General features: G+C 46.2%; 2 protein-coding genes and 1 pseudogene across 3 annotated transcripts; all 3 read right to left on the reverse strand.

Moving 5' to 3' along the window:
* Positions 1-1,645: 1,645 nt before the first annotated feature.
* Positions 1,646-5,095, reverse strand: LOC123071161 (vacuolar protein sorting-associated protein 36). 2 transcript variants are annotated; one of them, XR_006434143.1, is made up of 9 exons: positions 4,397-5,095; positions 4,057-4,257; positions 3,310-3,403; positions 3,172-3,229; positions 2,916-2,985; positions 2,473-2,608; positions 2,300-2,384; positions 2,009-2,156; positions 1,646-1,944 (listed from the first exon to the last, which is right to left on the reverse strand). XR_006434143.1 is itself a non-coding variant. In XM_044494668.1 (8 exons), exons 1-8 carry the CDS (start codon positions 5,033-5,035, stop codon positions 2,099-2,101), a joined length of 1,341 nt encoding a protein of 446 aa, XP_044350603.1. In that variant the 5' UTR covers positions 5,036-5,094; the 3' UTR covers positions 1,646-2,098. The 2 variants fall into 2 exon arrangements, 1 of the variants encoding a protein (XP_044350603.1); XM_044494668.1 differs by having other exon boundaries at positions 1,646-2,156; positions 4,397-5,094.
* A 5,684-nt stretch (positions 5,096-10,779) lies between these two features.
* On the reverse strand, positions 10,780-14,988 carry LOC123065828 (beta-glucosidase 2-like). The gene is made up of 13 exons (XM_044489039.1): positions 14,811-14,988; positions 14,665-14,728; positions 14,340-14,398; positions 14,173-14,248; positions 14,016-14,087; positions 13,767-13,854; positions 13,381-13,639; positions 12,575-12,690; positions 12,273-12,487; positions 11,657-11,685; positions 11,356-11,455; positions 11,178-11,265; positions 10,780-11,088 (listed from the first exon to the last, which is right to left on the reverse strand). Exons 1-13 carry the CDS (start codon positions 14,943-14,945, stop codon positions 10,857-10,859), a joined length of 1,533 nt encoding a protein of 510 aa, XP_044344974.1. The 5' UTR covers positions 14,946-14,988; the 3' UTR covers positions 10,780-10,856.
* A 3,921-nt stretch (positions 14,989-18,909) lies between these two features.
* On the reverse strand, positions 18,910-58,063 carry LOC123071162 (lactase-phlorizin hydrolase-like; annotated as a pseudogene).
* Between the last annotated feature and the right edge of the window lie 14,026 nt (positions 58,064-72,089).

Consider the following 72,089-nt stretch of genomic DNA (forward strand, 5'->3'; position numbering starts at 1 on the left):
CAGCCGAGATCCTCCGCGAAGAGCCCGTTCGCCCAGTCCACGGTCGCGCCGCTGGTCCTCGTCGACGCCGGACCTGGCGTCCTTGCTCGAGGCGCACCAGCTGCAGCTCCCTCGAAGCTGACACATGTTTCTTCGACCTTGCACACGCCAGGGCGCGCCATCAACAATCGGTAGCGGCTAGCAGCTGCGCGTCGGCGAGTGTGCCCGTGGCTGGTGGTGCTCGCGGCGGCGTCTCGAGCGGCGGCGGGAGCGCGCGGACGAGCTCCTCCGAGCCAGGCTCGGGGCGGACGCGGAGGCGGGCGCGTGCGGACGAGCTCCTCCTCGGCCCTAGCTCGGAGCATCTCCAGCCTGGCGTGTCCGTGTCCCCATTCATGCTGCCGGTGGAGTCGCGGACGAGGAGGGAGGAGAGAGCGGCCGCCAGGAGGAGGAGGAGCGTGAGGCGCTGGCCGTGGCGGCGGAGAAGACGACCAAGAAGTGGAGGAGGAAGTGGCTGGGGGCTCAACTACGGGGGAAAATCCCGTCCCAGGAGAAAAATTAGCGCCGGCAGATTTTGATCTGGCGCAAAGAACATCGTTGGGGTTGTGTGCACAACGACTGGAGATGCTCTTAGCAGTTAGCACGGAAAACGTTCAAAACAGGCGGCTGCTTTGGATGCTTTCTGTGCAAGTTGAGGCTAAACGCCACGACCGCCTTTGGTAAATACATATATATAATTTCAAATTTACCTCAAACACGCATGCATGCTAGCTCAAACATAATTTTAATATCTGCCCTCCGGACAACATGCATGCAGGCGCTCTTGTGTCCGAGTAAGATGGACCAATGATTTTCTCTTTGATTATACTCCCTCTGTTCAGAATTATTTGTCATAAAAATGGATGTATCTACAACTAAAATCGGAATTACTTGTTAGAAAAATGGATGTATCTATAACTAAAATACATCTAGATACATTCATTTCTTCGACGAGTAATTCCGAACGAAGGGAGTACGTTTCTGGGATACTACTCCTATCTAGCTAAATTTGCCGAGCCTGAAGAGAAGGAAGAAGAAAGCCCTGGCGGAACAAGTGAAAGCACTGATGCCAGCGACGGAGAGACAAAGTCTGATGCTACCGAGTAGAGTTTCCGAGCAAAATATTACAAATTAAGTACTGTAATATTTATCAACATATTGAGAATTTTAGGAAGTGCCTTTTTTGGCATTAAATCAATTTTAGTATGGACGTATGGTACATCTATTTGGATATTTGCTCGCCATGTAATGCTCAGACGTTAGGCGTTTTCGTGATGGTAAACAAGTGATTATATATATATATATAATCAATGTGTTTCATCCGCATGCTCTCCCCAGGGCCCAAATTTTGTGTCCTTTCTACCCTAGCTGCATATCAGTGAGGACCTTGCGCTAAAAAAAGCAGTTGGGTGAAAAATAGTGGTTGTTTTCCAACGTTGCCAATACTCATTACCCGCAGGAGAAAAAAAAATGCTCATAGCTCACAGACGGTAGAGCACCCAAGCAGTGTCGTCAGGGAAAATGGTCGGCAAAAATCATTTTAGAAATATGAAGGCCAAGCACAGGACCTTGAGGGCGGCACAGGAGATTGGGGAGCGACGCGATGATAGCTGGGAGGTGGATCAGCGGATGAGCTTAGGTATTTTGATGCTGTTCATATACTCGGTCTGAACAGGATACAATGATACATTTGATACGATGCCAAAACAGAGAGCCGGTTTCTGCAGTAGCTTGTATCAGGATATATTAACTCCCAACTTTGCAGTACCCCATTACATGCCTTTGTTGAAACTCTTTGTGGCTTGGTAAAAACCATCCAAAATCCTCAGCTCAACTTACATATACAGCACACCAAAAGTCATTTGTCAACCAAATGATGAAAACGTTATGTCTTGTAATTTGCACTCTCTCCGTAAAGTAATATAAGAGCGTTTAGATCACTAAAGTAGTGATTTAAGTAGTGATTTAAACGCTCTTATGTTACTTTACAGAGGAAGTAAATGAGATACAACACAGGGGAGTATTAAGGCAAAATAGTCACATCAAAGTTCAATCACCTGAATCCACCTCTACCAAAACTGTGTCAATGTGCTGCCGTTGCCACAGATATCCAAGTGTGGTATAGTCCATGAGTTTTTGGCCTGGAAAACACAGTCAGTAAAGCGCATACCATTTTCTTACAATATAATGCATGCTCCAAAAATAACATGGGAAAACCTAGGAATACAACTATAAATTCCTTCAAAAAAAACTTGAGGGTGAGGCAGGGGAGCGATCTACTCACAAATGAATATTCTGGAGATCAATCTCGTTAAACAAATTGATGTAGAAACGGAACCCATCTGGACTGACATCCCTGCAGAGTAGACCTGGGAATTTTTTAATACTGGTTAGTTCATTCAGTCTGGAACTAAATGCATGTCTTGCCAATACTTGAAAGGAACAATTGCAGGACACCTTTGTTTTCTGCATTTAGAAGATGCTCCTTTGCTAAAGCTGGTGCAATCCCCAGCGTGAATGCAGCGTCGCTGGGGCTTATTCCTTTGAGAAGAGCATCCGGCTTTTGTGCGAGTGATGAGATTCTTGCAAATACCTATGTTTATTGGAGGGAGATCAGTATGCGGCTATGCTACCAGTACTAATGATTGCAGGTGCAAGGTAACTGGTAAAAAGTGCATGGAAACATGTGGATACCCACTAACAAAAATGAACCAGAACCGGTCATTCATTTCATACTTTTGATTAAAACTATGATTCAGATAGGAAACAGATTTGGCAGGTATAGAAACAAAATCAAGGCACAATATTTGTATGGCTGCTAGCTCACTCCTGCTATGTCATGCAGCGCTATTCAGTACGAATATAAAATGGCATCTGGACTTATCATTGCCACGGCATACCTCATCATCACTATGCGTCTTGGTCTGGATCACCTTCACTCCACTGTCAAATTTCCGGAGCATCACTGGGCTGCTTATTACAAATCAACATCTATAAGCAAAACATCAAAACCATAATTAATGGCTGGCAACAAACCAGCTGAAAAGACATTATTGTTTTTAGAAAACAATGATTACTCTTTTTTTATATCATCTTGGATTTGCATATTCTGACAATTAAAAGCTTCAGCAATTTTCAAGAAAATGATATACATACACATCAAATTTCTCCCAAAGGGAGCAAGCTTGCAAAAGATCCTCTGGTGAGATCAACTCTAGAACAAACAAAAAATCAATTTCAGAACACAAGTGACAAGGGAATTTCGCACAGATATTCATCAGCAAAAGCACAGACCTGTTCCCCTAGCACGGTTGAAGAGACAGTAGACATCGACTAGTGCCATCATACCACCTGCTCTCTCAACTGGTACTCTTACAAAGTCAGCCAGCTGATTATGAAGAGGATAAAAGAAGCCTCAGTAAGTCTATTTCTTAGTATTATGTGGCATAACAGAAGAAAACTCCGAAGATGAAAACAAAACAGCTTCCAAAGTAGAAGAAAACTATGAAGGCATGAACAGTTTCAGCATTGCTACCAACTGAATATGCAAGAAAGATATAGGAGGTTTTTCCTGTATCTTTAATGGATGGGAAGTACCCCTAACCCCACCAAACAGAGGGCAGGTTTGTTTTTCTCGGAGGGATTGTTTCACTAGCTTGAAGAGAACTGAAAGGTGATCGAACATTGGCCCAGGTTAACTGAAAGCTATTACCCAACTAGCTAAACAAGGCCTAAAAGGGGTCCAAATTTGATCTAGTTCATGCATAAGCAGAATGAAAATATGGAAGCATACAAATGACCAGCAAGTATTGTTCAATATGGTAGAGGTTCCCTTTGCATAAAAGGCAAGGAAAACGACTGTTTCCATCCAGCCCAGACATTTTATACCGGAAATTACTCTATGCTTACGGTATTTGGTGATAAAGGCCCCAGGTAAACATTTAGTAATTGGCATGCGATTCTCCAAATACATGTATTGTTATTTCCATTGCAATTCAGCTGCACAGAAGTGCTGGAAAACTATGAACAAGCACAAATTACCTGTCGTGAAAGCTGCTGATGGTACAAAGCACCAGCAGTTTCCTTTGTCACAGGAGACACGATGCCTACGCTCAATAGCAAATCCTGCATGTCTTGCTTAGAACCCATCTCTTCGTCATTGGAATTCGATTGAGCAGATGAGTTCGTCAATAGCTTTTGCCTCATCTTCTCTGCCAATTCCATCATTTCCTTGGCTTTGCTCTGTATAGGAATGACGTTCACAAAATTATGCCCGGTTCATTGCCATTGCCATTTAGAGCGTGGTGATCCAATCTCAGATGTTACAAACACTATATGATAGTAGCAGCATCCAAGCAGGAAGCAGGAAAGAGGAACGAACCATGAGTGCGTTGAGATCCTGGAAGGCATCCTGCAAGTTCTGCCCCGCACTCTCCCACGTCTCCTGCTCCTTCCGCAGTATCCCCGCCACTCCAACCACGGGCATCCTGATCGCCAGATCCTCCTCGGCTGGGGCGGCTCCCTCAGCCACCGGGGCGCCACTGGCCGGAGCAGCCGCGGCGGTCGCCTCCCAGGCCCTCGCGCGGATGGCCTCGAGCAGCCGCCCGTAGAACACATCCACGTCCGCCTTGCAGGTGACGACGACGGCGACGACCTCCGACCGCGACGGGGGCAGGGAGATCTGGATGCGGATGCGCGGGTGATGCGACGAGGAGGAGGACGACGAGGAGAAGAGGGAGCGGAGTGGGTTATGGTTGTGCCTGCGGTGGGGAGGGTACGGGTGGACGATGGACGCGAGCGGGAGGGCGCGCGCGGAGAGGGAGGCCTCGTGGAGGAAGATGAGCCGGTGGGAGGTGAGCGCGAGGAGGCAGCCGCGGAGGGGCGCGAGGCGGGGGTTCTCCTCGGGCTCGAGGTCGACGAGCGGAAGCAGGTGCCGCTCGATCTCGCCGGCGGACAGCACCGGCCGGCCGGACGCCGTGACGGTCGCGGACGGGAGCCAGTCGGCTGCGGCGACGGACATGGTTGTGGAGAGTTTGGACTTCGGAGGTTTTCCCCCGTGTTTTTGTGTAAATAAAAAAATTTGTTGTTTGTTCGGCCTCGTCAATCGGAAGAGCATGTTAAGCAATACGTACTACTCTCGTTCAAGTCACACCTTTTTAAGTTTGATTAAGCTCATAAAATTATTAACATTAAAAAAGTTCATTAAAAATAGTAACATTTAAAAAGTCATAAAAATATCAACATTTAAAAACACTAAATTAGTCTCCCAAAAAAATCACAAAATATATTTTCGCACTATGCATATCAGGGTTGTAGATTTTAACCCAACTTTTTGATTAGTTATTAGTCAAACCTAAACAAGATTGACTTATGGCAAAACTAGAATTTCAATTAATTTAAAGCGGAAGGAAATACAAGAAGAAAGTGTTGATTATGTAAAGCCACAACTTAAACGCAACCTTTAACAAATGGCCGCGAACATTTCAAGATAAATATATTAGTTTAATAATTTTTAACAAGTTAATGTTTTGGCATCGAACTTGACAAATCAAGCATACTATAAGACTAACATGGCAAGAAAAACAATATTATACTTCGCTCCTCCACCAACAACATCCACCTTGATGGACCGTGACAACAATAGCAATATCAATGGTGGTGTCCGACACACTTAGCACGTAAGGGTCAACAAGCTCAGTCGAAACATCCGCAAGCTTATCAACAACATCAACAACAACCGCTCCCCCTACCGCACCTCTACCCATTACAACACGAGTAATGTTGCAGAGTATGGATATCTACTCAGAGAGAGAGAGAGAGAGAGAGAGAGAGAGAGATAGATAGATAGATAGATAGATAGATAGAGAGAGCACCTGAACCTTATTCCCAACCTGAGCTCCAGAGTCCTGCGCCCTGTTGCGTCCATGTAGGCATTCCTAAGGTACAAGCATGAGCGCTACTTTAGGGATATTGATTATACCATATCTCTCGAAGATAGGTACCAAACTACTGGGGAGAGACCACCTACAAAAAGGATGGTGCTGGCCTCTACCAAAGGAAAGAGCACTCACACGTCAAAGAAAGGAGACGCATAAGCACATACATGTACCCTGATTCAATAGATAGGAAAATTCCTTATAGTCATTCATATTCATCAACAAAGATAGGCAGGCAAAATGTAGGGCTCTTATGTTAGAATCTACGGTAGGGTGCGTCGACTGCAAATTAAAATTTCCTACGCGCAGAACATCCAAGAACATGCTATGGGAGATGGATCACAGATTATTATCACTAGACGCACAGTGCCGTGCAGCGGAAGTAGAGTTGAGGCAGCGCGTTCCTGGAGTCACCTCGCATTGCCGGAGTCGTCTCCTCCTTGCCGGTCTCCCACGTAGCCGATCGGATCCCGCGAACAGGTTCGCCGGAGCGGCGCAAGTGTACCGCCTCTAACGGTATCCGCGTGCAGGAGGAACGTCGTGCGGCGGACTGCTAGGTCCGATCACACAACCGGCGGCAAGTGGAGGTGGCTATTCGCAACATATGCAAACCCTAGTGACAGCGCCGAAGCGATCAACCCCATGAGTGTGCCGCGCCTTCACTTTATATAGGCGTCCGTCGCGGGCTCAACACTTGGGCCTCGCACGAACCCTAAAGCCCACAAGTCTACTCGGCCACAATCCGAATACAGCTCGGATCACATCCGACCAGTGTCCTCGGATCCGACCTCGTAGGTTCTTTCTCTTAAGCGCGCTACCCCTTAGGTTCAAGTCGGCTTGATCGCAGTTCGGATCACCTCCGAACTGCACTGTTGGTAGCGGCCTCTAGCAAGGCATGCCGAACACCAAGCAGACTATGAAGCTGGTTAGACGAACCTGTACAACGTGTCACACTTCTGTTCCCTTTGCCTCACGATATATGTTGTCGGGCTCAAGGCAAGACTGTCATCCTTGTGCTAGTCCGACCTCTTTCTCATTTCAGTGATTCCGGCCACTATCCGGATTATCTCATAATCCTAGTCGCGTGGCCATGCTTATCCTGGTCGGATCACACGAGGGGCCCAGAGTATATCTCTCCTAATCGAAGGGGCAAATCTCATCTTGCTCGACCATGTGTTCACAGCATGGAACTGGACAAACCCGAAACCTACCTTTGTAACTACCCAGTCACGAAGTAGCGTTTGGTCGGCCCAAAGCAAGTCTGTCACCATCCCAAGTACATGCGTCAGCTCAGGTCTTAGGACATAGAACGTATGTTGTACTAGAGACTCACAGATGTCATATCATTGTGTCTCATAGTTGGGTCTGTCCGACTCGGACCTTATCTCGATTCGGATCCGACTACGTCGAATCCGACCAGACCTTTCCAAGTCCATATTATCTGGTTAGCATCCAATACTTCATGGCTAGTGAGACCAAGCCATCGACCGTGTCATATACTAGTCTAGTCGTCTGCGCGTCCACACAGCCCTTTCGACTAGGGACCTTTTAGGAAAGTCATCATACAATGCATAGTCCCACAAACAAGTCATGTACTTGCTGATGCACATCATTGATAATGTCCAAGAACTATCTTTATTCATAAACACATAGGAAATATCATCATACATGATTGCCTCTAGGGCATCTCTCCAACATCTAACCCATCCAGTGGCTGGAATCTAGGTAAAGTGTAAAACTGTTGTGCCATCATCATCGTTGATGAGATCTCTTTGGAAAACATCCTTTATCCTTACAATTATTTCACGGCTTTCATCACATTGTCAACAAGTATCAATTTCGTGACACCGTCCACTAGGTCACATGCAGCATTCGATTCCTTCGTCCCTCGAAATCAACAACACACGTCACTCCCACTCCTTTACCACAACATTCCAACCCCGCCTCCACATGAATTTAGATCACCTACAGTCGGAGTTGTCAAATATGACCCCTTACATGTCCGCGGACCCCTCATTTGTCCACCATTGCAACCAGACTCCTCATTTGAAAACCCTCATATTCATACTACTCCATGCAGCGTCCATTCCATCTACGTACTACATAATGCATGAAACCTCCTCCTCCTCCTCCTCTGCCTCATCTTCCTCCACCTCATCTTCCCTCCGCCTCTTGCTTCGACACCTCCTCATTCGCCTTTGTCTCGTCCTCTCACGCAAGGCGAGCAGCACGACATTCCTCCGCGACGCTCATCTCCCGCGCGATCTTTGTCCGACGCTCAAGCATTAGCATTTTGTAATAGGTGATCTTCTGTCGGACCATGGCGGGCAACGAGACTAGAGATGAAGGGGAAGGAGACGTGAGATCCGGTGGCAACGCAGACTAGAGGGAAAGGAGGAAAATGGGGTTGGCTAGGGTTTGCCCTCGCCGTCCGGTTCAAATAGTCCCATCGAGCGGCGCATCGGGACGACACCGTGAATGCAATCACCGAACCGGTAACGTCTCCCAACAGACCGAAGGGTTTCCACATGGATCCCGCCCGTCGATTCAACATGACAGACGCGTCCGGGCATCGACATATCCATCCTACATATGGATTGGGTATGAGGGTGTCGGATAGCCCGAACGTATGTGCAGGATTTGAGAGTCCCGATTGGATAGTGTTTTTTCAGTCCAAGCGATGTCCGGGTTGTCCGCCTTGACGCTTGGAGGGAATCTGGGGTCGGCGTCCATCCTTCGCCTCTGACACATCCCGCCTCCCATCCTTCGCCTTTGACGTCGGTGTCATCGCTGGACATACTCCTTTCTCCAGAAAAAAATTCTATGAGACCAAGTCTCACGGATTAGCAGGTGAGATCCATCCTGATGGATGACACGTGACATTCACAAATCACAAAGCATTTACCCCACCTCCACCTAAAATCAGGGAGGGAGAGATTAAATGTTTTATGATTTGTGAATGCCACGTGGCATCCATCAGAACGGGTCTCACCTGCTTTATATGAGACCTGGTCTCATATAATTTTTTTTCGATCGGATTTCTTAATTTGCTTCCGCCATCAGCGGGTTGATCTACCCCGCTACATCAGCCCCCACCGCCGCTCCAGCAACTCGTGTAACATGGACTTGGATCTTCTCTACATTGTGACTACCATCACAGTATGGTTGTATAACTAGGCACAATTGTCATGAGAAGAACTTTCCAGGTTCGCGGTTCAGAGCTTTGCACGTTGAGTTTTGACGTCATGTGCTCGAGCTGCATATCGCATCCCTTAAAAAAAACTATAAAAGAGCATAAGCGCACGTACACGCCTCATCTCCCATGCCCGCATGGCCGCATCAGGCACACACGGTTATTAACCTACCGTTTCAGCCGGCGGCGTTAAATTCTGGTGCCATGTCAGTCTTGAAAGTAGGCCCAGTATGTCATATTTCGCATCAAACAACTCTCAATCAACCGGCCGATTACTGAAGACCGATGTTTTCAGCAAACTTTTATAAAAACGGTAGATATCCGCACTGAGCGACGCAATTATGACGGTTTTTGGCAATTTTACTTCACATCAGTCCCAGGGGGAGATGATCACGGAGAAACTGCCGAACAAAGATCTTAATCTGTTATGAAAATGCTAAACCTGCTTGCTGGTACTTACGGATTCCACCTTAGAGGCGTAATCCTTCCCTATCCTCAGTCCCGCGATCATGTTCACACGGGTATGTTGTACAGAGAAACTATCCGTGACGAGGAAACAAATGCAGCACATGCAAATCGAAACCTACACATCCCTCAAAAAAACTAGGCAGGAGCATACGCGCAACACGCGTCTCATCTTAGGCCCGCACCAGGCACACACGAGTGATTGACAAAAAACTACCACTTTAGAATTTTGCGTCCCACTGAATTACCACTTTTTAAAAAATGACTGAAAACTATCATTTTTTTAATTTCGTGACAAAAACTACCATTTTCGGATAATGGCAAGTTTACATGATTTAAACGTGTTTATGATAGGTGGGGTCCGTCTGTCAGGGCTGATGTGGCAGAAAAGTTAACTTTGTTTTATTTTGACTGTTAAGTTGGGCATTATGACAGGTGGGGCCCACACCTTCTTCTCATCTCTCTCTCTCTCTCTCTCTCTGAAATTTTAGTAAACACACGACGGCGAGCACCGCTGCGGCCTCCCTCTCTCCGTTGCACGGGATGGGCATTGCGTCAAGCTCCAACCGCTAGCGGCTCGCCGGCGAATTGCAGTTCCACACCGCCGGCGACCTTCAAGAGCAACTGCGCGCGTGGTGGGGGCCCTTCCCTTCTGCTCGCGATGCGGGTGGGGTAGGAGAGGTTGGGCGGGATATGTAGCTTGTCGGCGCACAGATCCCGCTCATGACGGTCGACGGGGAGGTCGAAGTTGACCCTCGTGCCGCGGGGGAGGCGGATCCAGCCATTGTGGAGGCGGATCCGGTCTGGGGAAGGGAGGCAGAGGAGCGGCGCCCGCACCCGGTGGACGGTGGCGGCGAGGGGAGGTATGCGCGGGGCGGCGCGAGGACGAAGGCGCAGGAGCTGGGAAGGTTGCTCCTTGGGTGGTGCACGGCGACGCCTGGGAAGAGGTTGCGGGGTCGGTGAGAAGAAGGCGGCTCTGGGTGGGAGAGAGAGGGGGGGGGAGGAGAAAGAAGATGGACGTGTGGAGAGTTGACTTTTCTGCCACATCAACCATGACAGGATAAACTCCTTTAAATCATTTAAACTTGTCATTATCTGAAATGGTAGTTTTTAGTCGTAAAATTATTCTTTTAGTAGTTTTCGGTCTATTTTATAAAAATGGTAGTTTAGTGGACGCAAATATAAAGTGGTAGTTTTTTTGTCAATCACTCGGCACACACGGTTGCTCCACTCTCCAGGCTCGGGAGTCAGGACACGACGTTTAGCTTCTCCTGGTCCTTCGTTCTCGGCGCGAGCGCAGAGGTTCCGTTGTGCTTGAGGAAGCCGGCGTACCAGCGAGCCAAGTGCCTGGCCTGCCGCGGCCGCCTCTCGTCGGCGAAGTCGACACGGTACAGCCCGTACCTCGACTGGTACCCTGACAGGAGCTCGAACATGTCCATGAACGCCCACGCGAAGTAGCCTCTCACGTCGGCTCCGTTCCTGCACAACAAACAAACAGAGCATCACGCAATGCATGCTGAAAGAACGGGTGTATGTTTGATCTGATCTCGACGCACGGTCGCACGCACCTCATCGCGTTCAGTGTGCTCTCCATGTAGCTGCTCAGGTAGCCGATCCTGTCGGTGTCATCCAGACCGTCATCGGCAGATCCCATACCTGAAACAAACCACACGACTACTTACATGAGTAACGATGCACCTTTCTTCTTCAGCTGAGACTTTTGCTTCTGGTTGGGAGTATGCTTGCCATTCTCCTGGACATAGACCGGAACCGCGTAGGTTTCTTTCAGGTACTCCAGCACAAGTTGCAGCCCTTTGGGGTCACTTGGGACATTTGGTGGGGCACTCTGCACTCCCATAAAGAAAAGATTATCTTTGATGGTTACTGTCAAGCTAATGATCTCAGGTTTTTAGGTGAGTTTTCTTTTCTAATCTCTTGATCAAGTTCAGAACATATTATAACCCAATAGATGTATGGTGAAATGACCAAAATAACTTCATTTTTAGCAACTTCTTGCACACCACATCGATGACATAATTTTTCTTACCGGACTAAGTGGTGGGTCTGTCCTAGAACCTGCATCATACAAAGGAATCACTAGTTAGAACAGTACGCTCAGCTCTTTTTGCATACTTTGTGTAATGTAGTGCACTACATTACACAAACATCTCAGTATGCGGTGAACAAATAGCATACTTTGTGTAATGTAGTGCACTAACAAAATATGTTTAAAGGGATGACTGAGTACTGCACTCACTCAGAGAAATACACAATTTGCATGACTGGTGAATCTGAAAGGTTGCTAGCCGGTTTGTCTTACCAATTTATCATTAGTAGGATGCCACTCACAGTATCTTGGCTAGCCTATTTTTTGCATGAGCTTTTTTACGGTACATTTTACCATCATTAGAGGAGGAGAGTAATATAAGTCTCAACCAACCATTGATTTTTCAGGGCAATATGGTCTAGATAAAAGAATATCATCAAGCCTATGGTTGCACACAGTTTCTGAAACGTGCAACTACTTAATTAACCATTAGATGAAGAATCAATGTCCTAGAGAAAGTGGCACCAAAAACCGAATCAATTGCGCATCCACACAGCACACTACTATGAGCAGTTAAGCAATAATCCTGGTATCAGCACCCGAAAAAGATAGTTACCCCTTGAATCAACCGACATGTCCGTGTTGTAGTCCCGAATGCCTGTTTCTAGAGGGCGATCATTCACGTAGAGAGAATAGTAGTGATTTATTCCAATAAAATCTAGAGAACCCTTGATAAGTTCAGACTGAACTTTCGAGAAGGATGGAAGGCGGGAGCCCACATTCTTCTTCATTACTTTTGGGTAGTCCCCAAACACCAATGGGTCCAGTATCCTGCCAGTACGGCACTTAAGATCTCAACAATGCACGGATCATGTATGTTAAAGATTCCATTGACAGAATGGATGCACAATATCATACCAGCCAAATAAGAAATCTTTACATCTCTGGCTTGCATCTAAATCCACTGTGGAATTTGTAAGCGGGTAACTCCAGTAGGAGTAGATACTTATGCCAACAACTCCTTTTTGCATGACCTACATCCAAAAAGATTCCTTAGTTTTTTTTATGAACCTATACCTCGGAAACATTTGCACCGTAGCAGGGAAATTACGAAGAATGTAATACTCCCTCCGATTTGACAACATTGTATAGATGCTGCGTCAATTAATTCGGATCAGAAGGAGTACTTGTGTTAGATACTCCCTCTGTCCCATAATATAAGAAAGTTTTCCAAACTATGTTAGCTTGAAAAACGTTCTTATGTTATGGGACGGAGGGAGTAATAACGAAGAATCCGAGTCTATGTACATGATGACTCTGTTTTTAAGGGAAATGCCCAGGAACCTAAACAAAATATATCGACTACTTCCCCAGGAAAATACTACCCTAAGTGTGCCGCCAATGCTGAAACATGTATTGAAAAGATGAATTACGATGTGGTTAATGCCTAATGACTGGAATTGGTACCTCCACCCTCTCGAAACAGTCTCTCGCCCCGCTATATAGATAAAGCACAAACCAAAGTACACGGCCGAACGATACAAGGTAGTGAGGCAGCGCTCTTACAAATCAAATAGCTCAAATGGTTTTAGGTGTGCCTAATGACTGAAACAATGAAACTTGTGCCTCCATTCTTGAGGAAAGCTAAAATGGTTTAGAAATTGCAGTTCATGAAGAAACTAAGCATCATGAGAACTATTTTAAGTACAAGATCATCCACTCACTTGATATTTTTCTCTGTAAAGACTAGCAACTGATGCATGCGCCAAAAGGGTATTATGAGCCGCTATGTATGGTTCCACGCTAGAGTCCCCAGCAGTGCACTTTGTTGCTCCAAATGGGTCCGAGCAACGGCCGGGAGGGAATATAGCAACATCATAAGAGGCCATCATACCAATGTTTGGCTCATTCACTGTCGTCCAAGATGCAACCCTATCTCCAAACTTCCTGAAGCAAACATCTGCATATGCTGTGAAATCTTCGCTGCATTTTGTAGATTTGAGAATATGAACAGGATAAAATATTATGTCATAAGTATGCCAAAATGACATATAAAATTGCCACTCCAGTTGAGCTGTCTATTTGGTAGTGAAATCATATATGCACGTACATAATTCTGGGGCTTAACCATCCACCGTACTCGTCTTCAAGAATCTGAGGGAGATCTAGATGGTGAAGTGTGATGTGGACTTGAATTCCTGGGATAAATACCACAGAGACTGGATGGTTCAAATTTCTATTTTGCATGAACTTCTTAACAAGGAACAATATTTACACCAACTTATATGAAATACGGACCTAACAATCGATCACAATTAAATTGTTTAAATGCTCAAAGATCTAATAAAAAAATACTTGCCATGGTTCACTAGTTCATCAATGAGGTTATTGTAGAACTCCAGCCCTTTGGGATTGATAGCTCCGCGTCCATCTGCAATCCCGAAATTTAAGAAAGAGTAAGATAAATTAGAAACTAAAGTGGATGGTTGTGATAGAGTTTGTGAGGATTTCTGTACTTGGAATGAGCCTTGACCAGGAGATGGAGAACCTATAGGCCTCTAGGCCTGTCTCAGACATGAGCTTGACATCGTCCTGCGAAATCAGATAGTCCTGATTTACTTTGTATATAGAACTATTAAAGCAGAGAAACGGTCAAGATTTTTCAGTCCCTCGTCTTATTTACCATGTATTTGTGGTACCCATCTGCAGCAACATCTGCCGTGCTTTTGTCTGGCATTTTGCCTGCAAGAACAAATCGAACTGTCAAAATGGACCTAAACTGCAACAAACACTTCTTTGTCAGCCGTGTCAAGTTCTGGTCTTGGCTGTTGCCAATGCTAATTTGTCATGTTCAATTACTCTAAAAAATTAGTTACGCTTCAGCAATAGAAATGCTGTGTAAATTGTTCTACCAAGGTGCTATTTCTTGCGCATATGGGAAATATCCACAGTCTGACAGTCATATGGGAAAACCAGAGACAAATCTCGCAAACATGTTAGCAACCAACCTGCGTGAGTGAAAGTGTCCCAGCTGCTTGAGCTCCGGCCATCCTCAGCAACAGCGCCCTCGTACTATGCATGCAAAAGAAGAATCCAAGTTCATTAAGCAAATACACAAGAACTTCCAGCTCAACAAGATAGATTGATTACTAACTTGATATGCCGAGGTTCCAGTTCCAAAGACGAATCGCCGTGGGAAATCACTTCGTGTGAAGCCAAGACCAGCCGCAGCTGCATCCTGAACCCAGAGGGGCAGCAAGAGGTAGAAGAAGGCAGCAGAAGCACCCATCTATGATCTGTGTTTTTTCGTGCATAATGGATTCGTTCGCTTTGATAGAAGATTTATATCAGGATTAATTAGTCTCACTCTCAGCCGCAACCTTACCTCGTGAAAGCAGCCAGACTAAACAACTTTCATGAGGTCTCCAACTTTCATCTAGTAACGTCGGTCTTCTGTGGGGACATGTGCAGCTAATTAAATGTGTGCTACTGCCTGCTGCGTGCTTACACCATCCAGTGGAAACGTTTATCTGAATGTACATGCCATTTCTTTTTCAAGAAATATACTTATCAGGGTCTTGAATATGGCAGGACATGACTTTTTGCCGCTCATGATCAACATCCCCGTTAATCTTTTTTGCATGGGTAAACAGAGATCAGTATGAGTAGCTGTCACAGATTAAAAAAAGACACACGCAGCTGATTTTTTGTGCGATGAAGAGTGATTTTTTTTACTCAAAATGACCCATCAAGTGGATATAAACATAATAAGCACACATCCAGCCTCTTCATAGTTAGAGCATCTCCGGCCGCGCCCCCAATAGCCCCCCTCCACTTCCCAGGCGTTTTCTTTTGGCGCCGGCGACCGAAATCGGCCCAGTCGCGTCCCCAGGAGCCCGTTTTTCGCCGGTTTGGGCCGAAACTGGCGCCGACGGACCCAGACCGAACCCGGTGCGCTGGGGGCGCCTGGGGCGCCGGGTGACGCGTTTTTGGCGCAAACGGGGATGGGCCCGCCGAGTCAGCGAGACGCCGCTTCGTCGTCCTCATCGCCTCGGTTTCCCGCGGGAATCAATGCCAAGGATGCCGCGCCGCTGCGCCGGTCAGCCTCCATTGATGCCTCACGGGCGGCGCAGTGAAGGCGCCACCCACCGACGCGCGTCCCGCCCGCTCCCGCCACGCGTCGACCGGTATGCAGGCTCTCGCCGCCCCGGCTATAAAAGCCGATCTACCCGCCGGGCAGCTACCACACATCGCCTCCCATCGCCACACAAAGCACCACACTTCCCCCTTCCCGCCGACGAGCAAATGGCTGAGAGGTACCCAGGCGACGGCGCGGCGGCGAACGGCTTCAGTCGCCCCATCTCCAAGAGCCGGAGGTGCGCCTCCTCTACGAGGTCGACTATCCGGCGTCCCAGGACATGCGTGTGCCGGGGCGTGGAAGTTGAGCGTCGGCGGCGTCCCGGTGCCACCGGTGCCCGAAGGGGCAGCACGACGGGCCGAGATCGCCCGCATCCGCTCGTCGCTGACGAAGGCGCAGCGGGACGAGCCGAGGTACGCCGCCGACAGCCACACGCTGTGGACGATGTATTTCGAGCGCTGCTGCAAAGACCAGATCGCCTCCGCCAACGGCATCATCCCCCGCGGACACCACAACGCCGACGGGCGGCGCGAGTGGTGGGGCGTGCTCGGCCGCACCCTCGAGGCTATCCTCGACCACATCGAGGCCGACAACACGCCGCGCCTCGAGTACCCGCCGTGGTCGTCTTTCTCTCGCCGCCGTGGCAGTTCCTGGATGCCGCGGTGAATGGAGCCAGGGGCGTCCTCGTCGTCGGGCTCCGGCTCACTCTCCTCCGGCTCGCCAGCGCTCCGCCCAATCAAGCCGGAGCCGGAAGAGACGCCGCTTCGACGCCGCACCCACAGCGGCGCTCTCGTCATCAACGAGGGTGCCCGCCCCTCCCCGCGCTCCCTCTGCCTGGTCCGGCCGAAGCCCGAGCCGGGGCTGCTTCTCGTGAAGCCGGAGCACGCGGACATGGTGGCCCCTGACGACAAGGCCGCCCTCAAGTGGGCGAGGGAGGACTACGTCCGCGAGCAGGTGCTCCGCCAGCATCCGGCATACGCGGAGCTCCAGTCCCGGCGCCGCGGACGCGAGGAGGGTGGCGTCATCGTCCTCAACAGCGACGAGGAGGATGAGGCCGGTCCGTCCAACCCCCCACCGTGCGTTGGCGACCCTGGCCAGGGGTGCCATACGGAGGGTGGTGGCTCCGGCGTGGCGCGCGAGGACGACGACGACGACGACTCACCTGTTTCTACAGGCTTCTCGGCATGTAGATGGCGGGCGGTGGCCGCGGCGTAGCAGGGGATAGCCGTAGTTTGGCGTAGTTTGCATTTTCATCTGTTTTTTTATAAATTTCCATGAAGAATTGCCGAGTTTGTACAAATTTGTATGAAATATCGCCGAATTCGTGCGATTTTGGCAGTGACCTTGGGGCGTCGACTGGGAACGCAATCGCCCCCACGCACCAAGCAAGCACCGGTTCGGCCCCAGGCGGCTCTTTTTCGGCGTTCTTGGGGGCCGAACGGCTGGAGATGCTCTTAGGATGCATACAACTAACAAGTTAGGGCTAGAAGGTCGGGGTCGGGCGGGAAGGCGTGTGGTGCGTCCCTATGTTTATTGACAACAGGCCACCATAGAACACATTTGGGCTAGTGGAGCAAAAATTTACAGAGAAAAAAAAAAGCTAAATTTGGGGAACTAAATTGTTTAGGGAACTAAATTTGACATTAGCAAATACAATAAGAACATATAGTGACAGCTAGGCAACACATGATGGCATTTCAGGCAAATGACTAAGAAAGCTTGAGCAAAAGCCAGGCATTGCACAAAGACACTAGGCAAAACATTTGAGGGCATGTCAGGGCAACTGACTAAAAAAAAACTTGAGCAAGCCAGGCACACTAAGCAACAGTTGAGGGCAAGTCAGGCAACTGACTAACAAAACTCCGGCAAAAAGCCTGACAACTGAATCACAAAACTTAAGCAAACTGACATATCTGTAAAAATAAACATGAGGGTCGAACCACAACACATAAACCTCATACAAACACATTTCAACAATAGGAACCTACATCATAGGTGCATTTGTTGCATGAAAAAAAAGTGCTAGGCAACTATATGAACATCCTATGAGTCAGTAGATCAACATGAGGGTCGAACCACAACACATAAACCTCATACAAACACATTTCAACAATAGGAACCTACATCATAGGTGCATTTGTTGCATGAAAAAAAAGTGCTAGGCAACTATATGAACATCCTATGAGTCAGTAGATCAACAAACTATGCACGAGAACATCTCCCTCCCTCTTCCTCCACACGCCACGACATCTTACCAGTACCCAAACCAAATCTAACGAGTGCTTAATCCGTTCCAAATTAGTTAACCTATGCGTAATCTCCTCCTAATCTCTTACAAGGGCAAAGGTACTCAGTGATTTCGCCCCAAAATCTCAGGATATCTGACAAGCCTACATAAAAATGGGATCAAGATGAACTGACCTGCGATTCTGCCCTCCGCCAAACAGCAAGGCGATTCTGCTCCTCCGCGCGAACCACACAGCGAAGACGCGCGCGTCGACCCTCCTCGCCCGCGTCTCCGGTGCTGTAGCACCTTCCGCCTTCGACTGCTGTATGCTGCGGGTGTAGGCGTATGGCCCCGGTCACCGCACCGACGCGCGCATGGCCGCTTAACCACTCCCTCCATGCCGCGCACGCTGTCCCTTCCTCACTACGCCGGAAGACGGCCGCCGAATCGCCACGCCGCCACCGGCTGCTCCTGATTTGGTGGATTTGGGAGGAACTCGTTGCGCTTCCTGCGCTCGGGGACGGTTTCGAAATGGGGGGACGGGAATAAGACGGAAGTGGGGAGGGGGGGAAGAACTGCCGGGACCCATGACCGCTTCTTCGCCCAACGGGTCTTGTCGCACGACGCCACGACCAGGTGCCACCTGGCGCACGCGTCGAGGAAGCGCCCGGTCGGAACGAGCGACGCGCGCAACCGCGGGATGGCGATCGGACGGCGCGCGAGAGCGTGTGCTCTCTAAAACAAACGAGCCAGCGCCCACTTTTTAGGATTTAGGAAGAAAATAATTAAGAAAATAGTGGTCACAGGAGTATTGTTTTCCAGTACTAACGTACGTAATCCGAGAACCACGCTTTCTGGTCGAAACACACTGGACTCGGGAGACGGGAGTTAGGACACCGAGTTCAGCGCCTGGTTCACTGGCATTCTCGACACCAGCGCAGAGGTTCCGTTGTGCTTGAGGAAGCCGGAGTACCAGTGAGCCGACAGCCTAGCTTGCCGCGGCAGCCTCTCGTCGGTGAAGTCCACCCGGTACAGCCCGTACCTCGACTGGAACCCGGACAAGAGCTCGAACAAATCCATGAATGCCCAGGCGAAATAGCCTCTCACATTGGCTCCATTCCTGCACAATAAGAGCGCAGATGCAGAACCGTAAGCTGGAGATATTTTAACTTCTGAATTCCATTTGCTTTGGTGTGCGTGAAAATGGACGGGGAGAGCTGCTTTGTTGTACTACTGCTGCTTTCAAACGAAATGCTGGAGAAACTGCATGTGCTTGGTTGGTCTCCACGCACCTCATCGCCTTTAGTGTGCTCTCCATGTAGCTGCTCAGGCAACCGATCCTGCCGGTGTCATCTAGACTGTCGTCGGCAGGTCCCATGCCTGAAACAAACTACTGCACGATTAAAGATGCTACTTTGTTTGTTAATAATAGAGAATTGCTTCTGCTGGTTGGGAATTCTGCTTGCCATTTTCTTGGACATAGATGGGAAGGTTCCCATAGGTTTCTTTCAGGTACTCCAGTACAAGCTGCAACCCTTTGGGATCACTTGGAGCGTCTATTGGGGGACCCTGCAGACCAGCAAAGACTATTTCAGTTATCGTCGAGTTTCCGGTATCAGTTTTGTATGCCAGTCTATCTTGTACAAACTCTTGATTCAATTCGGAACATCATACAAAAGAATTTTTTACCTGGCCAGCTGGCGGGTCGGTCCTAAGAACCTGCATCATACAAAAGAAGCACCTGTTAGAACAGTACAGAAACTGATCCAAAAAAAAAGGACAGAACAGAAATTCTTGGCTTGGCAAGGTTTGCTTGTATGCACAGCACATCATCGTGATTCATGGCAAGAAAAACGAATCAAATTGCACACCCACATGGCACACAATCAGGGGCGGAGCCACAAAATTTGGCCATTGGGTTCACTCCATGACTTGTTGTGAGAACTTGGTACTAATATGTGATGTGCAAAATCAGATTTTAAATTATCTTATAACAAAATTATTGCGCCCAAAAATAGTATAATGAATAAAAAATGGTGCGCTAAAAAAATAAAGAGTGCAAGACATACCGGTTCAATAAAATTATAAAATCATGTGTTTGCATACTATAAATAGAGTAGTATGAAATAACTTTGTAGCTCCAGGTGTAGCTTCTATCTTCCTAGAACATTGAAAAAATGGCAAGTTAGTTTGACAAGTTTGGAATAAGTACGATCAAGCGAAAGAATTTTGTAAAGGCACTCACATTTTAGAGTGTCCCCTTGTGATCTTTCATCGCCTTAAAAAGATTAAATACTGCATCACTAGTAATGGTAGAAAATATATCTTTCTCGGCATAGCAAATTAGACAATCACCCATTTTGTAGCACAACTTTTTGTTGACAACATCTCAGTAATGTTGAAGTTGCCAATCAATAACATATTTAAGACACTCAATTCGGTAATGTTGAAAGTTTAGTCCTATTGTATTTTTTGCCACAACCATATTCATCAAAAAAATCTGGATTAAATCTCCGTGGATTATCTCCAATCTTCCTTTGCGGGTAATCAAAATTGGACTTTGGCTTGTAAGGTCCCTGTTGAATATCTGCGCCGAATCTCATCTTGCTTCATTGGATTTCTTGTGTACTTTGAAATTCTCTTCCGATCAGCCGGACCATACATAAGGCAACTCATCTAAGTTAATTTCTGTATGAATAGCAGCCTTCAGAAGACTAGCTGCAGTGACATTTGATGCACTTAGCCTACGTCTTATGGGTGACCTTGATATGCCTATATCATTATCTTGATCTGGTGACCGAGTTTTCTTTGGAATATACCAATCCATTGCCTAGAACATCAAAGTCCGTGGAGAATAACGAGTCAAAAAATTAGGGCAAAATAAAATCACTATCGTACTAGGCTATTAGACTAGATAGAACATATATAAGAGAGAGAAGATGACGCAATGTAATCTAATTACCTCAACTTTTGGGGTACAATTGTTGCCGTTGTCGATCTGATTGTGGCCGGCAGAGGCGGCGTTGCGGCCAGGCATCGGGAACACGAACAGACGAAGGAGAGATCAGTTGGAAAAGGGAAAGACGATGAGGCGTGCCGCTGCGTAGGTAACAAATCACGGTGATTGTGTTAAAAAAATCACGGTGATTAATTACGGCAAGGAGTCAAGGACTGTTGGAAATATGCCCTAGAGGCAATAATAAATTAGTTATTATTATATTTCCTTGTTCATGATAATCGTTTATTATCCATGCTATAATTGTATTGATAGGAAACTCAGATACATGTGTGGATATATAGACAACACCATATCCCTAGTAAGCCTCTAGTTGACTAGCTCGTTGATCAATAGATGGTTATGGTTTCCTGACCATGGACATTAGATGTCATTGATAACGGGATCACATCATTAGGAGAATGATGTGATGGACAAGACCCAATCCTAAGCCTAGCACAAAGATCGTAGTTCGTATGCTAAAGCTTTTCTAATGTCAAGTATCATTTCCTTAGACCATGAGATTGTGCAACTCCCGGATACCGTAGGAATGCTTTGGGTGTACCAAACGTCACAACGTAACTGGGTGGCTATAAAGGTGCACTACAGGTATCTCCGAAAGTGTCTGTTGGGTTGGCACGAATCGAGACTGGGATTTGTCACTCCGTGTAAACGGAGAGGTATCTCTGGGCCCACTCGGTAGGACATCATCATAATGTGCACAATGTGATCAAGGAGTTGATCACGGGATGATGTGTTACGGGAACGAGTAAAGAGACTTGCCGGTAACGAGATTGAACAAGGTATCGGCATACCGACGATCGAATCTCGGGCAAGTACAATACCGCTAGACAAAGGGAATTGTATACGGGATCGATTGAGTCCTTGACATCGTGGTTCATCCGATGAGATCATCGTGGAACACGTGGGAGCCAACATGGGTATCCAGATCCCGCTGTTGGTTATTGACCGGAGAACGTCTCGGTCATATCTACATGTCTCCCGAACCCGTAGGATCTACACACTTAAGGTTCGATGACGCTAGGGTTATAAAGGAAGTTTGTATGTGGTTACCGAATGTTTTTCGGAGTCCCGGATGAGATCCTGGACGTCACGAGGAGTTCCGGAATGGTCCGGAGGTAAAGATTTATATATGGGAAGTCCTGTTTTGGTCACCGGAAAAGTTTCGGGTTTTATCGGTAACGTACCGGGACCACCGGGAGGGTCCCGGGGGTCCACCAAGTGGGGTCACCGGCCCCGGAGGCTTGCATGGGCCTAGAGTGGAAAGGGACCAGCCCCAGAGTGGGCTGGTGCGCCTCCCACCCTTGCCCAAGGCGCAGCTAGGAGGGGAGAGGGGAAACCCTAGGCACAGATGGGCCTATAGGCCCACCCTAGGGCGCGCCCCCTCTCTCCCCCTCTTGGCCGCCCCCTCCAAGTCCCATCTAGGGCTGGCCGCCGCCCTAGGGGTGGAAACCTAGGTGGGGGCGCAGCCCCCTCTCCCCCTATATATAGTGGAGGCATTGGAGCAGCCCAAGACATGAGTTTCTTCTCCTGTTGGCGCAGCCCTACCTCTCTTTCTCCTCATATCTCGCGGTGCTTGGCGAAGCCCTGCTGGACAACCACGCTCCTCCATCACCACCACGCCGTTGTGCTGCTGCAGGATGGAGTCTTCCTCAACCTCTCCCTCTCTCCTTGCTGGATCAAGGCGTGGGAGACGTCACCGGGCTGTACATGTGTTGAACGCGGAGGTGCCGTCCGTTCGGCACTAGGATCTCCGGTGATTTGGATCACGACGAGTACGACTCCTTCAACCCCGTTCTCTTGAACGCTTCCGCTTAGCGATCTACAAGGTTATGTAGATGCACTCTCCTTCCCCTCGTTGCTGGTTTCTCCATAGATAGATCTTGGTGACACGTAAGAAAATTTTGAATTTCTGCTACGTTCCCCAACAATGGTATCAGAGCTAGGTCTATTGCGTAGATTCTTTGCACGAGTAGAACACAAAGTAGTTGTGGGCGTTGATCTTGTTCAATATGCTTACCGTTACTAGTCCAATCTTGTTTCGATGGTATTGTGGGATGAAGCGGCCTGGACCGACCTTACACGTACACTTACGTGAGACAGGTTCCACCGACTGACATGCACTTGGTGCATAAGGTGGCTAGCGGGTGCCAGTCTCTCCCACTTTAGTCGGAACGGATTTGATGAAAAGGGTCCTTATGAAGGGTAAATAGCGATTGACATATCACGTTGTGGTTTTTGCGTAGGTAAGAAACATTCTTGCTAGAAACCCATAGCAGCCACGTAAAACATGCAAACAACAATTAGAGGATGTCTAACTTGTTTTTGCAGGGTATGCTATGTGATGTGATATGGCCAAGAAGAATGTGATGAATATATGTGATGTATGAGATTGATCATGTTCTTGTAATAGGAATCACGACTTGCATGTCGATGAGTATGACAACCGGCAGGAGCCATAGGAGTTGTCTTAATTTATTGTATGACCTGCGTGTCATTAAACAACGCCATGTAATTACTTTACTTTATTGCTAACCGGTAGCCATAGTAGTAGAAGTAATAGTTGGCGAGACAACTTCATGAAGACACGATGATGGAGATCATGATGATGGAGATCATGGTGTCATGCCGGTGACGATGATGATCATGGAGCCCCGAAGATGGAGATCAAAAGGAGCAAAATGATATTGGCCATATCATGTCACTTTTTGATTGCATGTGATGTTTATCATGTTTATACATCTTATTTTCTTAGAACGACGGTAGTAAATAAGATGATCCCTCATTAAAATTTCAAGAAAGTGTTCCCCCTAACTGTGCACCGTTACGAAAGTTCATCGTTTCTAAGCACCACGTGATGATCGGGTGTGATGGATTCTTACGTTCACATACAACGGGTGTAAGATAGATTTACACACGCGAAACACTTAGGTTGACTTGACGAGCCTAGCATGTACAGACATGGCCTCGGAACACAAGAGACCGAAAGGTCGAGCATGAGTCATATAGTAGATACGATCAACATGTAGATGTTCACCGATGATGACTAGTCCGTCTCACGTGATGATCGGACACTGCCTAGTTGACTCGGATCATGTAATCACTTAGATGACTAGAGGGATGTCTATCTGAGTGGGAGTTCATTAGATGAACTTAATTATCCTGAACATAGTCAAAAAGCCCTTTGCAAATTATGTCAAAGCTCGCGCTTTAGTTCCACTGTTTAGATATGTTCCTAGAGAAAATATAGTTGAAAGTTGACAGTAGCAATTATGCGGACAGTAGAAAGCTTATGTCCTTAATGCACCGCTTAGTGTGCTGAACCCCAATCGTCGTCTGTGGATGTTGCGAACATCGGACATACACGATAACTACGTGATAGTTCAGTTAAACGGTTTAGAGTTGAGGCACCAAAGACGTTTTTCGAAACATCGCGGAACATATGAGATGTTTCGAGGGCTGAAATTGGGATTTCAGGCTTGTGCCCACGTCAAGAGGTATAAGACCTCCGACAATTTTCTTAGCCTGCAAACTAACGGAGAAAAGCTCAATCGTTGAGCTTGTGCTCAGATTGTCTGAGTGCAACAATCACTTGAATCGAGTGGGAGTTGATCTTCCAGATGAGATAGTGATGTTTCTCCAAAGTCATTGCCACCAAGTTGCTAGAGCTTCGTGTTGAACTATAACATATCAGGGATAGATGATCTTTGAGGTATTCACGATGTTTGACACCGCGAAAGTAGAAATCAAGAAGGAGCATCAATTGTTGATGATTGGTGAAACCACTAGTTTCAAGAAGGGCAAGGGCAAGAAGGGACACTTCATGAAACGGCAAATCAGTTGCTGCTCCAGTGAAGAAACCCAAGGTTGAACCCAAAACCGAGACTAAGTGCTTCTGTAATAAGGGGAACAGCCACTGGAGCAGTATTACCCTAGATACTTGGTAGATAAGAAGGCTGGCAAGGTCGATAGAAGTATATTGGATATACATTATGTTAATGTGTACTTTACTAGTACTCCTAGTAGCACCAGGGTATTAGTTACCGGTCCAGTTGCTAAGTGTTAGTAACTCGGAATAAAAGCTACGGAATAAACGGAGACTAGCTAAAGGTGAGCTGACGATATGTATTGGAAGTGTTTCCAAGGTTGATGTGATCAAGCATCGCACCCTCCCTCTATCATCGAGATTTGGTGTTTGCGTTGAGCATAGACATGATTGGACTATGTCTATCGCAATATGGTTATTCATTTAAGGAGAATAATGGTTACTCTATTTATTTGAATAATACCTTCAATGGTCTTGCACCTAAAAGAATGGTTTATTGAATCTCGATCGTAGTGATACACATTTTCATGCCAAAAGATATAAGATAGTAATGATAGTACCACTTACCTGTGGCACTGCCATGTAAGTCATATTGGTATAAAACGCATGAAGAAGCTCCATGTTGATGGATCTTTGGACTCACTCGTTTTGAAAAGATTGAGACATGCAAACCGTGTCTATTGGTGTATACACATGAAGAAACTCCATGCAGATGGGTCGTTTGGACTCACTTGATTTTGAATCACTTGAGACATGCAAATCATACCACATGGGCAAGATGACTGAAAGCCTCGTTTTCAGTAAAATGGAACAAGATAGCAACTTGTTTGGAAGTAACACATTTTGATGTGTGTGCAGTCCAATGAGTGCTGAGGCATGCAATGAATATCGTTATGTTCTTACTTCACAGATGATTCGAGTAGATGTTGAATATATTTACTTGATGAAACACAAGTCTGAATTATTGAATGATTCAAGTAATTTCAGAGTGAAGTTGAAGATCATCGTGACAAGAGGATAAAATGTCTATGATATGATCATAACATCATAGTTGCACCCTATTGGATATGGTGCGTACCATGATGTCTCTTATCAAATTACCACTATCGTTCATGGGTTAGGCATTAGAGACAACCGCACTCACTTTATAAGGCACCACGTAATTCCGTTGAGACGACACCGTTTGAACTATGGTTTGAAGAAACCTAAGTTGTCGTTTCTTAAAAGTTTGGGGCTGCAACGCTTATGTGAAAAAGTTTCAGGTTGATAAGCTCGAACCCAAAGCGGATAAAATGCATCTTCACAGGACACCCAAAAACAGTTGGTTATACCTCCTAATTCAGATCCGAAAGCAATAGGGATTGTTTCTTGAATCGGGTCCTTTCTCGAGGAAAAGTTTGTCTCGGAAAGTTGAGTGGGAGGATGGTGGCGACTTGATGAGGTTATTGAACCGTCACTTCAACTAGTGTGTAGCAGGGCACAGGAAGTTGTTCCTGTGGCGCCTACACCAATTGAAGTAGAAGGTTATGATAGTGATCATGAAACTTCGGATCAAGTCACCACCAAACCTCGTAGGTCGACAAGGATACGTACTACTTCAGAGTGGTACATACTCCTGTCTTGAAGGTCATGTTGCTAGACAACAATGAACCTACGAGCTATGGAGAAGCGATGGTGGGCCCAAATTCCGACAAATGGTTAGAAGCCATGAAATCCGAGATAGGATCCATGTATCAGAACAAAGCATGGACTTTGGTGGACTTGCCCGATGATCAGCAAGCCATTGAGATAAATGGATCTTTAAGAAGAAGACGGACATGGACGGTAATGTCACCGTCTATGAAGCTCGACTTGTGGCGAAGAGTTTTTCACAATTTCAAGGAGTTGACTACAATGAGATTTTCTCATCCGTAGCGATGCTTAAGTCTGTCAGAATCATGTTAGCATTAGCTGCAATCTGGCAGTTGGATGTCAAAACGAGTTTCCTTACCAGTTTTCATAAGGAAAGGTTGTATGTAATACAATCAGAAAGGTTTTGTCGATCCTAAGGATGCTAAAAGGTATGCTGGCTCCAGCGATCCTTCTAAGGACTGGAGTAAGCATCTCGGAGTTGGAATGTGCGCTTTGATAAGATGATCAAAGATTTTGGGTTTATACAAAGTTCATGAGAAACTTGTATTTCCAAATAAGTGAGTGGGAGCACTATAGAATTTTTGATGAGTATATGTTGTTGACATATTGTTGATCAAAAATGATGTAGAATTTTCTGGAAAGCATATAGGGTTATTTGAAAAGTGTTTTTCAATAGAAAACTTGGATTAAGCTACTTGAACATTGAGCATCAAGATCTATGAGGATAGATCTAAAAACCGCTTAATGGTACTTTCAAATGAGCATATACCTTGACATGATCTTGAAGGTGTTCAAGATGAACCAGTCAAAGAAGGAGTTCTTGCCTGAGTTGTAAGGTATGAAGTTAAGACTTAAAGCTCGACCACGGCAGAAAAGAGAGAAAGGACGAAGGTCGTCCCCTATGCTTTAGACGTAGGCTCTACAATATGCTATGCTATGTACCGCACCTGATGTGTGCCTTGCTACATATCTGGCAAGAGGGTACAAAGGTGATCAAGGAGTGGATCACCAGATAGCGGTCAAAATTATCCTTAGAGGAATAAGGATATGTTTCTCGATTATGGAGGTGATAAAGAGTTCGACGTAAAGGGTTATGTCGATGCAAGATTTAACACCTATCCGAGTGACTCTGAGTAGCAAACCGGATACGTATAGTGGAGCAACCATTTCGAATAGCTCCAAGTGGAGCGTGGAAGCAGCATTTACAGAATGACCTAGAGATTTGCGAAGTACATACGGATCTGAATGTTGCAGACCCGTTGACTAAAACCTCTCTCACAAGCAAAACATGATCAAACCCCAGAACTCATTGAGTCTTAATCACATGATGATGTGAACTAGTTTAATGACACTAGTAAACTCTTTGGATGTTGGTCACATGGCGATGTGACCTGTGAGTGTTAATCACATGGCGATGTGAACTAGATTATTGACTCTAGTGCAAGTGGGAGACTGTTGGAAATATGCCCTAGAGGCAATAATAAATTAGTTATTATTATATTTCCTTGTTCAAGATAATCGTTTATTATCCATGCTATAATTGTATTGATAGGAAACTCAGATACATGTGTGGATATATAGACAACACCATGTCCCTAGTAAGCCTCTAGTTGACTAGCTCGTTGATCAATAGATGGTTACGGTTTCCTGACCATGGACATTAGATGTCGTTGATAATGGGATCAAATCATTAGGAGAATGATGTGATGGACAAGACCCAATCCTAAGCCTAGCACAAAGATCGTAGTTCGTATGCTAAAGCTTTTCTAATGTCAAGTATCATTTCCTTAGACCATGAGATTGTGCAACTCTCGGATACCGTAGGAATGCTTTGGGTGTACCAAACGTCACAACGTAACTGGGTGGCTATAAAGGTGCACTACAGGTATCTCCGAAAGTGTCTGTTGGGTTGGCACGAATCGAGACTGGGATTTGTCACTCCGTGTAAACGGAGAGGTATCTCTGGGCCCACTCGGTAGGACATCATCATAATGTGCACAATGTGATCAAGGAGTTGATCACAGGATGATGTGTTACGGGAACGAGTAAAGAGACTTGCCGGTAACGAGATTGAACAAGGTATCGGCATACCGACGATCGAATCTCGGGCAAGTACAATACCGCTAGACAAAGGGAATTGTATACGGGATCGATTGAGTCCTTGACATCGTGGTTCATCCGATGAGATCATCGTGGAACATGTGGGAGACAACATGGGTATCCAGATCCCGCTGTTGGTTATTGACCGGAGAACGTCTCGGTCATGTCTACATGGCTCCCGAACCCGTAGGGTCTACACACTTAAGGTTCGATGACGCTAGGGTTATAAAGGAAGTTTGTATGTGGTTACCGAATTTTGTTCGGAGTCCCGGATGAGATCCCGGATGTCACGAGGAGTTCCGGAATGGTCCGGAGGTAAAGATTTATATATGGGAAGTCCTGTTTTGATCACCGGAAAAGTTTCGGGTTTTATCGGTAACGTACCGGGACCACCGGGAGGGTCCCGGGGGTCCACCAAGTGGGGCCACCGGCCCCGGAGGCTTGCATGGGCCTAGAGTGGAAAGGGACCAGCCCCAGAGTGGGCTGGTGCGCCTCCCACCCTTGCCCAAGGCGCAGCTAGGAGGGGAGAGGGGAAACCCTAGGCGCAGATGGGCCTATAGGCCCACCCTAGGGCGCGCCCCGTCTCTCCCCCTCTTGGCCGCCCCCTCCAAGTCCCATCTAGGGCTGGCCGCCGCCCTAGGGGTGGAAACCTAGGTGGGGGTGCAGCCCCCTCTCCCCCTATATATAGTGGAGGCATTGGAGCAGCCCAAGACATGAGTTTCTTCTCCTGTTGGCGCAGCCCTACCTCTCTTTCTCCTCATATCTCGCGGTGCTTGGCGAAGCCCTGCTGGACAACCACGCTCCTCCATCACCACCACGCCGTTGTGCTGCTACGGGATGGAGTCTTCCTCAACCTCTCCCTCTCTCCTTGCTGGATCAAGGCGTGGGAGACGTCACCGGGCTGTACGTGTGTTGAACGCGGAGGTGCCGTCCGTTCGGCACTAGGATCTCCGGTGATTTGGATCACGACGAGTACGACTCCTTCAACCCCGTTCTCTTGAACTCTTCCACTTAGCAATCTACAAGGGTATGTAGATGCACTCTCCTTCCCCTCGTTGCTGGTTTCTCCATAGATAGATCTTGGTGACACGTAAGAAAATTTTGAATTTCTGCTACGTTCCCCAACAAGGACCTCTCGTGGGCTGTTCACTTTTGGGCCCTTTTACTTAGCCGCTGACGTGACAACCTTTCATTGATGGGGTCAGTCACAATTTTTTAATGGATTCACGTCAAGTAAACATACATCTACATGCACGTACGGAGCAAAAACCGTTGGGTTCAACTTCCAAAAAAGGCTTTCGCTCCGCTTTATATATAAAGCACCGATCACAACAAACATCCAGTACAAACACACACCACCGCAACACACGCACACACCCAGGACAGGATACATAGGCGCTGAGCACAGCAACACCACCGCTAGCACTACTACCACTAAGAGAAGAAGCTACATATGACGGACCATGTGCTCCAAGGCGGCACCTTCAGGAAGGGTACGACACCGGAGCGCCGCCACCGCCCGATCCAAGGATCATGGTTTCCCTCGGAGCCGCATGATGGGCAATGAGAGCCGCGACGACCCCTTCAAGAAGGGAACGATCTCCGCCGCCGCCGGTCCGTCCGAAGATAGAACAGGTTTTCACCTCGGCCAACACTCACCGCCACCGAACGCCACACCCCGGCAACCACGCCACCCACACGGCCATGATGATCGGGCAGCACCAAGGCACGGGCTTTGTCCAAGAGCACCGCGCCACCACCACCAGGGCCGCCACCCCGGCATCCAAGACCTTGACACCACCTCACCCAAGACCCGCCGCAACCCCAACGAAAGAGACGAGCGGAAAGGTCCCACCTTTCGCACCCCTGGGTGATCCCCAACATCGAGACCCGATAGGTCGGCCAGAACTGGCATCCACTGGCCCGTCCAGCTGCCCCGTGCGTGAGACGAGCTTGGTCCTGCAGCACCGAGAAGGGGACGAGGTCAGTCCTGCTGCACCGTGCGCGAGACAAGCTCAGTCCTGCTGCAACGTGCGTGAGACGAGTTCGGTCCTGCAGCACTGGGCGCGAGACGAGCGGTAGACCGCAGCTAGGAGAGGCCCAACCCTTTGATGGGAGTAACGCCCGAGCGACGAGGAGATGGGGCCAAGGCCGAGACGGCCCGAACACAGACGAGCCGACGCCGGAGAAGCCGGCCGCCGCCGCGGGCAGATCCGCCGAACCACCATGAAGCCGCCACGACACCGAGAAGGCACCACCGCCGGACCTCCCCACGCCGTGGCCCACAGCCAAAGCAGCGGCCACGCCCGGCCGCTACCCTACCCGCGTCGCCCGACGAGCTCCAAGCGCCGGAGCCGACGGGCACGCACCACCGGTTCCACGTGCCGCCGGCCGGCCCCCAATGCCAGATCCGGCCGGATCCAGCAAGAGACCGGCCGCGCGCACCACATGAAGGAAATATGCCCTAGAGGCAATAATAAAGTTATTATTTATTTCCTCATATCATGATAAATGTTTATTATTCATGCTAGAATTGTATTAACTAGAAACATGATACATGTGTGAATACATAAGACAAACATATAGTCACTAGTATGCCTCTACTTGACTAGCTCATTAATCAAAGATGGTTATGTTTCCTAACCATAGACATGTGTTGTCATTTGATTAATGGGATCACATCATTAGGAGAATGATGTGATTGACATGACCCATTCCGTTAGCCTAGCACTTGATCGTTTAGTATATTGCTATTGCTTTCTTCATGACTTATACATGTTCCTGTAACTATGAGATTATGCAACTCCCGTTTACCGGAGGAACACTTTGGGTACTACCAAACGTCACAATGTAACTGGGTGATTTTAAAGGAGTACTACAGGTGTCTCCGAAGGTACATGTTGAGTTGGCGTATTTCGAGATTAGGTTTTGTCACTCCGATTGTCGGAGAGGTATCTCTGGGCCCTCTCGGTAATGCACATCACTATAAGCCTTGCAAGCAATGTGACCAATGAGTTGGTTACGGGATGATGCATTACGTAACGAGTAAAGAGACTTGTCGGTAACGAGATTGAACTAGGTATTGGATACCGACGATCAAATCTCGGGCAAGTAACATATCGATGACAAAGGGAACAACGTATGTTGTTATGCGGTTTGACCGATAAAGATCTTCGTAGAATATGTAGGAACCAATATGGGCATCCAGGTTCCGCTATTGGTTATTGACTGAGAATAGTTCTAGGTCATGTCTACATAGTTCTCGAACCCGTAGGGTCCGCACGCTTAATGTTACGATGACAATTTTATTACGAGTTTATAAGTTTTGATATACTGAAGTTTGTTCGGAGTCCCTGATGTGATCACGGACATGACGAGGAGTCTCGAAATGGTCGAGACATAAATATTGATATATTGGACGACTATATTCGGACACCGGGAGTGTTCCGGGTGATTTCGGAGAAAACCGGAGTGCCGGAGGGTTACCGGAACCCCCCGGGAGAGTTAATGGGCCACATGGGCCTTCGTGGGAAGAGAGAGGGGCGGCCAGGGTGGGCCGCGCCCCCCCTCTCCCTCTGGTCCGAATTGGACTAGGAGGGGGGGGGGGCGGCGCCCCCCTCTTTCCTTCCCCCTCTCCCCCTTCCTTTCCCCCTCCTAGTAGGAGTAGGAAAGGGGGAATCCTACTCCTACTAGGAGGAGGACTCCTCCTCCTTGGCGCGCCCCAAGGGGCCGGCCGGCCTCCCCCCTTGCTCCTTTATATACGGGGGCAGGGGGGCACCCTAGGACACACAAGTTGATCTACGGATCGTTCCTTAGCCGTGTGCGGTGCCCCTCTCCACCATATTCCACCTCAGTCATATCGTTGCAGAGTTTAGGCGAAGCCCTGCGCCGGTAGAGCATCATCATCATCGCCACGCCGTCGTGCTGACGGAACTCATCCCCGAAGCTTTGCTGGATCGGAGCCCGGGGATTGTCATCGGGCTAAACGTGTGCTGAACTCGGAGGTGCCATACGTTCGGTACTTGGATCGGTCGGATCGTGAAGACGTATGACTACATCACCGCGTTGTCATAACGCTTCCGCTTACGGTCTACGAGGGTACGTGGCCAACACTCTCCCCTCTCGTTGCACCATGATCTTGCGTGTACGTAGGAAATTTTTTGAAATTACTACGTTCCCCAACAGTGGCATCCAAGCCAGGTTTTATGCGTTGATGTTATATGCACGAGTAGAACACAAGTGAGTTGTGGGCGATACAAGTCATACTGCTTACCAGCATGTCATACTTTGGTTCGGCGGTATTGTGAGATGAAGCGGCCCGGACCGACATTATGCGTATGCTTATGCGAGACTGGTTTCACCGTTACGAGCACTTGTGCTTAAAGGTGGCTGGCGGGTGTCTGTCTCTCTCACTTTAGCTGAATCGAGTGTGGCTACGCTCGGTCCTTGCGAAGGTTAAAACAACACTAACTTGACGAACTATCGTTGTGGTTTTGATGCGTAGGTAAGAACGGTTCTTGCTAAGCCCGTAGCAGCCACGTAAAATTTGCAACAACAAAGTAGAGGACGTCTAACTTGTTTTTGCAGGGCATGTTGTGATGTGATATGGTCAAGACGTGATGCTATATTTTATTGTATGAGATGATCATGTTTTGTAACCGAAGTTATCGGCAACTGGCAGGAGCCATATGGTTGTCGCTTTATTGTATGAAATGCAAACGCCCTGTAATTGCTTTACTTTATCACTAAGCGATAGCGATAGTCGTAGAAGCAATAGATGGCGTAACGACAACGATGCTACGATGGAGATCAAGGTGTCGCGCCGGTGACGATGGTGATCACGATGGTGCTTCGAAGATGGAGATCACAAGCACAAGATGATGATGGCCATATCATATCACTTATATTGATTGCATGTGATGTTTATCCTTTATGCATCTTATCTTGCTTTGATTGACGGTAGCATTTTAAGATGATCTCTCACTAATTATCAAGAAGTGTTCTCCCTGAGTATGCACCGTTGCGAAAGTTCTTCGTGCTGAGACACCACGTGATGATCGGGTGTGATAGGCTCTACGTTCAAATACAACGGGTGCAAAACAGTTGCACACACGGAATACTCGGGTTAAACTTGATGAGCCTTGCATATACAGATATGGCCTCGGAACACGGAGTCCGAAAGGTCGAGCGTGAATCATATAGTAGATATGATCAACATAATGATGTTCACCATTGAAACTACTCCATCTCACGTGATGATCGGACATGGTTTAGTTGATTTGGATCACGTGATCACTTAGATGACTAGAGAGATGTCTGTCTAAGTGGGAGTTCTTAAGTAATATGATTAATTGAACTTAAATTTATCATGAACTTAGTACCAGATAGTATTTTGCTTGTCTATGTTTGTTGTAGATAGATAGCTCGTGCTGTTGTTCCGTTGAATTTTAATGCGTTCCTTGAGAAAGCAAAGTTGAAAGATGATGGTAGCAATTACACGGACTGGGTCCGTAACCTGAGGATTATCCTCATTGCTGCACAGAAGAATTATGTCCTGGAAGCACCGCTGGGTGCCAGGCCTGATGCTGATGCAACTAACAACGTTAAGAACGTCTAGCAGAGCAAAGCTGATGACTACTCGATAGTTCAGTGTGCCATGCTTTACGGCTTAGAACCGGGTCTTCAACGACGTTTTGAACATCATGGGGCATATGAGATGTTCCAGGAGTTGAAGTTAATATTTCAAGCAAATGCCCGGATTGAGAGATATGAAGTCTCCAATAAGTACTATAGCTGCAAGATGGAAGAGAATAGTTCTGTCAGTGAACACATATTCAAAATGTCTGGGTATAATAATCACTTGATTCAACTGGGAGTTAATCTTCCTGATGATAGTGTCATTGACAGAATTCTCCAATCACTGCCACCAAGCTACAAGAGCTTCGTGATGAACTATAATATGCAAGGGATGGACAAGACTATTCCCGAGCTCTTCGCAATGCTAAAAGCCGCGAAGGTAGAAATCAAGAAGGAGCAAGTGTTGATGGTTAACAAGACCACCAGTTTCAAGAAAAAGGGCAAAGGGAAGAAGAAGGGGAACTTCAAGAAGAACAACAACAAGTTGCTGCTCAAGAGAAGAAACCCAAGTCTGGACCAAAGCCTGAAACTGAGTGCTTCTACTGCAAGCAGACTGGACACTGGAAGCGGAACTGCCCCAAGTATTTGGCGGATAAGAAGGATGGCAAAGTAAACAAAGGTATATGTGATATACATGTTATTGATGTGTATCTTACTAATGCTCGCAGTAGTACCTGGGTATTTGATACTGGTTCTGTTGCTAATATTTGCAACTCGAAACAGGGACTACGGATTAAGCGAAGATTGGCTAAGGACGAGGTGACGATGCGCGTGGGAAATGGTTCCAAAGTCGATGTGATCGCGGTCGGCATGCTACCTCTACATCTACCATCGGGATTAGTTTTAGACCTAAATAATTGTTATTTGGTGCCAGCGTTAAGCATGAACATTATATCTGGATCTTGTTTGATGCGAGACGGTTATTCATTTAAATCAGAGAATAATGGTTGTTCTATTTATATGAGTAATATCTTTTATGGTCATGCACCCTTGCAGAGTGGTCTATTTTTATTGAATCTCGATAGTAGTGATACACATATTCATAGTGTTGAAACCAAAAGATGCAGAGTTGATAATGATAGTGCAACTTATTTATGGCACTGCCGTTTAGGTCATATCGGTGTAAAGCGCATGAAGAAACTCCATACTGATGGGCTTTTGGAATCACTTGATTATGAATCACTTGGTACTTGCGAACCGTTCCTTATGGGCAAGAAGACTAAAACGCCGTTCTCCGGAACTATGGAGCGAGCAACTAATTTGTTGGAAATCATACATACTGATGTTTGTGGTCCAATGAATGTTGAGGCTCGCAGCGGGTATCGTTATTTTCTCACCTTCACAGATGACTTGAGCAGATATGGGTATATCTACTTGATGAAACACAAGTCTGAAACATTTGAAAAGTTCAAAGAATTTCAGAGTGAAGTGGAAAATTATCGTAGCAAGAAAATAAAGTTTCTATGATCTGATCATGGAGGAGAATATTTGAGTTACGAGTTTGGTTTACATTTGAAACAATGCGGAATAGTTTCGCAACTCACGCCACCCGGAACACCACAACGAAATGGTGTGTCCGAACGTCGTAATCGTACTTTACTAGATATGGTGCGATCTATGATGTCTCTTACTGATTTATCGCTATCGTTTTGGGGTTATGCTTTAGAGACGGCCGCATTCACGTTAAATAGGGCACCATCAAAATCCGTTGAGACGACACCTTATGAACTGTGGTTTGGCAAGAAACCAAAGTTGTCGTTTCTTAAAGTTTGGGGCTGCGATGCTTATGTGAAGAAACTTCAACCAGATAAGCTCGAACCTAAATCGGAGAAATGTGTCTTCATAGGATACCCAAAAGAGACCATTGGGTACACCTTCTATCACAGATCTGAGGGCAAGATTTTTGTTGCTAAAATCGGATCCTTTCTAGAGAAGGAGTTTCTCTCGAAAGAAGTGAGTGGGAGGAAAGTAGAACTTGATGAGATAACTGTATCTACTCCCTTGTTGGAAAGTAGTTCATCACAAGAACCGGTTCCTGTGACAACTACACCAATTAGTGAGGAAGCTAATGATATTGATCATGAAACTTCAGATCAAGTTTCTACTGAACCTCGTAGGTCTACCAGAGTAAGATCCGCACCAGAGTGGTACGGTAATCCTATTCTGGAAGTCATGTTACTTGACCATGATGAACCTACGAACTATGAGGAAGCGATGATGAGCCCAGATTCCGTAAAATGGCTAGAGGCCATGAAATCTGAGATGGGATCCATGTATGAGAACAAAGTATGGACTTTGGTTGACTTGCCCGATGATCGGCAAGCCATTGAGAATAAATGGATTTTTAAGAAGAAGACTGACGCTGATGGTAATGTAACTGTCTATAAAGCTCGACTTGTTGCGAAAGGTTTTCGACAAGTTCAAGGGGTTGACTACGATGAGACTTTCTCACCCGTAGCGATGGTTAAGTCTGTCCGAATCATGTTAGCTATTGCTGCATTTCATGATTATGAAATCTGGCAAATGGATGTAAAAACTGCATTCTTGAATGGATTTCTGGAAGAAGAGTTGTATATGATGCAGCCAGAAGGTTTTGTTGATCCAAAAGGTGCTAACAAAGTGTGCAAGCTCCAGCGATCCATTTATGGACTGGTGCAAGCATCTCGGAGTTGGAATAAACGCTTTGATAGTGTGATCAAAGCATATGGTTTTATACAGACTTTTGGAGAAGCCTGTATTTACAAGAAAGTGAGTGGGAGCTCTGTAGCATTTCTGATATTATATGTAGATGACATATTATTAATTGGAAATGATATAGAATTTCTGGATAGCATAAAGGGATACTTGAATAAGAGTTTTTCAATGAAAGATCTAGGTGAAGCTGCTTACATATTGGGCATCAAGATCTATAGTGATAGATCAAGACGCTTAATAGGACTTTCACAAAGCACATACCTTGATAAAATTTTGAAAAAGTTCAAAATGGATCAGGCAAAGAAAGGGTTCTTGCCCGTGCTTCAAGGTGTGAAGTTGAGTCAAACTCAATGGCCGACCACAGCAGAAGATAGAGAAAAAATGAAAGATATTCCCTATGCTTCAGCCATAGGCTCTATCATGTATGCAATGCTGTGTACCAGACCTGACGTATGCTTAGCAATAAGTTTGGCAGGGAGGTACCAAAGTAATCCAGGAGTGGATCACTGGACAGCGGTCAAGAACATCCTGAAATACCTGAAAAGGACTAAGGATATGTTTCTCGTATATGGAGGTGACAAAGAGCTAGTCGTAAATGGTTACGTCGATGCAAGCTTTGACACTGATCCGGACGATTCTAAATCGCAAACCGGATACATGTTTTTATTAAACGAGGGAGCTGTAAGTTGGTGCAGTTCTAAACAAAGCGTCGTGGCGGGATCTACATGTGAAGCGGAGTACATAGCTGCTTCGGAAGCAGCAAATGAAGGAGTCTGGATGAAGGAGTTCATTTCCGATCTAGGTGTCATACCTAGTGCATCGGGACCAATGAAGATCTTCTGTGACAATACTGGTGCAATTGCTTTGGCAAAGAAATCCAGATTTCACAAGAGGACCAAGCACATCAAGAGACGCTTCAATTCCATCCGGGACCAAGTCCAAGTGGGAGACAAAGAAATTTGCAAGATACATACGGATCTGAATGTTGCAGACCCATTGACTAAGCCTCTCTCACGAGAAAAACATGATCAGCACCAAGACTCCATGGGTGTTAGAATCATTACTATGTAATCTAGATTATTGACTCTAGTGCAAGTGGGAGACTGAAGGAAATATGCCCTAGAGGCAATAATAAAGTTATTATTTATTTCCTCATATCATGATAAATGTTTATTATTCATGCTAGAATTGTATTAACCGGAAACATGATACATGTGTGAATACATAAGACAAACATATAGTCACTAGTATGCCTCTACTTGACTAGCTCATTAATCAAAGATGGTTATGTTTCCTAACCATAGACATGTGTTGTCATTTGATTAATGGGATCACATCATTAGGAGAATGATGTGATTGACATGACCCATTCCGTTAGCCTAGCACTTGATCGTTTAGTATATTGCTATTGCTTTCTTCATGACTTATACATGTTCCTGTAACTATGAGATTATGCAACTCCCATTTACCGGAGGAACACTTTGGGTACTACCAAACGTCACAATGTAACTGGGTGATTATAAAGGAGTACTACAGGTGTCTCCGAAGGTACATGTTGAGTTGGCATATTTCGAGATTAGGTTTTGTCACTCCGATTGTCGGAGAGGTATCTCTGGGCCCTCTCGGTAATGCACATCACTATAAGCCTTGCAAGCAATGTGACCAATGAGTTGGTTACGGGATGATGCATTACGTAACGAGTAAAGAGACTTGTCGGTAACGAGATTGAACTATGTATTGGATACCGACGATCAAATCTCGGGCAAGTAACATATTGATGACAAAGGGAACAACACATGTTGTTATGCGGTTTGACCGATAAAGATCTTCGTAGAATATGTAGGAACCAATATGGGCATCCAGGTTCCGCTATTGGTTATTGACCGAGAATAGTTCTAGGTCATGTCTACATAGTTCTCGAACCCGTAGGGTCCGCACGCTTAACATTACGATGACAGTTTTATTATGAGTTTATAAGTTTTGATGTACTGAAGTTTGTTCGGAGTCCCGGATGTGATCACGGACATGACGAGGAGTCTCGAAATGGTCGAGACATAAATATTGATATATTGGACGACTATATTCGGACACCGGAAGTGTTCCGGGTGATTTCGGAGAAAACCAGAGTGCCGGAGGGTTACCGGAACCCCCCCGGGAGAGTTAATGGGCCACATGGGCCTTGGTGGGAAGAGAGAGGGGCGGCCAGGGTGGGCCGCGCGCCCCCTCTCCCTCTGGTCCGAATTGGACTAGGAGGGGGGGGGGCGGCGCCCCCCTCTTTCCTTCCCCCTCTCCCCCTTCCTTTCCCCCTCCTAGTAGGAGTAGGAAAGGGGGAATCCTACTCCTACTAGGAGGAGGACTCCTCCTCCTTGGCGCGCCCCAAGGGGCCGGCCGGCCTCCCCCCTTGCTCCTTTATATACGGGGGCAGGGGGGCACCCTAGGACACACAAGTTGATCTACGGATCGTTCCTTAGCCGTGTGCGGTGCCCCTCTCCACCATATTCCACCTCGGTCATATCGTTGCGGAGTTTAGGCGAAGCCCTGCGCCGGTAGAGCATCATCATCGTCACCACGCGCCTCGTGCTGACGGAACTCATCCCCGAAGCTTTGCTGGATCGGAGCCCGGGGTTTGTCATCGAGCTGAACGTGTGCTGAACTCGGAGGTGCCGTACGTTCGGTACTTGGATCGGTCGGATCATGAAGACGTACGACTACATCAACCGCGTTGTCATAACGCTTCCGCTTGCGGTCTACGAGGATACGTGGACAACACTCTCCCCTCTCGTTGCTATGCCATCACCATGATCTTGCGTGTACGTAGGAATTTTTTTGAAATTACTACGTTCCCCAACACCACACCCCCCGCGTCTCCACGCCCTGGCCAGGTCCAGCCGGTGCCCAGCCACCCCACCAGAGAGGATGAGCCCCGGCTGCAGCACCACCACCTTAAAGGGGCCGCCGGACGCCCCTGTAGCCGCCAACCGCCACCACCCACCGGATCTGGGCAGGGGGCGCCAGATCCGCCGCCAGCACGCCCCGGGCCTCCAGAACCCCACGAGCCGAGGTGGAGGGGGAGGAGGAGAGGAGGCGATGCCGGCTGGCCACCAGGGAGCGGGACGGAGGAGGGAGGCTGGAGTAGAGGCACGCCGGCGCCCGACGCCACCGAGCAGGGGAGGCCGCCCCGCGACGTCCGCCACCCTCGCGAGGGAAAGAGCCGCCCCGCCGCCGCATGTGCCACACGGCCTTTGGCCGGCGACGCCACCGACGGCGGCGAGGGAGGGGGGATGGGGTGAAGGGACGGGGGCGGCGGCGCTAGGGTTCCCTCCCAGGGGCGCCCGCCGGAGCGCCACGGGAGGGGAGCGTCTGAACGTTTGGGTTCAACTAAACCCAACACTTGTACGTTGGCTCCGCCGCTGCACACAATTACGAGTGGTTAAGCAACAATCCTAATATTACTATCAAAAAAGGATAACTACCTCTTGAATTAACTGACATGTCCGCCTTGTAGTCTCGAACACCTGTATCTAGAGGACGATCATTCACGTAGACAGAAAAATAGTGATTTATTCCAATGAAATCTAAGGAACCCTTGATAAGTTTAGACTGAACTTTTGTGAAGGGTGGAAGGCGAGAGCCGACATTCTTCTTCATTACTTGTGGGTAGTCCCCAAACACCAAGGGCCCTAGTATCCTGCCAGTACCACACTTACGATCTCAACGTTACTTGTGGTCAAATGCTTCTAGATAAAAAAGGCAGCACTTTCAGATCGGATTAGTGAGAAAAATGTAAGTGAGAAAAACATACCAGCCATACAAGAAATCTTTACATCTCTGAGTTGCTTCTAGATCCACCGTCGCATTTGTCAGTGGATAACTCCAGTAGGAGTAGATATTTATTCCCACAATTCCCTTTTGCTTGTGCTGCATCCAAAAGGTTACTTTTTCTTATGAGCCTACACCTTTGAAAATTTTGCATCACAACAGGGAAGAATAGAATACATATTTTAGGAAAAAAGAGCAGAAGCACTGCCCACTCCATTAGAGGAATAAGAGTCTATATACAGCCCTATTTTGAACGTAACAAGGCCAGAACCTAAGAAATATAAACCGGCTATTCTTCCATGATATACTGCCGTCAAAGAGGAATTGAGATACGGTTAGTGTGTATATGACTGAGAATGGGGCTTCCACTCTTGAGTAAAGCTAAGATTTCTCAGTGTCGCACTTATCGAAGAAACTAAGTAGCACTAAAAACATTTTTGAGTAAAAAGGTCATTCACTCACTTGATACTTTTCTCTGTACAGACTGAAAACTGATGCATGCGCCATAAGGGCATTCTTAGCGGCTATGTATGGTTCGATGCTAGAGTCCCCAGTGGTGCACTTTGTTACTCCAAATGGATCTGAGCAACGGCCAGGAGGGAATAGAGCACTATCATAAGAGCCAACCACACCGATGTTTATCTCATCGATAGTCGTCCAGGATTTTTTTTCTTTCGAAAAAGGGGTTTACCCCAGCCTCTGCATCAAAAAGATGCATACGGCTCATATTATTAAAAATAAAGTCCAGCAACAAAGTCGTCAAGTATCGAGTTGCGAAGATAAACAAAAGGCTCGAAAGAGCTCAAACCCAAAGCCACAACCGGCTGGCAAACACAATAGGAGCACTACATGCCTATCCTATTACATGACCGCCATTCAAACCGGTTGAAAATATCCCGCGCTACCATCTCCCATCGGGTAGACGCAGTAACCAAACGCTCCCTGGCCTCCGTCGGAGTGAGTAGCGACCACATACGGATGAATGTCGTGGCCCTAAAGATAACCTGCAAAAAGTGAATGTTTGTTGATCTGTTAAATACTAAATCATTTCTGCAATTCCATACTGCCCAAAGTAAAGCACAAACGCCAACACGAATGTGTCTTGCAGTATCGGAATCAACCCCATCAAGCCATGTTCCAAATAACATGTTGATAGAGGTGGGCTAATTGATATTGAACGCAATATGAATCGACCGCCACAGAATCTTAGCCAACGGACAATCGAGAAAGAGGTGTTTGATGCTTTCGTTATGATTGCAAAAGCTACACCTAGATGAGCCAACCCAGTTGCGTTTTGCCAGGTTATCCTTAGTCAAAATGACTTGTTTATGCACAAACCACATAAATACTTTGATACATAAGGAAACATTTACTTTCCACATGTGAATCGAGGAAGGGACAGCGCTGGAGTTAATGACATCCAGATACATAGATTTAACCGAGAACACACCGTTCTTAGTAAGTTTCCAATACAGTTGATCTGGTTGTTGGGTCAGCCGGACCTCCATTAAACGTCTAACGAGGTGGAGCCAGGCCTCCCAACGATTTCCAACTAGCGTTCTCCGAAAACTAATATTGAGGGGAGTGGATTGTAGAACAGTTGCAACGTAGGCTTCTCTACGTCGCACAATGTTGTACAAAGTAGGATATTGAAGTGCAAGGGGAGTCTCCCCAAGCCACGTATCCTCCCAAAACCTCGTAGTGGCACCATTCCCGACAATAAATTTTGAATTGTTGAAAAAAAACTGTTTGACTCTCATCAAACCCTTCCAAAAAGGTGAGTCGAAAGGCCTCACATTTACCTGAGCCAAGGTTTTAGCATAAAGATACTTATTACGCAAAATCTGTGCCCAAGTAGCTTCCGTCTCAGACGACAGTTTAGAAAGCCACTTGCTAAGGAGACATATGTTTTTGACTTCCAAATTTTCAATACCTAGACCCCCTTGGTCCTTCGGCCTACAGATTATATCCCACTTAGCAAGCCTTTCGTTTGAGCTCGTCATTCTGCCAAAAGAATCGAGATCGGTAGAAATCTAATCTTTTCCTGACTCCCACCGGGACCTGGAAAAAAGATAAGAGAAACATAGGCATACTGGTAAGGACCGAATTAATCAGAATCAATCGTCCTCCGTATGACATGAGCTTCCCTTTCCAACAGCTCAGTTTCTTTTCAAAGCGATCCTCGATGCATTCCACTCAAGGTTAGTCAGCTTACGATGATGAATGGGTATACCTAAGTACGTAAACGGTAAGGAGCCCAATTCACATCCGAACAATTGTTTATACGTATCCTGGTCCTCCTTTGCTCTTCCAAAGCAAAACAATTCGCTCTTGTGGAAGTTAATTTTGAGGCCAGATAATTGTTCAAATAAGCATAACAGTAGCTTCATGTTTCTTGCTTTCGCCAGGTCGTGCTCCATAAAGATGATAGTATCATCAGCATACTGAAGAATGGAAATCCCTCCGTCAACTAGATGTGGGACCAGGCCACCTACCTGCCCTGCATCCTTGGCCCGACCTATTAAGATAGTGAGCATATCAGCCACTATGTTAAACAGAATCGGTGACATCGGGTCTCCTTGCCTTAGCCCCTTGTGTGTTTGGAAATAGTGACCTATGTCGTCATTCACTTTAATCCCTACACTCCCTTTTTGCGTAAAGGAATCAATCTGGTTTCTCCATGCCGGATCAAAACCTTTCATACGCAAAGCTTGTTGAAGGAAAGGCCATTTAACTTTATCATATGCTTTCTCAAAATCCACTTTAAAAACTATGCCATCAAGTTTTTTTGAGTGGATTTCACGGAGCGTTTCATGCAAGACAACAACCCCTTCAAGGATGTTTCTATCAGGCATGAAAGCAGTCTGGGACGGATGAACCACAGAGTGCGCAATCTGCGTAAGTCTGTTCGTCCCGACCTTGGTGAAAATTTTGAAACTCACATTAAGCAGACATATAGGTCTGAACTGCTCAATGCGAACCGCGTCTGTCTTCTTAGGAAGAAGAGTTATCGTTCCAAAATTCAGCTTAAACAACTGAAGCTGCCCCTCAAAAAACTCCTGGAACATGGGCATCAAATCACCCTTAATAAAATGCCAACACTTTTTGTAAAACTCTGCCGGAAACCCATCCGGTCCTGGAGCCTTATTATTCTCCATTTGTGCAATGGCTTCAAACACCTCTTTCTCAGAGAAAGGAGCAGTCAGCAGCTCATTCTCGGCAGTCTCAAGTTGAGGAACATCCTCAACCCTAGACTCATCTAAGGACACAAAATTCTCTTCCGGGGGACCAAACAACTGCTTATAATAATTGGTAATGTAGACCTTCAGATTGTCTTGACCAACTATCGTCCCTTCGTCTTGTTCTAGCTGGAAAATTCTCTTTTTACGATGCTTCCCATTAGCAATCATATGAAAGAATTGAGTATTGTCCTCGCCTTGTACTATCTTACGAACCTTAGCTCGCAACGCCCACTTCAATTCCTCCTCGCGAAGAAGCTGTTTAAGTCGCATCTCCGCCTCTATCTTTGTTTCCAACTCACTGGAATCCAAGATAGAAGTTTCAGCTTTAACGTCAAGGTTTTGAATAAGTAGAAGAAGTCTCTCCTTCTCCGCCTTATAAATACCATGCGTGTGTTTAGCCCATCCTCGAAGGAACCTTCGGAGATGACGAATCTTGCATTGCCATCGCTCGATAGGCATCCTTCCTCCTAAGTCTTTAGCCCACTCCCGAGCTAACAACTCAAGGAAACCTTCTCTTTCAAACCAGGCAAGTTCAAACGAGAAAATGTTTTTGTTGCCCACAAAAGTTTGAACTCCTGAATCAACTAGTAACGGTGTATGGTCAGAGACACCTCTTGTCAATGCCTGCACAGTTACCAGAGGAAACTTCTGTTCCCATTCGACACTTGCTAGGACACGGTCAAGTTTCTCAAACGTCGGGACCGGTAGCGAATTAGCCCAAGTGAATTTCCTACCCGAAAGCTCTATCTCTCTGAGATCCAAACTTTCGATAATAGTGTTGAACATGAACGACCATCGGCCGTCAAAATTGTCATTATTCTTCTCCTCCTTCCTACGGATAATGTTGAAATCCCCTCCCACTAAGAGGGGGAGCTGTTCATTACCACAAATACGAACCAGATCCGCCAAAAAGTCTGGCTTGAGCTCTGGTTGCGCAGCTCCGTACACCGCCACCAAAGCCCAATCAAACCCATCTACCTTAGTTCGAACTCGAAACTTGACGGCAAAATCCCCCAAAACTACACTCTGAACTTCCAATGTTTCACACTTAACCCCAAGTAAAACCCCCACCGGATCTTCCTCGAGGGGGGAGGCAATGCCAATCAAAATCTACCCCCCCGGACAAAGTGGCAAGAAATTGTGAAGTGAAGTTGCTTCTTCCAGTCTCAGACAATGCAATAAAATCTAACTGATGTTCAAGAGAAGCCTCCGCTAGAAATCTTCTTTTAGCCAAGTCTCTAAGACCTTTGCTATTCCAGAAAATGCCTCTCATAATTCATCATAATTTTTTTTGCAGTGCGGATCCTAGCACTCCTACGTGCAGCCGAGACGGGATAAACCTTCCGTTTCCACGTCCGCTTTGGCTTAAGGTAACCATCAGCCTGATCAGCACAGCCATTCTCTGCTTCTATCGCCTCGGGCTCATCTACATGAAGAGACACCTCAGGAATGGTGTCCTCCTCCGTCTCTGGTAGTGCAGGGTCAAGATCGGCACACAAGCCATCAAGAACCCTAACCCCAAGCGCATCTATCTCCAAATCGTTCATAGGTTTGAAGCAGCAATGTGACGGATCATTTCTACCGCACGATCAGCTTCCAAATCAAGAATGTCATTAACCAACCTAGAAACCTCAATATCATTTTTACCAAGTGAGACACCTACTTGATTTGCATTATGAATAATTTCAACATCAGTAAAATGCAAAATGGAATTCGACTTATTAACCGACATACTAGTGGAGGTCACGACGTCGCGCAGCTTGGCAGCTCTCAAAGCACACCTCAGCTGCATGTCATCAACATCCGGCTGCTCCTGCAGCCTCCCGCTGACCCGCCTCCCCTGGGAGACCGGGTCCGGGATACCGCCAAAGGAGATGACCTCCTCGCGAGAAGCTCTGCTAGGGGAAAGGCCTCCTGCCAATCCCCCAACAGTGGCTCCCCGGGCCGAAGCCACCGGGGCCGGAGAGCAGCTCGGCGACGACTCCTGCGGCCTGTCCACGGGCGACCCGCCGGCAGCAGGGGCCGGGGAGACCCGCTCACGGTGCTCCGGAGAGGCAGTCGGAGAGACGGGCACATCACCTGACCCGACCACCGCAACGGGGCAAAGAGAGACGGCGGCCTCCTGCACAGCCACCCCTCCTCCCGCGCGCGGCGACGTGGGGAAGAGCGCCGAGTCCTCCATGGGCGCCGTCGGCGTCAGCATCACAGGGGACCGGGCCTCCTGCCCGTCACCACTAGCCATAGCCGCAGTCGCAGAACCATCCACGGTAGCCATCAGCGAGGTAGGAGTCGTGGGAAGGGCCACCTGCCCCTCGGTATCTCCCAACTCAAGAACCATCGGCGCACAAAGAGGAGCCACGGGATCCACGGAACCCGGAAATACACCCCGCAGCCTAGGTGGAGCAGAGAACGGTCCCAAGGACCCAAGCTGCAAAGTGGACATCGGAGCAACCCCAGAAGACCTCGCAGGAGCCATATTAGTAGGCTCAGACGGACCAACCGGACCCTTGGCCCTGTCTTCATCACCCATAGTCGAATCATCCTGGTTCCCTGGGGCACCTCCTCCCTCAGTCGTGTCCATAGGGTTATCATCCTCAAACTCATCGAACAAATTAGGATCCTCATACAAAACGTCCAGCTGATACATAACACCATCGTATGTCCAAGGCACCACATTCGGCAAGAATTTAATATTAGCAACACTGACAAGTGAACGCGCCACCCCATTGGCCCGAGTGAATGGCATATCCACCTGTTCAGTCTTGCCGATCAAAGACCCCAAACTCCACGTCACCAAGAAGCTATCCAAGGGATCAGATGGTGCCCCGGAGAAACGAACCCAAATCTGCCTCAACGGCATGCCCTGCGGCTCCTTCTTTTTCCACTCATCAAACTGCAACACAAAACTAGTGCCTGTAACCCTGCTCATACCAAACTTGAGGATTCGCACCTGATCCTCCTTAGACGGAAAATCAACTTTGTAAGACGTATCATTTAGCTTGAGCAAGGACCACTAAAAATTACCCGGGGCGAGTCCCCGCAGCTGCTGAATAATTTGCGCCTCGGTCAACGGTCCATGAACTACCTTCACCACCCCTGGGAAAGAAGTCTCTACCGCTGGTGCCAAAGGTGCCACTCTGGGAGACTCGAAGAACATCAACTCCGAGCAGCAGACCCCGTAAATCTGAACAGAAGGCTTAGGCCCAAGCATAAGAGGACACTCGGCAGCGGTATGCTTAGTTTTCCGGCACAGGTCACATAATTCCGCAGTGCACTCAGCCATAAAGTGTCCCGTGTCACCACAACGAAAACAAGTGAGCTTCTTCTTCTTAGCCGCCCACTTGGACAACTTGTCAGCCTCAGATTTGTCCGTACCATGCTCAAAAACAGCATCACCGGTCTGCATGGGTTCCGGCAACGTAACTTCGGCCAGAGCCTGAACCGTCTCCACCGCCACCTGCGGTAGATTCGATCCTCCGTCGGCCACCTCCGTCTCAACCGTAGACTTCAGATGCCTTTGCTGATAGAAACGTCTGTTCCCGCCCCGCCCTCCGTGGAAACGACCCCGGAAAGAGCGGTTATTGGGGCCAACCGCACCCTCCATGAAGTTGCCAGGCGGTCCTTGGAAACCCCGGTTGGCATTACCGTCATCCACCCATGCATAACCACGGCCACCACCGGAAGACGAAGAGCCCCGATGTAGCCCAAAGCCATAAGCATCAAATCCATCATCGCCCCACTGTCCTCGCGGAGGATTAAGATCATCCCCCGCCGATGCCCCCGCCCCACGGCCATTCGTGCCAGGGCTAGAGCCACCGCGTCCACCCGCCATCTGCCTCGGCCACGGCCGTTGGGTCTGCTGCGGCTCGGCCCTTGGCGGCGATGGTGGCGCAGCCCTAGGCTGGGGAGGCGGAGGAGGCGTGGCCTTAGGCGACTGGGCCACCCTAGCCAGAGGCGGAGGAGGCACTCCCCGGGGCCGCGGTGGAGCTACCCGTGAGGGCGGCGCCGCACGCGCGGGGCCCGGCTCCGCAGTAGTCGCAGCCGTAGGAGCAGAAGCCCCCGCAGCCCCGGCCGGGTTCCTCACCACCGGCGCAGCCCGCGGCGGAGGTGGCTTGGGCGGCATCTCCGCCGGACGAGAACCAGTTGACGGGTGCCGTCCAACGCCGGCGCGAGCTGAGGAGAAACGGCGCAAGGAGGCCGACGGGAAACCGACCGTCCTACGACGGCGAACCCTAGCGGCAACGAAGAGAGAAGGGGAGGTAGATCGTGCATGCAGGGGCGATCGGTCCGAGGCCACCTCATGCACGTCGCCCACACCCGTCGCTATGCAAACCTGGCCAGCCCCCCAGGCCTCTAGCCCAGTACTAGCCAGGCCCGCTTGGCGAGCACTCTCAGGCGGGCCATCTGTGCCCAAAAGAGCATTCAAACGCTCAGATCTGGCCGCCCGAATGTCACACGCAGCGGCCACCGCCGGCGATCGTTGTGACAATATATGACCCCCTTTCTTCTTTCTCCGAGTCACTCTCGTCCAGCACTCGGGACGAAAAAAATCAGACAAAGAGATAGCCGGCGGCCCCCCCTTCGGCAAAGGTCCACTCCATGGTTTCACTTTCGACTTCTGCGAAGGAACCGGAATCCCGAACGAGACAGATCTCTTAGTACTCACCAAAGGTTTAGGCACCGAGGTAGATGTAGCCACGCCAAGCGTAGTTGGTGGCCGAACCGTCGTTTCCGGTGGATCATCATCGTCTTCATCTTCATCAGCAAGAATCCAGAAACGTCCTCCAACCCGCTGCGGAGGCTTGGGTCCGTCGGCATTCTCCGTAAGATCCACTACATCGAGTTGCTCGTCGCAATCCATGGGTGCCTGCACACACTCAAGAACCTCGATATGGAACAAATCGATTATTAAACGCTTACCGATCGAAAGCTCTTCATCAACGTTGAGATGTCGTCCGGCCAGAATATCTCCATCTTCGTCCCGGATCGTCATCCAACGAGACGGATGCGAGTAGATCGAGCCATTGATCCGTCGCCCCGTCTCCCTATCATCTTGAAAACGCACATACCATTTCGTAGGATGCAAAAAGTCCCAATCCCGATCCGCTGATGAGGGATCTGGAGGGGAAAGCGGGGAAGGGAGCAGATCAGGCGTCGCTGCAGAAACAGCCACGAGCGCCGGGTGCAGATCACCAGGAAGCGGCGGATCCGGCGACAACTGCCGATGCGGCGGCGGCGGAAGCACCTCCCCGAAAGGCAGGTCTGCCGAGCGGTGCGGCGGCGGGGAACACCCCCTCCCGTTGGCCCCCAATCCACCCCCATCGGCCGTCGAGAGGGGCGGCGGAGGTTCCGGCTGGATTGGCAGCGCCGGGGACGCTCGCCCGTCGCCCACCGAGTCGCCCACCGAGTCGCTCATTCCTGATCCTTTTCGACTCAATCCTGATGCAACCCTATTTCCAAACTCCCTGAAGCAAACATCTGCATATGCTGTGAAATCTTCACTGCATTTTGTGGATACGAAAATATGAATATGACAAAAAGATTATGTCATAAGTAATTCAATTATAATATAAATATGCCACTTGATTCCCCCAAAAACAATCGCCGCTGCAATGTAGTTGTTTGTTTATTTGGTATTGAGACATGAACTTACACAATTTTGGGGCTTAACCATCCACCATATTGGTCTTCGAGAATTTGAGGGAGATCTACATGGTGAAGTGTGATGTGTACTTGAATTCCTGGATGAATATCACATACACCGGTGGGTTCAAATGATTATTGCCTTCGGCTTTTATTTTGTATGCTTTCTTGAAATTAACCGACATTTACATTGATTTTGATTATATGAAGTATGAACCTAACAATTGACTGCAGTTAAATATGTTAAAGGTCTTAAGAATATAATTACCATGATTCATTAGCTCATCAATGAGGTTGTTGTAATACTCTAGCCCTTTAGGATTGACAGCTCCGCGTCCATCTGCAAACCCAAAATTTTCCCAAAAACTGAGATAAATTAGAAAACAAAACCGGTTTGTTCTGATGAAGGTTATGAGGATTTCTGTACTTGGAATGAGCCTTGACCAGGAGATGGAGAACCTATAGGCCTCTAGGCCTGTCTCAGACATGAGCTTGACATCGTCCTGCAAAATCAGATAGTCCTGATTTACTTTGTATATAGAACTATTAAAGCAGAGAAACGGTCAAGATTTTTCAGTCCCTCGTCTTATTTACCATGTATTTGTGGTACCCATCTGCAGCAACATCTGCCGTGCTTTTGTCTGGCATTTTGCCTGCAAGAACAAATCGAACTGTCAAAAATGACCTAACTGCAACAAACACTTCTTGGCCTGCCGCGTCAAGTTCTGGTCTTGGCTATTGCAAACACCAATTTGCCATGTTCAATTACTCTAGATTTAGTTATGCTTCAGCAACAGAAATGCTGTGTAAATTGTTCTACCGAGAGGGAAGTCGTCTTAAATATCCACTCGACACATCAGAGGTAACCTGATCACAAGTTGCTCAAGGTGCTATTTCTTACGCATATGGGAAATATCCAGAGTCTGCCATTCATATGGGAAAGCCAGATACAAATTCCACAAACATGTACTCCCTCCGTCCCGAATTACTTGTCGCGGGTATGAATATATCTAGATGTATTTTAATTTTAGATACATCTATTTCTGCGACGAGTAATTTGGGACGGAGGGAGTAATACGTACTACGTAGCAACCAACCTGCGTGAGTGAAAGTGTCCCAACCGCTCGGACTCCTGCCATCCTCAGCAACAGCACCCTCATACTGCATGCAAAATTAGAATCAAAATTCATTAAATCGATGCGTCACCCGGTGAGCTAAACACACCGGAACTTTCAGCTCAAACGAGATAAGACTCCTTGCTTGATATGCGGAGGTTCCAGCTCCAAAGACGAATTCCCGTGGGAAATCGCTTCTTGTGAAGCCAAGATCAGCGGCAGTTGCGTCCTGAACCCAGAGGGACAGCAGGAGGTAGAGGAAGGCAGTAGCACCCATCTATGTTTATGCCTTTCTGTGCATAGTTAGGAGATTTATATCAGAGTTGTTGATCTCAACAGCAACCTCAACCACCTTCATGGTCATGGAAAGCACCAGCTTAAACACTGTGTGTGCCTGCACTGCACACTTCGATGGAAACATTTTATCTGAATGCACACGCCTTTCCTTTTCCAATAAATATACCCGGGGTCTCTGTTTTCATGGTACATTTATTTGTCCCCTTGAGGTGGATGTGTTCAACTGCCCCTTCAGCATCCCACGAGCCCAATCACCAATTTGGTCAAATACGCCACAGACAGCGGCATCATCCCATTAAGAAAGAAAAAGACATGCTCACTTGGAAAATTAATGCCATGTGAATCACAAGAATGGCAGGAAAAAGGACGAGGCTGCACTGTTACAGAAACAACGAGCAGGAGGGATCGTGAGCATCAGCATCTGCCCCTCGTCTCCAGGTTAAATGTGTTCCCACGGAATGGTGTAAACAATCAGTGACAGACGAACAGCATCGATAGTGGCCCCGCAACCGGCTGGGAAATGGGGAGCTTGGCGGCGCCTTCGAGCCAAGAAAGAAACACTTACGTCGTGCGGAAGAGAAAACAAAGGCGACAGGAAGAAAAAAATGCGACATTTCTCATAGCCATATCATGCTCTCATATCACTGGTGTCCTAAAGAAAGTACTTAAGAAAATAGTGGTCACAGGAGTATTGGTTTCTAGTACTAATGTAATCCGAGAATCACGCTTTCTCTGATCGAAACCTCACGCGTGCGCATGCGCGGTTGCACTGGACTCCGGAGTTGGGAGTCAGGACCCCGAGTTCAGGGCCTGGTTCACCGGCGTTCTCGACACCAGGGCAGAGCTTCCGTTGTGCTTGAGGAAGGCGGAGTACCAGCGAGCCGAGAGCCTAGCTTGCCGCGGCAGCCTCTCGTCAGCAAAGTCGACCCGGTACAGCCCGTACCTCGACTGGTACCCGGACAGGAGCTCAAACAAATCCATGAATGCCCAGGCGAAATAGCCTCTCACGTCGGCCCCGTTCCTGCACAACAAACAGAGCATCACACAAACCGTAAGCTGGAAATTTTAACTTTGTGAATTCCGCTGCTGTTGACAAGTCAATGCTGAAAGAAGGGGATATATATATATATATATATATATATATATATATATATATATATATATATATATATATATATATATATATATGTTCGATTTTGACGCACCTCATCGCGTTCAGTGTGCTCTCCATGTAGCTGCTCAGGTAACTGACCCTTTCGGTGTCATCCAGACCGTCGGCGGCGGTTCCCATGCCTGAAACAAAACCACATGACTACATGAGTAACGATGCACCTTTGTTCGTCAACAGAAACGGAGGCTTGCTTCTGGCTGGGAATTCTGCTTGCCATTCTCTTGGACATAGACGGGAAGGTTCCCATAGGTTTCTTTCAGGTACCCCAGCTGAAGCTGCAACCCTTTGGGATCACTTGGAACATTTGTTGGGGGGCCCTGCACTCCAATAAAGATCATCATTGACACTTACTGTCAAGCTTTCCACATCAGTTTTTAATTTTAAGTGGGTATTTCTTTTCTAATATCTTGAACAAGTTCAGAACATATAACCAAACAAATGGATGTGCATTGAATGACCAAAATAACTGCATTTTTAGCTAAAAACTGGCGACTTCTTTGCAAAACACATTGACAACATAATATTTTTTTTACCTGAGTAGATGGTGGGTCTATCCTAGAACCTGCATCATACAAAGGGATCACTAGTTAGAACATTACGCTCAACTCTTCCCTGTTACATTAGTGTAGGAAAGCATGCTTTGAGATGCATATAGTAGACACTATGGCTGCATGCATCACTCTGATGCAGAGGCCGTGGGCTATCCTCCTTTTCAAAATAATAATAATATAGTAGACACTAATTAAACGTGTTTCGAGGGATGACTCAAAGACTGCACTCAGAGAAATGCCCAATTTACGTGACTGGTGAATCTGGAAAGTTTGCTTGCCAGCTTGTCTTAACAGCAGCTTGCCTAGCCTATCTTTTGCATATCAAGAATAACACACACACACACTATTGTCCAAAAAAGAGAGAGAATAACAACCCCCCCCCCCCTTCTTTTTTGGTAATCAGGATTTCAGGATTCAGGAATCCCCTTGTTTGCTTGTGTGACCATTGCTAAAAAAAATGAATATCAAGCCCATTGTTGCACACAATTTCTAGTGCAACTAGTTGATTAACCCTTAGATGGAGAATGAATGCCCTAGAAAAAGAGACTCTAAAATACCAATCAAATTGCACATCCGCTTAGAACACGCATCGAGGTACCGACGTCTCCTTTCCCGTGCGGCGGTGCGGCACCGCCGCACCGGGGCAACCCCGCCGGCTGCCACCAGCGAAGGTTCCCCCCTCCCGCTGCCGTCGTCGGGGCGTCGTAGGCTGGGGTCGCAGGCTAAGCCTGTGTGCCACAGCGGCCGCGGCGGCAATTCTTCTCAGCCGGCGAGCTGATCTGGGTGGCGGCGATCCGCTCCGGCCAGATCAAGGGCAGTGGCACGGGCCGGCGGCGACGATGAGATCTCCACGGCGGCGGTTAGGGTACCCGATCTAGGCCCAGATGGGCTTCAACGAGTCACGCCTCAGGCTGTCATGCATCTCCTTTGATCCGGCGAAGGCAAGCAACTTCTGGGCTAGACCCGCAACACGAAAACGTCGGGGGCTCCGGCCCTGGGCGTGGCGGTGGTGTCCATCTCCTTCGCCGGAGGTGGTTGGCCGGCTGGTTGTGGCATCTTGCATCCAGTCCCGGTGTCGAGTGGAGAGGCGATGTTGCCGGTGAAAACCGTGCTATGACTCCGGTCAGGGCGGGCGATGGCGGTGTTTTTGCGTTGTTATCTTTTTGAAGACATCACCACTGCAGCTAGCGGTGACTTGCTTGCGCTGCTTCGGGTGAGGACCTAGACCTGGGTTTATCGGATCGAACGATGGCGGCGCTCTCCCTCATAGGGGCATCGTTTTTGGAGCAGCTACGGATGGGGGTGACAAGTGGTGGAGCGGCGTTCCATTTACCGCATCGAAGACAAAGGATCTCCGCGGCATGGCGCATCAGGGTCTCAGCGGCGAATGTGTGAAGATGGGCGCGCGTAGGGAGGTGGCGTTGTCTGGCGCCGTGGTGGCGTCGACGGCAGGCCTGGCAAGGTCGATGCGCCAGTATATACTCTGAAGATGGATCGGTGGAAGACGACGGCGGCGGCCTTTTAGAGTGCGTCGGACCGGTGTGTGCCTCAGACCCGGCAAGTGGCCTGGTTGGGGCCTCCGGCTTTAGATGTTAGGCTTTGGTGCGAGGTCTGTTTGGTATTCGGCTCGGACAATCGGCACCCCTTCATCAACTCGATAGGAGTAGCAACAGATCTTGCCAAGATGGTGACTTCACACTTACTGTTGTATTACTTTGTAAGGTCTTTGCGAATAATTAATAAAATAGTTGCATGCATAGCCCAGATGCAGAGGATGGGGGTTATCCTCCTTTTCGGAAAAAATTGCACATCTGCATAGCACATAACTGTGAGGAGTTAAGCAACAATCCTAGTATCACTATCCAAAAAAGATACTTACCCCTTAAACTAACTGACATGTCTGCTTTGTAGTCTCGAACGCCTGTTTCCAGAGGGCGATCATTCACGTAGAGAGAGTAGTAGTGATTTATTCCAATAAAATCTAAAGAACCCTTGATAAGTTCAGACTGAACTTCCGTGAAGGGTGGAAGGCGAGAGCCAACATTCTTCTTCATTGCTTGTGGGTAGTCCCCAAACACCAACGGATTTAGTATCCTGCCAGTACCACACTTAACTTAAGATCTCAACAATGCATGTATTATGCAGGTTAAACGCTTCCAGTGACAAAATGGAGGTGCAATATCATACCAGCCAAAGTAGAAATCTATACATCTCCTAGTTGCTTCTAAATCCACAGTGGAATTTGTCAATGGATAACTCCAGAAAGAGTAAATACTTATGCCAACAACTCCGTTTTGCATGGCCTGCGTCCAAAAAGTTTCCTTAGTTTTTTATAAGCCTATAGCTGGCTAAGATATTGGACATAGGCACCGTGACAGGGAATTAACAAAGAATGTAATACTGCCTCAGATCCATATTAACTGTCGCTGATTTAGTATAACTTTGTACTGAATCAGCGAAAATTAATATGGATCGGAGGGAATGCTATTTTTAGATGACGAAGAATAAGAGTCTATGTACATGATGTCCCTGTTTTAAAGGAACAGGCCCAGGAAGCTAAACAAAATAAATCGACAACTTCCCAAAGAAATACTATCCTCATTGTGTAGCCAATGCTGAAACATGTATCAATAAAAAGATGAGTTACGATGTGGTTAATGTGTAAATGTGTAATGACTTAAAATGGTGCCTCCACCCTTGAGGAAAGCTAATAAAAGGTCTAGACTGTCACAGTTCATGAAGAACCTAAGCATCACCAAAACTATTTTAAGTAAAAGATCATCCACTCACTTGATATTTTTTTCTGTACAGACTGACAACCGTTGCATGCGCCAAAAGGGTATTATGAGCTGCTATGTATGGTTCCACACTAGAGTCCCCAGAGGTGCACTTTGTTACTCCAAATGGATCCGAGCAACGACCAGGAGGGAATATAGCAACATCATAAGAGGCCAATGCACCAATGTTTGGCTCATTCATTGTCGTCCATGATGCAACCCTATCTCCAAACTCCTTGAAGCAAACATCTGCATATGCTGTGAAATCTTCACTGCATTTTGTGGATTTGAGAATATGAAAGGACAAAACATAATGTCGTAAGAATTATGCCGTTGATATATAAAATTGCCACTATAGTAGAATTTATTTATTTGGTAGTGAAATTATATATGAACTCACACAATTCTGGGGCTTAACCATCCACCATACTCATCTTCAAGAATCTGAGGGAGATCTATATGGTGAAGTGTGATATGGACTTGAATTCCTGGGATAAATATCACAGAGACCAGAGGGTTCAAAGTTTTATTTTGCATGCATTTCTTGAGAAGGAACATTGATTATATGAAGTATGAACCTAAGAACTGATTGCTGTTAAACATTTAAATGTTCAGAGATCTAATAAAAGTAATTACCATGATTCACTAGCTCATCAATGAGGTTATTGTAGTACTGTAGCCCTTTGGGGTTGACAGCTCCGCGGCCATCTACAAACCCGAAATTTCCAGAAACAATGAGATAAATTAGAAACTAAAGAAATTTGTTCTGATGAAGGCCATGATAATTTCTGTACTTGGAATGAGCCTTGACCAGGAGATGGAGAACCTATAGGCCTCTAGGCCTGTCTCAGACATGAGCTTGACATCCTCCTGCGAAATCAGATAAGCCAAATTTCTTTCATAATTAGTAAAGCAGAGAAATGCTCAAGATTTTGCAGGTCCCCATACTATTTACCATGTATTTATGGTACCCATCTGCAGCAACATCTCCCGTGCTTTTGTCTGACATTTTGCCTGCAAAATAAAAAAATCTAGCAGTCAAAATTGACCTAACTGTGATTGGTCAACCACATCAAGTTCTGGTCTTGGCTATTGCCAATAATTACTCCAAATATAGTTATGCTTCAGCAACAAAAATGCTGTGTAAATTGTTCCACCAAGAGGGCACTCGTCTCAAATATCAACTCAACTCATCATGAAAACTGATCACAAATTGCTCAACGTGCTATTTGTTACACATAGGGAAATATCCATGCTAAAACCAAATGTAGTTGCAGCACCGGAAAACTAGAGTTATATTTCACAAACAAGTAGTACCTCCGTTCCAAATTAGAAGTAGTTTTGGACATTTCAATATGGACTAGATAGAGACTGAAATAGGTGAACAAACATACTAAAACACGTCTATATACATCCGATTCAAAAAAAAGTTAGAACATCTTGTAATTCCGAACGGAGGGAGTAGCAACTAACCTGCGTGAGTGAAAGTGTCCCAATAGCTTGGGCTCCTGCCTCCCTCAGAAACAGCACCCTCATACTATACATGCAAACGAAACATCAAGAATTCAAGATTGATTAAACTGGCGATGGCACCTGATGAACTAAGCACGCCAGAACTGCCAGGCCAAACAAGATAAAGATTACTTACTTGATATGCCGAGGTTCCAGATCCAAAGACGAATCCCCGTGGAAAATCACTTCTTGTGAAGCCAAGACCAGCTGCAGCTGCATCCTGAACCCAGAGGGACAGCAGGAGGTAGAAGAAGGCAGCAGAAGCACCCATCTGTGGTTGTGTTCTTGTGTGCATAGTTGACTCCCTCCCCTCCGAGGAGATTTATATTAGCCAGAGAATTAATCTCAACAGCAACCTCGACCTTACCTCGTGTAAATCAACCAGATTAAACAACATTTCTCTGCCTTCAGACCTGGTGGGGATGTGTGCAGACTGCAGCTGCAATGCGTGCCTCCACGTTTCAGTGGAAACCTTTGTCGGAAACTCCGAATGCACATGGCATTTCCTTTCAAGAAATATACCTGGGCCTTGAGATATATAATTTTTTACCGCTCGTGATCGGCTAGCTGAATTGGTTGGGTTCAGCAGCTGCCCCATCAGCGCTCCACCAGCCCCGTCTAAAAAATTGGACAGATGCGTCATATCTGTATACGATGGATGAGCACAGATCAGCGCACAGATTAAGAAAAGACACACCGCGCTAATTAGAGTAGAACATAAAATACCCCCTAATTGATAATGACTGGCTGCGTTGCGTGCATCAAAAACTAAGGGCGGGAATGGGATGGATAGTGAGCATCAGCACCTGCCCCTCTTCTCCAGGTCCTCGCGCGCTGACGGAGCTGCGGAAACCACCAGTTGAGGATGAACGGGCAGCGGCAGTCGCTTCCGCTGACACGCTGGCAGCTTCCTGGACAGCGGAGAGCTCGGCGGCGCCGCGGAGATGGAGGGGCCAAGGGTTTCACGGAGGAAAAGATATGCCAAAGTGGAGGGGGGCGTGCTAACGAGCGCTACCGGGAGTGCGCTGCTTTTTTTAAATTGTTTTTTTCTCTTTTCGTTATTTTCCGGTCTGTTTAATTTATACTCCCTCCGTTCCAAAATAGATGACCCAACTTTGTACTAAAGTTAGTATAAAGTTGAGTCATCTATTTTGGAACGGAGGGAGTAAATTTGAAATAAAAGTACGCAAATATAAAAAAACAGTGTGAATTCTAAAAAAAATCATGCGTATTCAAAAAATGTTCACCGATTCAAAAACAATGATGGAGAATACAAAAAAAGTATGTTAACTAAAAAAGTTCGTGAATTCATAAAAAGTTAATGAATTCAAAAAAGTTCCACGTGAATACAAAAAAAATGTGAATAAAATTTGAATCATGAACATTTTCGACGCCATGAACAATATTATAAGTGAACAATTTTTGAAAATTTTGAACTTTTTTTAAACCACTATTTTTTGAAAATGTGAAAATTTTAAAAAAACTGGTTTTTTAATCTTCTCTACATTTTTTGGAAACATGAAAAAGTCTTAAAAATCCAAGCAATTTTTGGAATGGGAACATTTTTTGAAAAATAGAAAGATTTTTTTTTGAATTTGTGAACAAAGTATGAAAACACAAACATTTTTAATCTTATGAACATTTTCAGAAAATACAAACAAAATTAAAAAATGATTTGAATAAAAATATTGTTGCCTTTTTCATCATATCTCAAGCAAGCGACAGTGGCTCACGATGTTCCTGCTTACCTCTATACCTGTAATGCTAGAGTGCAACTGCACAATCTTAGCAGGTGGACAAAACTTTGTCATGCTGCAACACAAGTCCATGAGGTAATGGTTCCTCTGGGCAAGGCTAGAAGCAATTCCTCGTAGAGAAAAGGAAAATAGACACAACCTCAATGCATGAGGCTCATAGTCTTTTATATGTGGCATATTACAATTCAGTGAAGGTATGTAAATGCAAGATGGCATCTTCAGAAGCGTAGCCTTTGAATTGGTTATGTTAAACCAACGAGACCAAGTGTGGTTTAATCTCAAATCGCTGATCGGCATAAACATTCGATAAAGCGACATGAGTGTGCATAAAGTTTAAACTTATATCTTTGACTCTGCATACACTTAGGGGGAGTTTATTTTATCATCGAGCAAAGTAATGTTTATTCACTCATGTTCGAATCATTTTTCGCTTATCTGTCTTCACTTTGATGATTATCTATTTTGTCAACAGTCGTCCAAAAAGAGGGAGATTGTTGGTGCAATGACCTGCCTCCTTATGTTTTGGAGCTTGTTGACATAAGCAGTATGGGACTTATGTGGTTTGCTAGTGCACATAGAGTAACAAGTCCCTGGAATCAAGAGGAGTAAGATCGACAAAGATAATCCCCTGCGTTGCAGTGAAGGTTATCAACGAAGATTATGAAGACAACAGTGAACCCTAAAAATGGTTGAAGAGAAGCAATTGGTTCGGTGCTTGTTCGAAGGAAGTGATTGCGTCCGAGGAGATTGAAGACGAAGTGAAGACGTAGCATTTATTTCGTAGTTTCTCTTCTCCTTGTTGGGTCATAGGACCACCGTACTATTAAGAGGGGTATATCATTTGAAACTTTGATTCTCTGATGCTAAACCCAAATCCTATGGAAGTTCCGAGAGAAATCTCTTTGTGTTTCGAGCAAATACTTGCCAGCAAGAGACCATGATCTTCTTCGCTGCGAGAGTTTCTCTCAGACCAGGAGTTAGCATTACTTGTTCCCCAAGTAATGTTACCGTTGCTCCAAAATCCGATCGTTGTGAACGTATCGGTTGGTTATTGGCTGGACCGCGTGTCCAAAATGGTCATTTCCCATCTGGGAAGGCTGCGGCTATAAATAGCCACCCCCGCGCCGGCTTTGTCCGCTGGCTGTTTCGTTTGATTCTGAGAAAATTGTTGAGCAACCCCCTCTCCGAGTGATTTGAGTTTAAAATCCATCGAGAGAAAACCTTTGGAGTTGAAAAATTAGATAGTGCTTCCATGGATGAGCCGAAAAATTAGAGGAATTTAAAATATTGAACAGATGCGCCATGTATCCGATGGATGAGCACTGATCAGTATGAGCAGCTAGCATGGATTAAGAAAAGACACACCCCGAATTGATAAGGATTGGCGTGCATAAAAAACTAAGGGCGGGATGGATAGTGAGAATCAGCACCAGCACCTGCCCCTCTTATCCGGGTTCTCGCGCGCGGATGGAACTGCTGGAACGACCAGTTGACGGTGACCGGGCAGCGGCAGTCGCTTCCGCTGACACGCCGGCAGCTTGCTAGGCAGCGCAGAGCTCGGCGGCGCCGCGGGGATGGAGGGGCCAAGGGTTTCACGGAGGAATCGATGTGCCAAAGTGGAGGGCCGCTGCCCAACGATCGCTCATAGCGAGCGCTACCGGTAGTGCGCCGCTTTTTTCTTTATCGTTTTTTTCTCTTTCCGTTATTTTCCTGTCTGTTTATTTTATAAATTTTGTTAATAAATAAAAGTAGGTGAATAATATATTTTTTATGAATTCGTAAACATGTTCACGCGTATTTAAGAAATGTTCACCGATTCAAAAAAATAATTGAGAATTCAAAAAAAGTATGTGAATTCAAATAAAATTCGTGAATTCACAAAAGTTAATGAATAAAAAACTGTTTGTTAATTCAAAAAAGATTGCGGATTCAAAAAATATTCCATGCAAATACAAAAAATGTTCACGAATGAAATTTTGAAATCATGAACAAGTTTTGACGTCCCAAACATTTTTTGAAATTTGTGAACATTTTGTGAAATTACAAACAAAAACTTGAAAATGTGACATTAAAAAACTGATTTTTTAATTCTGAACATTTTTTAAAACATGAACAAATTTTTTAAAAATCCCACCATTTTTTAAACGGGAACATTTTTTGAATTTTTTAAACAGGAACAAACAAGTTTGATTGACTAGGGTGCTCAAACACCCTAAAGTAACAAGATCTGCAAGGGATTAGTGGGGGGAATCAAATTTCTCTTGGTGGAAGTGTAAATCGAGGCCTTCTCAATCAATTCCTAGAGAATCAACAAGTTTGATTGGCTAGGGAGAGAGATCGGGCAAAAATGGAGCTTAGAGCAATAATGGAGCTTGGGGATGGAAAAGGTAGTCAACTCGGAGAAGAAGACTCCCCTTATATAGTGATAGGACGAATCCAATCGTTACCCACTTATCTAGCCCGCGACATGCGGTACTACCGCACCAGACATGCGTTACTACCGCAAGGGTCTGCGGTACTACCGCGAGGCACTGCGGTACTACCGCTTGCGCGGCTTGAGCCAGACCAGCCATGCTGCGTTGAAGTAGAGAGCGGTAGAACCGTCGGAGCGGTACTACCGCTCGCCCTTGCGGTACTACCACAAAGCAGGGCTTGCCTGAGCTGGGAAGGCACGAACGAATAAAAATACAGCTGTGGCTACTTCCGCTGATTTTTGATCTGTGCAAAAATCCGACATGGTACTACCACATACAGGGTGCGGTACTACCGCGTAGGGCGCGGATGTAAAAAGTTACATCCGCCCCTACTTCCGCTCGTGCTGCTGTGCTAGGCCCGAGGCCACGGTACTACCGCGCCTGGGGAGCGGTATTACCACGTCCTTGGCCGGTACTACCGTGGGCCTCTGCGGTACTACTGCTCCCTTGAGCAGCACTACCGCATGCCATAGTACCACAACACTAGGAGTCCTTCATTTTGCATGGACACAGATAAACGGTGGTTGCTCCAAAGAGGCAAAGGAAAGGGGGTGCAAAGAAATGGACGTGTACGTGAAGATTCCACCCAAACCTTTCCAAACAGACCCTCTCTTAATAGTACGGCTTTCCGACGACTCAAATCCACCGAAAAAATACGTAGAGAAAACTACATCTTCACTAGACTCCGAGGGGCAACGAATCGTCTTGTGTATAAACATGAGATATCTGAAATGTTCAAAGCACACGATTAGTCCGCAAATGCATTGTCATCAATCACCAAAACCACATGGGATGAAATATGCCCTTACAATCTCCCCCTTTTTGGTGGATTGATGATAATACGAGATTTGCACATAAGAGAACACAAATGGATGTAAGTGAACCCACCATCTACAAAATATAGACAGGCTCCCCTAGATGTGTGCACTCTATATAAATGCTTTGGACTGCACGACACACATACTAGGATCAACACTCCCCCTATATTTTATAGACGAGGCATACCTTGCCACAATATAACTAACACTAAGCATGGAGGCAAGGCAATGATTATGAGCATAAAGTAAAGGGCACAAGATAGCATAGGCTCATGAATTAAAAAGCATGAAAGACGACAAGATAAGCTAGAGAGCATATGTATTGCACCATACGATAGGGTACCAGGTATCACGAGCACAAACCAACCCAAAGCAACATGAACGAAGGTCCAACGAAACAAAAACAAAGAGACACGAACGCAAATCCTATGCTCTCTCCCCCTTTGGCATCGAGACACCAAAAAGAGGCAGAGAGGACACCTACGACACAGGTGGTAGCATCCTCTGTAGAGATCACTCAGGACGCTCCTCATCGGACTCGACAGATGGGATGGTTTCTTCCTCTGACAGCCTGCTTGGCTATCCATTCAGCCTCCGGAGTGATGTTTACCTCTGACCCGCTCTCCACATTCTCGCAGAAAGTCCTCAAGATCCTCTTGTCGCTCCGGCAACTCTCCTTGGAAGCAACATGAGTCCTGTAGTGCCCCTTGGCTTGCATACAGAACAGGGTCTTCATCTTTGCCTTCAGCTTCTTAGCCCAAGAGGGCTCAGTAGATGGAGGAGCATACCCAGCAAAACTGTCCTCAGCCTCCTCCTCCTCCACAACCTCGTCCTCATCCACATTCATCCTAGCAGCCTCAGCCTCGGTAGTGGTATTGGCCCATTTGTTCTTCTGACGTAGCTTGATATGCTCGTGGCGAATCCAGTTTTGAGCAGAAAAGTCTTCCTCCGGAAACATCTTGACCCAAGTATTCAAGATCAGATGGTGCAGGTAAGGACCATAGATGGGAATTTTGCGATTATAGATCGCAAACCTGAGCTCATTCCACATGATATGAGATATGTCTAGGGGCTAGGCAGCATGCTGACGCGCCTCCTCACACAGAAGCATCATATCCACGAGATAAGCATGCACCTTATCTTTGTCACCGACACGTGGCAAGAGAGTGTTGCGAAAGATTCGGTGCATGACATCAAGGAAGGGGTTGAGCACCCAAGACTGAGTGCCATTGGGTAGCTTCTTCTACATAAGAAACGACATGAGCTTGTCCTTGTTGGCTGACTCCGCGTTGTCGTGAGGGCGGGTGATAATCCCCAAGTGCAGGGAATCATAGTAGCAATTTCCAAAGGTGTAAGTGACAAGTATGGAGTGTCGAACCCACAAGGAGCTAAAGGTAAGATCAAATATTCTCTCAAGTCCTATCTGCCACTGATATGACTCTACGTATACCGAACGTTTGCTTCCAACTAGAAACGAGAAATAAAACTGTGTTGTGGGTATTAAGAGGATAACTTTGCATGATATCGGAGAGCTAAAATATAAAAGTAGGTACTATTATCATAAAGTTATAATATATTACTAAATATTATAAATAGCAAGTGTGGAATAATGATGGGTCGGTGTGCGGAATTATCTTGGGCAATTGTTAACAAGACCGATAATCACTATTGCAATTTCATATGAGGGAGAGGCATAAGCTAACATACTCTCTCTTCATGTATCATATGCACTTATGATTGGAACTCTAGAAAGAATCTGCAACTACTAAAGATCATTAAGGTAAAACCCAACTATAGCATTAAAGCATCAAGTCCCCTTTATCCCATACGCAACAAACCCCTTACTCGGGTTTATGCTTCTGTCACTCAAGCAACCCACTATAAGCGAATCATGAACGTATTGCAACACCCTACAGCGGAAATCCCTCATGCTTGCGTGACACGGAGAGCACAATAGGACAGCACCAAAATAAAACATACAACTCATACCAATCTAGATCATCAATCAACCCAAAGACAAAAGATATCTACTCAAAACATCATAGGATGACAACACATCATTGGATCATAATATGTGGCATAAAGCACCATGTTCAAGTAGGGATTACATCGGGATGCAGGAGAGTGGACCGCGTAAAAGAGATGAGGATGGCGATGATGATGGTGATGTTGATGAAGACGATCACCGCGGCGATGATTCCCCTCCCGATGGCACTCCGGCGCCACCGAGAGAGAGGAGGAGAGGTTCTCCCCCTTGTGCTTCCTCCTCCATGGCCTCCCCCCTGGATAGGGAGAGGTTCCCCCTCTGGTCCTTGGCCTTCATGGCAATGATGGCCCCTCCGAGATCCTTCCCCATGGCCTCCGGTGATGATGGGCCCCTCCGGCAGGGTGCCAAAGAGGGCCTAGATTGATTTCTCGTGGCTACAGAGGCTTGCGGTGGCGGAACTTCCGATCTAGGTTATTTTCTGGAGGTTTGGGCATATATACGAGAGGTTGGCATTGAGGACAAGTGAGGGGACCCCACGAGGAGTCCATGAGGCACCGGGGCGCGCCCCAGGGGGGTGGGGGTGCCCTCCACCCTTGTGGGCCCCTCGGTACTCCCCTTTGGTAGATTTTTGTTCCAGTATTTTTTATATTTTCCAAAAAATCTCCGTTGATTTTCAGCGCATTCCGAGAACTTTTATTTCTGCACAAAAACAACACCACGATAGTTGTGTTGAAAACAACGTCAGTCTGGGTTAGTTCCAATCAAATCATACCAAAATCATATAAAACTATTGTAAACATGGCATGAATACTTCATAAGTTATAGATACATTGGAGACGTATCAACATCCCCAAGCTTAATTCCTGCTCGTCCTCGAGTAGGTAAATGATAAAAGAAATAATTTATGAAGTGTGAATGCTAGCAAGTGCTTAAGTTTGATCAATGATAGTTTCAATCACTTTTTCTAGCATCATTATATATCATAATAGTAGCTCAACTCATAAAACTTGTCATGATCAAGTAACAAGCTATTCACATGTTAAAGTATAGATCATAAACTTTCTTGAAAACTAACAAACATGCTCTTAGTCATCAAACAATTGCAATTCATCTTATTTTCGGGAAGGGTCTATGTAAGAGCTTTGATTCAGCAAACTCCACATATTCAACTATCATTTAGTCTTTCGCAATTGCTAACACTCATGTGATATTTATGGGTTCAAAGTTTCAATCGGACACAGAGAAAGATAGGGGCTTATAGTTTCGCCTCCCAACCTTTTACCTCAAGGTAATGTCAACAATAATAATTTATGAAAACCTACATCCAAGTGGGTATATATATCCGGATCGCTCCAGCACAAAGTGCTTGCCAAAGGAAAAAGTGTAAAAGGAAAGGTGATGATCACCATGACTCTTGTTTTTTTTGCGGAGATCACCATGACTCTTATATAAGGGTAGAAGATAAAAGTAAAGGATAGGCCCTTCGCAGAGGGAAGCAGAGGTTGTCATGCGCTTTTATGGTTGGATGCACAAAATCTTAATGCAAAAGAACGTCACTTTATATTACCGCTTGTGATAAAGACCTTTATTATGCATTCTGTCGCTTTTATTTCTTCCCTATCACAAGTTCGTATAAAGCTTATTTTCTTCGTACTAATAGATCATACATATCCAGAGAGAAATTTTTATTGCATGCACCGATGACAACTTACTTGAAGGATCTTACTCAATCCATAGGTAGGTATGGTGGACTCTCATGGAAAAACTGGTTTAAGGGATGTTTGGAAGCACAAGTAGTATTTCTACTTGGTGCAAAGAATTTGGCTAGCATGAGAGGAAAGGCAAGCTCAACATGTTGGATGATCCAAGACAATATAATGTTTCGGATATAGGAAAACATAACCCATTAAGTTGTCTTCCTTGTCCAACATCAAATTTTTAGCATGTCATATTTTAATGAGTGCTCACAATTACAAAAGATGTCCAAGATAGTATATTTATATGTGAAATCTCTCTTCCTTCAATATTCATTCATGAATTGTTCAAGTGGCCAATTCTGTGTTTGCTAACTTTTAATAAGTTTACTACCTATACTTATTATGTGTGAAGTCATTACTCCCCATGTTATAAGCATATGAAACATATATAAATTCAGATTTATGATATTCAATTCATTAGACCATTTACTCATTGGATATACGTGAAGTACGTGAGTAAATGCCAAACTACTCCAAAAAGATATAAGTGAAGAACACTAAGTAGTCAAATAATTAACTAGCCATGGGAGGGTTCTTTCTCATTCAAGATTTCAGATCCAATGATTTTATTCAAACAGCAAGAAAGATTGAAAATACGCTCCAAGCAAAACACATATCATGTGACGAATAAAAATATAGCTCCGAGTAAGGTATACTGATAGTTTTGAAGACGAAAGAGGGGATGCCTTCCGGGGCATCCCCAAGCTTAGGCGCTTGAGTCTTCCTTGAATATTACCTTGGGGTGCCTTGGGCATCCCCAAGCTTAGGGTCTTTCCACTCCTTATTCTCCTCATATCGATATCGCACCCAAAGCTTGAAAACTTCAATCACACAAAACTTAACGGAACTTTGTGAGATGGGTTAGTATGATAAAGAGTAAACCATTCACTTTGGTACTATCAAAGACAAGATTCATAATTTTTCTCACACAATGCATGCCTAATGTACCTTATCATTTCTACAATTTATATTGAGAAATATAAGCCATAGGAACTAGAAAACAAGCAAACTATGCAAATCTGTCAGAAACAGAACAATCTGTAATGATCTGAACAACAACCATACTTCTGCTACTCCAAAAATTATGAAATAAATTGGTGGGCGTGAAGAATTTTTATATTAATTTTCTTCAAAAATAATCAACTCAAAAGCACTCTTTTTTAAAAAATGACAGCTAATCTCGTGAGCGCAAAGTTTCTGTTTTTTACAACAAGATCACAATAACTTTCACCCAAGTCTTCCCAAAGGTCTTACTTGGAAATTTATTAAAACAAAAGCTATAAAACATGATTACTACAGTAGCTTAATCATATGGACACACAAAAACAGTAAGGGTAAATATTGGGTTGTCTCCCAACAAGCGCTTTTCTTTAATGCCTTTTAGCTAGGCATAATGATTTCAATGATGCTCACATAAAAGATAAGAATTGAAACATAAAGAGAGCATCATGAAGAATATGACTAGCAAATTTAAACCTAACCCACTTCCTATGCCTAGGGATTTTGTGAGCACACAACTTATGAAAAAGGAATCAACTAGCATAGGAAGGCAAAACAAGCATAACTTCAAAACTTTAAGCACACAGAGAGGAAACTTGATATTATTGCAACTCCTACAAGCATATATTCCTCCCTCATAATAATTTTCAGTAGAATCATGAATGAATTTAACAGTAAAACCATCACATAAAGCATTTTTTTTCATGATCTACAAGCATAAAATTTTTACTACTCTCCACATAAGCAAAAATTCTTCTCATTCGGAATAGTGGGAGCAAACTCAACAAAATAAGTGTCATGTGAGGCATAATCCAATTGAAAATTAAAAGCATGATGACAAGTTTCATGGTTAACATATTCCTTTATAGCATACATGTCATCACAATAATCATCATAGATAACAACTTCGTTCTCATAATCAATTGAAACCTCTTCCGAAATAGTGGAATCATTACTAACTAAAGTTGACACTCTTCCAAATCCACTTTCATAAATATCACACTAAGATTCAACACCCTCCAAAATAGTGGGATCACTAATTACTAAAGTTGACACTCTTCCAAACCCACTTTTGATGATAGTATTATTCATACTCCAAAAGATATAAGTGAAGTTCATGGAGCATTCTACAATTAATATAGACTAACGAATATCCAAGCTCAAAATATATAAGTGAAGCACACGAAGTGTTCTATAAAACCATACTCAAAAGATTTAAGTGAAGCACAAAGAGCATTCTATAAAGTCATACTTCAAAGATTTAAGTGAAGCACATGAAGTATTCTATAAATCAATGAAGGGCTATCTCATACTAGCATGGTTCTTAAAGAAAAAGAAAAATACAAAGGACACAAATCATGTGAACAAAACAAAAACCAAAATATACCGATAATTATTGAAGAAGAAATATGGGATGCCAACCGGGGCATCCCCAAGCTTAGATGCTTGAGTATTCTTGGAATATTTACTTGGGGTGCCTTGGGCATCCCCAAGCTTGAACTCTTTCCTCTCTTTATTCTTCTCGCATCGGTAACTCCTCGTTCTTCGAACACTTCATCCACAAAAACTTAACAAAAACTTTGTGAGATCCGTTAGTATACTAAAGCAAATCACGACCTTTAGGTACTATTGTAAACTCATTCCAATTTCATATTAGCACTTTATCTACTGTATTCCAACTTCACCATGGTTCATACCCCCCGATACTACCCATGGATTCATCAAAATAAGTGAACAACACATAGAAAACAGAATCTGTCAAAAACAAGACAATCTGTAGTAATTTGGAAATTGTAAACTTCTGTAAAACCAAAAAATTCTAAAAAAAATATGAAAATTTAAAAAAATTGTAAAGAAGTAATGTGCAAAAAGTTTTAGGCCCATTTGAATTTCCAGTAAAAAATTTAAATTCACGCGCTACAGCCAAAGTTTCTGTTTTGTATTGCACATAGTAAACAAGCAATCTAATCATCCTAAAACCAAAGCTTGGCACATTATTTTTATAATACAATGGATATATACAAGGGGATAATTATTTTCAGAGAAGCTTCCATGAATTTTTTCACATTGTTTCCATGAGCATGAACACAAGTGCTCAAGGTCGACCCTGACTTCTTCAATGCATAACTTTCCAATCACTTCTCTTTTTGAAAAACTTTTTAGGCATATGAGGCAAGTGAATCTTTTTGTATTTTAATTTTTTTTAATTTTTCTGTATGTTTCACCCACAACTAAGCAAAACTAAAAAGGGAAAACAAAAACTACTTAGTGAAGGAAGCAAACAAGCACACACGAGAATATCAACCACACGCTATTGCTCCCCCACAACGGCGCCAAAAAAGAGCTTGATAATCCCCAAGTGCAGGGAATTGTCATAGCAATTTCCAAAGGTGGAAGTGATAACTATGGAGTGTCGAACCCACAAGGAGCTAAAGGTAAGATCAATATTTTCTCAAGTCCTATCTGCCACTGATATGACTCTACGTACGCCGAACGTTTGCTTCCAACTAGAAACGAGAAATAAAACTATGTTGTGGGTATGAAGAGGATAACTTTGCATGATATTGGAGAGCTAAAATATAAAAGTAGGTAATATTATCATAAAGTTATAATATATTACTAAATATTATAAATAGCGAGTGTGGAATAATGATGGGTCGGTGTGCGGAATTATCTTGGGCAATTGTTAACAAGACCGATAATCACTATTGCAATTTCATATGAGGGAGAGGCATAAGATAACATACTTTCTCTTCTTGGATCATATGCACTTATGATTGGAACTCTAGCAAGCATCCGCAACTACTAAAGATCATTAAGGTAAAACCCAACCATAGCATTAAAGCATCAAGTCCCCTTTATCCCATACGCAACAACCCCCTTACTCGGGTTTATGCTTCTGTCACTCAAGCAACCCACTATAAGCGAATCATGAACGTATTGCAACACCCTACAGTGGGAATCCCTCACACTTGCGCAACACGGAGGTCACAATAGGATAACACCAAAATAAAACATACAACTCATACCAATCTAGATCATCAATCAATCCAAAGACAAAAGATATCTACTCAAAACATCATAGGATGGCAACACATCATTGGATCATAATATGTGGCATAAAGTACCATGTTCAAGTAGGGATTATAGCGGGATGCGGGAGAGTGGACCGCGTAAAAGAGATGAGGATGGTGATGATGATTGTGATGTTGATGAAGACGATCACCGTGGCAATGATTCCCCTCCCGATGGCACTCCGGCGCCACCGAGAGAGAGGAGGAGAGGTTCTCCCCCTTGTGCTTCCTCCTCCATGGCCTCCCCCCTGGATGGGGAGAGGTTCCCCCTCTGGTCCTTGACCTTCATGGCGATGATGGCCCTTCCGAGATCCTTCCCCATGGCCTCCGGTGATGATGGCCCCCTCCGGCAGGGTGCCAGAGAGGGCCTAGATTGATTTCTCGTGGCTACAAAGGCTTGTGGTGGCGGAACTTCCTATCTAGGTTATTTTCTGGAGGTTTGGGCATTTATAGGAGAGGTTGGCATCAAGGACAAGTCAGGGGGCCCCACGGGGAGTCCACGAGGCACATGGGCACGCCGCAGGGGGATGGGGGCGCCCTCCACCCTTGTGGGCCCCTCGGGACTCCCCTCCAGTAGATGTTTGTTCCAGTATTTTTTTATATTTTCTAAAAAAATCTCCGTTGATTTTCAGCGCATTTCGAGAACTTTTATTTCTGCACAAAAACAACACCATGGTAGTTCTGCTGAAAACAGTGTCAATCCGGGTTAGTTCCAATCAAATCATACCAAAATCATATAAAACTATTGTAAACATGACATGAATACTTCATAAATTATAGATACGTTGGAGACATATCAGCGGGCGCCAACGAGCATATCAGGCCCCTCATCACGGGCATTCAACAACGTCATGAATTCCTTCCAGGTAGCAGACAACTTCTTCCCATTGGTCATCCAAGACATAGTCCGCTCCCCATCTGTTTGGAAGTGAACAGAGGAAAAGAACTGTGCCACGAGCTCCGGGTAAAAGTCCATATGGAATGTCATGAAGTCTTCAATGCCAAACTGCTCCACCAGGTCCAGTGCCTCACCAAAGTAGTTCTGATCCTTCCTTAGATGATTCATATCAATCCACTGCATTGGAACATAGAGGTTGTGCTTGGACTTGATCACATCGATGTAAATGAGATTCTGCTGCTTGGTCCAGAACAACTCATTCCCTTTGACATTTTCACATAAGGGTTGATCCTCCTTCGAATGATGAACTCAGAGAGAGGCATCTCATCCATGCCAAGAACTGGCTCCTTGTACCTATTGGTGGTCTTCTTGACACTGCGAGGTTGGGCATTGGAGCCCTCCAGTGCTTCTTGATTGCACAGACGCTTGGAGCTCGTGTCGTGGCTAGGGTTCGAGTGACGGACATTGGAGCCACCACCTATGACATGCAACACAAGAACACATGAGAGAAACAAGAAGGATCAATGGAAAGACCACAACCAAACAGACGAAACAAGTAGACATAAGATTGGGTAGTTGCAACAAGGTAGCTTTGAAGTCAACGGTAGTACGTCACCAGTAAGCGGAAGTAAAAGTTTACTTCTGCTCTAGCCGCGGTAGTACCGTGTCGGGATGGCACGGTAGTATCGCGCCTAGAGCGAAAGTAAAATTTTACTTCTACGCCCTGAGCGGTAGTACTGCTCCAGAGGAGCGGTAGTACCGCGCGAGGCGGATGCGGCCAGAGCAGTAGTACTACACGGGAGGTGTGGTAGTACCGCTCGGAATCAAATCCGGCGCGAACCGGATCTAGGCACAACCGAAACTTTGGATCGGTACTACGTTTGATCAAAAATACCGTGTGCCAACATACCAAATAGCATCTCTACTGCACTACTACTCTCCTACATCCTTCTCTTGCAAAGTTTTGGCCTAAAATCTCAAGAACAACATGCATCTTCCCAAAAACCTAGAAGCAAAACAACGAGGCAAAGAGAGAGGGATTCGGGGAAAAACCTTGTTCCATGGCAAGAGGGCGAGGTGGGGATCAATCCCACCGGTCGGAATACGAGGAGAGCGGCCAGAGACGGAGATCCGGCGAGGTCCTCCGGCGCCGTTCTTGGGTAGGAGAGAGAGAGAGACAAAGTGGGGAAACTAGGTTGAATGGGTATGGGGGAGTTGGAACTCCCCCTACCCGCACTTGACCCCCACCCGCTCGCGACGGTGCGGTAGTAC

The sequence above is a fragment of the Triticum aestivum genome, chromosome 3B, assembly GCF_018294505.1.
Source record: "Triticum aestivum cultivar Chinese Spring chromosome 3B, IWGSC CS RefSeq v2.1, whole genome shotgun sequence".
Lineage (NCBI taxonomy): Eukaryota > Viridiplantae > Streptophyta > Magnoliopsida > Poales > Poaceae > Triticum > Triticum aestivum.

Excerpts from the sequence above, each read along its gene's own strand:
- LOC123071161 (XM_044494668.1), bottom strand. The coding sequence starts at position 5,035 with ATGTCCGTCGCCGCAGCCGACTGGCTCCCGTCCGCGACCGTCACGGCG. Across the intron at positions 3,404-4,056 it reads ATCAGCAGCTTTCACGACAG|CTGGCTGACTTTGTAAGAGT; the intron begins GTAATTTGTGCT and ends CTTCATAATCAG. Across the intron at positions 2,986-3,171 it reads CTTTGGGAGAAATTTGATGT|CCCAGTGATGCTCCGGAAAT; the intron begins GTATGTATATCA and ends TGTAATAAGCAG.
- LOC123065828 (XM_044489039.1), bottom strand. The coding sequence starts at position 14,945 with ATGGGTGCTTCTGCTGCCTTCTTCTACCTCTTGCTGCCCCTCTGGGTT. Across the intron at positions 14,399-14,664 it reads GGACACTTTCACTCACGCAG|GCAAAATGCCAGACAAAAGC; the intron begins GTTGGTTGCTAA and ends TTGTTCTTGCAG. Across the intron at positions 13,640-13,766 it reads TGGTTAAGCCCCAGAATTAT|CGAAGATTTCACAGCATATG; the intron begins GTACGTGCATAT and ends TACAAAATGCAG.